Raw genomic sequence first — 72,089 nt, forward strand, 5'->3', positions numbered from 1 at the left:
CCAAATTAACCTTGAATTTTGTTTTCCAGTTGGTATTTCAACTCACCAGGTCTTTCTGACTGTTCAAATACACACAACAATGAGATCACTTTACTTAGATTGAGACGTTAATACCCATTGTCAATCATAGCAAAAGAATAACTTTCTTGGCACTACTGAAAACTGTTCTAGCCTTTAAAGGAAGTAATCTGGCAATACCTGTTACGTTGAAATTCCAGTTCATCCTAGCAATTCTCCTCCTGGGAATTCTTCGAATACTTGTGGATTGTTCACAAGTGGCAAAAGTTGGAAACAAAGCAAGTTTCATTAGAATAATAATGAATTTTAGGTAATTATTAAAAATGGCTTAGTGCTATTACTATAACCTGGAGGGATTGCTATGGCTTGTTGAATAAAGTAAGAAGCAGAAAAGAATGAACCATATTCTATTTAATAAAATGGTGAGTAATATCTCTGTATATGTATATTAATATATGGTTAAATGAGCATGGATAAAAGTACTGATGTACACACGGATTAGGGGGAATTCTTGCCTGGAAAATCCCATGGACGGAGGAGCCTGGTAGGCCGCAGTCCATGGGGTCGCGAAGAGTCGGAGACGACTGAGCAACTTCACTTTCACTTTTCACTTTTATGCATTGGAAAAGGAAATGGCAACCCACTCCAGTGTTTTTGCCTGGAGAATCCCAGGGACGGGGGAGCCTGGTGGGCTGCCGTCTATGGGGTTGCACAGAGTCGGACACGACTGAAATGACTTAGCAGCAGCAGTGGTTAATATTAGTGGTTTATACTTATACCAATACCACAGTTCTTGGTTATTATATAGCATGTCTTTAAATCAGGTTGTGAAAGTCCTTTTTAACTGTTCTTCAGGACTGTTTTCATTGTTCTTGGTCCTTTGCATTTCCAGGCTTAGGTCTCCAATTATTCCCCTTCTTGTCAAATCCAAAGAATATTTTCCAGTTTATTCTTACTTGATCTTTAAGAGGACTGAAAGTTTGGTTTTTTTTTTTTTTTTTTTACTTACGTGAACTGCTCTCTTTCTCTGCCTCTGTGAGTATTCTTCTAGTTTTCCTTCTGTTTTTCTGGCTGTTCCCATTTCTCTTTAAGGTGTATCTTCCTCCTTTTCTATTAAACATTAGAATTTTTCAAGACTTGGTCTGGACACTTTCCTCATTACACACTTCACATAAACTAATACTGTTTCATAACCAGAACTTTAATCAACTTATAAATGAGAGAAATTTATCTTTTTCTCTGTAATAGTCCTTTCCTGGTGGCTGGCTTAGTGATAAAGAATCCACCTGTCAATGCAGGAGATGCCAGTTTGTTCCTGGAAATGGACATGGCAACCCATTCCAGTATTCTTGCTTGGAAAATCCCATGGACAGAGGAGCCTGGTGGGTTACAGTCCATGGAGTTGCAAAGGAGTTGGATACAACTGAGCAACTAAACAATAGTAATTTCCCCAGCTGGTGGAAAACTCTTCTTTACAGAACTTTCAGTACCTAGTTTACTTCTATTTTGTCCCTTAAACATTCCCTTGGGCAGAGGTTATATAACATGGAGTTCATTATATTGATTTTTCTGTTGCTGACACAACAAATCACCACAAACTGAGCTGCTTGAATAACACCTACTTATTATCTCTCACAGTTTCATTTCCAAGCTTATTCAGGTTGTTGGCATAATTTATTTCCTTCTCATGCTTTGCACATGGCCCCTCCAATTTTAGGCCAGCAACAGTTGAGCCCTCCTCATGCTTTCATTCTCACATACTCCCTGTGATGGAGAAGGAAATGGCAACACACTCCAGCATTCTTGCCTGGAGAATCCCACAGACAGAGGAGCCTGGCAGACTACAGTCCATGGTGTCGCAAGAGTCGGACATGACTTAGTGACTAAACCACCGACGACCACAACCTGTGCCACCTCTCTCTGGCTTCCTCTCCTATCCTCATTGTTTGGGTTTTAACGTTCAAATGATTATGCTGGCTGCCTCACCTAGATCCAGATAAATCAAGCTAATCTGCCTATTTGAAGGTGTATGGTTTTTCCTGTGGTCGTGTATGGATGTGAGAGTTGGACTGTGAAGAAGGCTGAGTGCCGAAGAATTGATGCTTTTGTGCTGTGGTGTTGGAGAAGACTCTTGAGAGTCCATTGGACTGCAAAGAGATCCAACCAGTCCATTCTAAAGGAGATCAGCCCTGGGATTTCTTTGGAAGGAATGATGCTAAAGCTGAAACTCCAGTACTTTGGCCACCTCATGTGAAGAGTTGACTCATTGGAAAAGACTCTGATGCTGGGAGGGATTGGGGGCAGGTGGAGAAGGGGACGACAGAGGATGAGATGGCTGGATGGCATCACTGACTCCATGGATGTGAGTCTCAGTGAACTCCGGGAGTTGGTGATGGACAGGGAGGCCTGGCGTGCTGCGATTCATGGGGTCGCAAAGAGTCGGACAAGACTCAGCAACTGAACTGAACTGAACTAAAGGTCAGCCGATTAGTGATTTTAGTTATATCTGCAAAGTCCCTTTTGTATGAAAGCAATAATAACCGGGACTTAAACTGAAGTAAGTAAGGAAAACCACTAGACCATTCAGTTCAGTTCAGTTCAGTCGCTCAGTCGTGTCTGACTCATTGCGAACCCATGAACCACAGCACACCAGGCCTCCCTGTCCATCACCAACTCCTGGAGTACACCCAAACTCATGTTAATTGAGTCAGTGATGCCATCCAACCATCTCATCCTCTGTCATCCCTTTCTCCTCCTGCCCTCAATCTTTCCCAGCATCAGGGTCTTTTCCAGTGAGTAAGCTCTTCGCATCAGGTGGCCAAAGTATTGGTGTTTCAGCTTCAACAACAGTCCTTCCAATGACCAACCAGGACTGATCTCCTTAAGGATGGACTGGTTAGATGTCCCTGCAGGCTAAGGGATTCTCAAGAGTCTTTTCCAACACCACAGTTAAAAAGCATCAATTCTTCTGCGCTCAGCTTTCTTTATAGTCCAACTCTCACATTCATACATGACTACTGGAAAAGCCATAGCCTTGACTACAGACCTTTGTAAATGAAGTAAAGTCTCTGCTTTTTAATAAGCTGTCTAGGGTGGTCATAACTTTCCTTCGAAGGAGTAAGCATCTTTTAATTTCATGGCTGTAATCACCATCTTCAGTGATTTTGGAGTCCCCAAAAATAAAGTCAGCCACTGTTTCCCCATCTATTTCCCATGAAGTGATGGGGCCGGATACCATGATCTTAGTTTTCTGATGTTGAGCTTTAAGCCTACTTTTTCACTCTCCTTTCACTTTTATCAAGAGGCTCTTTAGTTCTTCTTCACTTTCTGCCAGAAGGGTGGTGCCATCTGCATATCTGAGGTTATTGATATTTCTCCCGGCAATCTTGATTACAGCTTGTGCTTCTTCCAGCCCAGCATGTCTCATGATGTACTCTGCATGTAAGTTAAATAAGCAGGGTGACAATATACAGCCTTGATGTACTCCTTTTCCTATTTGGAACCAGACTGTTGTTCCATGTCCAGTTCTAACTGTTGCTTCCTGACCTGCATACAGATTGCTCAAGAGGCAGGTCAGGTGGTCTAGTATTCCCATCTCTTTCAGAATTTTCCACAGTTAATTGTGATGCACATAGTCAAAGGCTTTGGCATAGTCAATAAAGCAGAAATAGATGTTTTTCTAGAATGCTGTTGATTTTTCAATGATCCAGTGGATGTTGGCAATTTGATCTCTGGTTCCTCTGCCTTTTCTAAAACCAGCTTGAACATCTGGAAGTTCACGGTTCACGTATTGCTGAAGCCTGGCTTGGAGAATTTTGAGCAACACTTTTCTAGCGTGTGAGATGACTAAAACTGTACAGTAATTTGAGCATTCTTTGGCATTGCCTTTCTTTGGGATTGGAATGAAAACTGACCTTTTCCAGTCCTGTGGCCACTGCTGAGTTTTCCAAACTTGCTGACATATTGAGTGCAGCACGTTCACAGCATCATCTTTTAGGATTTGAAATAGCTCAACTGGAATTCTATCCCCTCCACTAGCTTTGTTCGTAGTGATGCTTCCTAAGGCCCACTTGACTTCACCTTCCAGGTTGTGGTGAGTGATTAGACCATTGTGATTATCTGGGTCATGATGATCTTTTTTGTACAGTTTTTCTGTGTATTCTTGCCACCTCTTCTTAATATCTTCTGCTTCTGTTACGTCCATACGATTTCTGTGCTTTACTGTCCATCTTTGTATGAAATGTTCCCTTGGTATCTCTAATTTTCTTGAAAAGATCTCTAGTCTTTCCCATTCTCTTGTTTTCCTCTATTTCTTTACATTGGTCGCTGAGGAAGGTTTTCTTATCTCTCCTTGCTATTCTTTGGAACTCTGCATTCAAATGGGTGTATTGTTTCTTTTCTCCTTTGCTTTTTGCTTCTTTTCATTTCACAGCTATTTGCAAGGCCTCCTCAGACAGTCATTTTGCTTTTTTGCACTTCTTTTTCTTGGGGATGGTCTTGATCCCTGTCTCCTGTACAATGTCACGAACCTCCATCCATAGTTCATCAGGCAATCTATCAGATCTAGTCCCGTAAATCTATTTCTCATTTCCACTGTATAATCATAAGGGATTTGATTTAGGTCATACCTGAATGGTCTAGTGGGTTTCCCCACTTTCTTCAATATAAGTCTGAATTGGAAATAAGGAGTTCATGATCTGAGCCACAGTCAGCTCCTGGTCTTGTTTTTGCTGACTGTATACAGCTTCTCCATCTTTGGCCACAAAGAATATAATCAATCTGATTGCAGTGTTGACCATCTGGTGATGTCCATGTGTAGAGTTTTCTCTTGTGTTGTTGGAAGAGGGTGTTTGCTATGACTAGTGTGTTCTCTTGGCAAAACTCTATCAGTCTTTGCCCTGCTTCATTCTGTACTCCAAGGCCAAATTTGCCTGTTACTCCAGGTGTTTCTTGACTTCCTACTTTTGCATTCCAGTCCTCTATATAATGAAGGGACATCTTTTTTGGGGGATAGTTCTAAAAGGTCTTGTAGGTCTTGATAGCACTGTTCAACATCAGCTTCTTCAGCATTACTGGTCGGGACATAGACTTGGATTCCTGTGATATTGAATGGTTTGCCTTGGAAACGAACAGAGTTCATTCTCTCATTTTTGAAATTGCATCCAAGTAGTGCATTTCAGACTCTTTTGTTGACTATGATGGCTACTCCATTTCTTCTAAGGGATTGTTGCCCACAGTAGTATATATAATGGACATCTGAGTTAAATTCCCCTTTCCAGTCCATCTTAGTTTGCTGATTCCTAGAATGTCGATGTTCACTCTTGCCATATCCTGTTTGACCTCTTCCAATTTGCCTTGATTCATGGACCTGACATTCCAGGTTCCTATGCAATATTGCTCTTTACAGCATTGAACCTTGCTTCTATCACCAGTCACATCCACAACTGGGTGTTGTTTTTGCTTTGACTCCGTCCCTTCATTCTTTCTCGAGTTATTTCTCCACTGATCTCCAGCAGCATATTGGGCACCTACCGACCTGGCTGCATGGTGCAGGAGCAGTGGTTGTGACGTGCAGGAGTGGATAAGAGGAGATATCCCACGTCCAATGTCAGGAGTGGCGGCCATAAGGAGCTCCCCCCCAAATCCAAGTTAAGGAGCAGTGGCTGTGCTTTGCTGGAGCAGCCATGAAGAGATACCCCACGTCCAAGATAAGAGAAACCAAAGTAAGATGATAGGCGCTGAAAGAGGTCATCAAAGGGCAGACAGACTGAAACCACAATCACAGACAACTAGCCAATCTGATCGCATGGACCACAGCCTTGTCTAACTCAATGAAACTAAGCCAAGCCATGTGGAGCCACCCAAGATGGATGGACGGGTCATGGTGGAGAGGTCTGACAGATTGTGGTCCACTGGAGAAGGGAATGGCAAACGACTTTAGTATTCTTGCCTTGACAGCCCCATGAACAGTATGAAAAGACCATTCAGGTATAACCTAAATCAAATCCTGTATGATTATACAGTGGAAGTAATGAATAGATTTAAGGGATTAGAGCTCTTAGACAGAGTGCCTGAAGAACTATGGAAACAGGTTCATGATATGTACAGGAGACAGGGATCATGATATTGTACATCCCCAAGGAAAAGAAATGCAAAAAGGCAAAACAGTTGTCTGAGGAGGCCTTACAAATAGCTGTTAATAGAAGAGAAGCAAAAGGCAAAGGATAAAAGGAAAGATATACCCATTTGAATGCAGAGTTCCAAAGAATAGCAAGGAGAGATAATAAAGCCTTCCTCAGTGATCAATGCAAAAAAGAAATAGAGGAAAACAACAGAATGGGAAAGACTAGAGATCTCTTCAAGAAAATTAGAGATACCAAGGGAACATTTCATGCAAAGATGGGCTCAATAAAGGACAGAAATGGTATGGACGTCACAGAAGCTGAAGATATTAAGAAGAGGTGGCAAGAATACACAGAAGAACTGTACAAAAAAGATCATCATGACCCAGATAATCACAATGGTGTGATCAATCATCTAGAACCAGACATCTTGGAATGCGAAGTCAAGTGGGCCTTAGAAAGTATCACTATGAACAAAGCTAGTGGAGGTGATGGAATTCCAGTTGAGCTATTTCAAATCGTTAAAGATGATGCTGTGAAAGTGCTGCACTCAATATGCCAGCAAATTTGGAAAACTCAGCAGTGGCCACAGGGCTGGAAAAGTTCAGTTTTCATTCCAATCTCTAAGAAAGGCAGTGCCAAAGAATGTTCAAACTACCGCACAATTGCATTTATCTCACACGCTAGTAACATAATGCTCAAAATTCTCCAAGCCAGGCTTCAACAATATGAGAACAGTGAACTTCCAGATGTTCATGCTGGTTTTAGAGAAGGCTGAGAAACCAGAGATCAAATTGCCAACATCCGCTGGATCGTGGAAAAAGCAAGAGAGTTCCAGAAAAACATCTATTTCTTCTTTATTGTCTATGCAAATCCTTGGACTGTATGGACCACACCAAGCTATGGAAAATTCTTAAAAACATAGGAATTCCTGACCACCTGACCTGCCTTCTGAGAAACCTGTATGCAGGTCAGGAAGCAATAGTTAGAACTGGACATGGAACAACAGACTGGTTCCAAATTGGGAAAGGAATATGTCAAGGCTGTATAATGTCACCCTGCATATTTAACTTATATGCAGAGTACATCATGAGAAATGTTGGGCTGTATGAAGCACAAGCTGGAATCAAGATTGCCAGGAGAAATATCAATAACCTCAGATATGCAGATGACACCACCCTTATGGCAGAAAGTGAAGAAGAACTAAAGAGCCTCTTGATGAAAGTGAAAGAGGAGAGTGAAAAAGTTGGCTTTAAAGTCAACATTAAGAAAACTAAGATCATGGCATCTGGTTTTATCACTTCATGGCAAATAGATGGGAAAACAGTGGAAACAGTGTCAGGCTTTATTATTTGGGGCTTCAAAATCACTGCAGATGGTGACTGCAGTCATGAAATTAAAAGATGCTTGCTCCTTCAAGGAAAAGTTATGGCTAACCTAGACAGCATGTTAAAAAGCAGAGACATTACTTTGCCAACAAAGGTCCATCTAGTCAAAGCTCTGGTTTTTCCAGTAGTCATGCATGGATTTGAGAGTTGGACTACAAAGAAAGCTGAGTGCCAAAGAACTGATGCTTTTGAACTGTGGTACTCAAGACTCTTGAGAGTTCCTTGGAGTGCAAGGAGATTCAACCAGTCCATCCTAAAGGAAATCAGGCCTGAACATTCATTGGAAGGACTGATGCTGAAGTGCCAATACTTTGGCCACCTGATGAGAAGAACTGACTTATTGGAAAAGACCCTGATGCTGGGAAAGATTGAGGGCAGGAGGAGAAAGGGATGACAGAGGATGAGATGGTTGGATGGCATCACTGACTCAATGGATGTGAGTCTCAGTGAACTCCGGGAGTTGGTGATGGACAGGGAGGCCTGGTGTGCTGCAGTATATGGGATTGCAAAGAGTCGGACACAACTGAGTGACTGAACTGAGCTAAATAATAACTATGGAGTAATACCAGGAGGTGAAAGTCATATGGTCCAAACTTATGCCTACCACATCCATGGATAGAATTCAGGAATACCATGAATTTGAATGGCAAACAATTTATTTTCACTAAACATTTTATCGAAGGATACCATTTCCTTCAAATGTAAATGTTGGCAACAAAGCCACAGAAATATAGCACTATTAATGTTTTTTCACCATAAAAATCACAGGTATTCTTATGTTATTAGAGTTAATGCAGATAATCTTGAAATGGCATTTATGTATCACTTTTAAAATCACAGTTGCTATTAGATCTGCTACTAGATCTTATTTGTTTTGTTAATACAGAAACATTGTCATATCACACATTTGTTTTTTAAAATATTTTGTTAAGTTTTTATACTCAATTTCTTTTGTAATCATATATATTTTATTTTAAGCATTCCAAAACATTATTTTATGAAGGGGTCTATAAGCTCCACCAAACTGCCAGAGAAATTCATGGCACAAGAAAGGAAAAGAATTTTTGCCTTCAGGAACAGTTTTCCTTTCTGAGGTTGAAATTAGGTTACTGCCATTTCTACATTCCAGTATAAACAAATTAGAGAGAGGAATTTCAGGGTAAGACATTCCTTCACACAGAAGTTGCATACAACATTTTTTGCTCTTATGTCATTGTGAGATCTGAAATGTGGCAATATTTAGCTGCAAGGGAGGCTTGGGGAATGTATTCTCCAGGAAAGTGACCTTGTACCTAAATACTACTAACAAGGAGAAACAGAATATTGGGGACAACCAGGGCTTCCCTGGTGGCAGTAAAGAATCTGCCTGCAATGTAGGAGATATGGGTTTGATCCCTGGGTGGGAAGATCCCTTGGAGGAGGGAATGGCAACCCACTCCAGTATTCTTGCCTGGAGAATCCCCATGGACAGAGGAGCCTGGTGGGCTACAGTCTGTTTTGTCGCAAAGAGTCAGACACAACTCAGCGACTAAGCACAAGAAAAGAAAATCAATGACCTCATTTATCTCTTAAATGAATAATAGGCATCTTTATTTATTTTTTACAAATTTCTTACTATGGACTTGCTAATGATGTCATGCATTTTTCCAAAACATGTTTTTTAAGTTAAGGCATTAACAAGCCTGGAGTCTAAGTATTATGCCTTTGAAAGACTGAGATAACATCTATAGCCAAAGTAATTTGACTTGAGAGACTTTTCTTTTGAATACTGTAAAACACAGGGAGAGGATCTGTAATCTATGATAGGGGACACAGCATAGAACAATCTGATCTTTTGAGGGCTCTTTCCCCAGCCTGACCAGTCAGATAACAAAGTTATTCATTTGGCATACTGAGTTATAAATGTCTTAAAGAGAAGGCAACTTATAGTCCAGCCCCTGATTAAACAACTTTCAGGTCTTGGAGATTGTGTCCTCCCCATGCAAGTCTCCTTGCTGGTGACCCTTCAGGGCTGCTGTATTAACAAACGTCAGTTGTACTTTAAGAGTGGTGGAAAGACTACACTTTGGAAAATCAGACAGGCTTTCATTGTCTAAAGCAGACAGGAGAAAGTCAGCACAAACACAGGCAAGGATATACAGCACGGAGATCAGCAACTCCATCTCAAATAGAGTTGTAGCTTCCTGGGCACTACATCTTGCTGGAATAATATCTTCCTTAGGCTTCCTTCCTTAGGCACTATAGGGGGCTTCCCTTGTAGCTCAGTTGGTAGAGAATCTCCCTGCAATGCAGGAGACATGGGTTCAATTCCTGGTCAGGAAGATCCCCTGGAGAAGAAAATGGCAACACACTCCAGTTTTCTTGCTTGGAGAATCCCATGGACAGAGGAGGCCGGCAGGCTACAGTCTATGGGGTTGCAAGAGTTGGACACAACTCAGCGATAACAGGGAGACAGGCTCTATAGGAGTGGGATCTGTGTCAGACTTTCCTGCAACAAAACGCCTTGTTTCTTGGGTACATTTCTGTTTGCTGACTTGTGTGGCTTAGGTTCTAGAAAACCCCTTATGTGACCCAAGTATACCACCCCAGATTCCCAGAAACTGCTTTTAGCCATGTGTTAGTTGATGTAAGTATCCCAACAATCCTGAGGTAAATATTAATGTTATTCTCAATTTACAGATGAGAAAACTGAGCAGAGACAGGTTAAGTAATTTCCCCAAAGCTGTATGTCTAGTGAATGGCAGGGTCATGAGGGCAAAGGAATACCCTTTCCTGTATATTGCAAGAACTAAGCACCTCTGCCCTTTCTCATTCTTATTCACTCAGATTGGATTACTTGTTTACTTTGTTGACTTTAAAAATGAAAGTTATTTTCCCAGCTAGAAATGGGTTTATTCTAGAATAGCAGGGGACTTGTAACACAGAAGAACAAACCTGACTCCATATTGGATCTGTTCCTTTAGCTCTAACCTTTTGCTGGTGCTCAGTCATGCTGGTTCTGCAGTTTTGTACAAAAGAATGTTGCCTGTAGCCTGAAAGGTACATGATAGTCCATTCTCAAGGCTCTGCTTCCCAGGCTTGACCTTTAAATGTGTAACAGTTTTCGTTTGTTGTTGTTTTGTTACTAACTGTTACCCTTTTATGACTCCATAGACCATAGCCCACCAGGCTCCGTGTCCATGGGATTTCCCAGGCAAAAAATATTGGAGTGGGTTACCATTTCCTTCTCCGGTGGATCTTCCTGACCCAGGGATCAAATCTGGTTCTCCTGCATTGGCAGGCAGAGTCTTTACCACTAAGCCACCAGGGAAGCCCAATTTTCTTTTATGCAGAGATAAAAAATTGCAGAACAGAGAATAACAATTGTCTTGTTTTATGTTTACAGGACCATCCTAACCAGACCTATGTGGATGGCTGCAGGAGCAGAGGGTTATCATATCATCCTGGGGGCATGACCTGCACCAAGAAGGTCACACCTTCATACCTGCAACACCCAACCACACTCCCTCCCCCTTTAGTATAAAAGAAGCCTGAATTCTAATTCAGGTTTAAGATGTTTCTTTGGGACACTGCTCTGCCATCTCTTCTGTCTGTTGGTTTTCTGAATAAAGTCGCTATTCTTTGTTCCAACAACTGGCCCCTCGATTTATTGGCCAGTCACGCAGCAGGCAGTGTCAGTTTGCATTTGGTAACTAAATACAATTTGGGTCAAGCAAACTGTAGCAAAAGCCAGAGTCCAACAAACAAAGCAAAGTTACTTTATGGAGAAAAAGGAGTTTGGGGGCAGTTCTTTTGAAGGAAGTTTCATTGGGGAAAAGTGAGGGTGACAGTTTCTCATTGGCTGAGTTGTGGGGTAGTCTATTTCTTTTAGCAGCCGCAATGTATGGGTTGGTCAAAAAGTTTGTTGGACAGCTTACATCTTTTCCTGTTGGGCCCTGTAATTGACAATTCTTTCTGTAATTTACTGAGAGTGGTACCGTACTGTATGACAGCTCCCTCTTCTGGCCTCTCAACTCTATTTTGGTGAGATTTCCCTTTACTGTATTAATTTTCACAACTTTGATCTATAGAAATCCTCAGGCAAAAAGAGTCTATTTGCTTTGAGAAAGTTTTTCTGTGTTAAAGGATGTTCCCCTTTGTTAGAAATATACATTTTCAGCCCGGAGTTAGACTTACTGAATGGGTAATTTTGTAGGTGGTGCTTTTCAGTCCCTTTTTAACCTTCAAAAGATTCTGATGCAAGTTAAAGACAAAGAGCCACTGTTGGAGAAGTTTCCTTCTTCAGATACATGAGCTAGCTGTGCAAGCTTGGGAGATAACCGAAGGGCCAGGCTCCCCGGACTCTACTTTATCCGAGCGGCACTAGGACCCCGGTACCGGATACCGGGTCTCGCTACAGCCGTTGCGCCGGGGCGGGGTTGGCTTTCCGGGAGTGGGCCTCCCCCTCGACCCGCCCCTGGAGGCGGACCCGAGTTGACTTAAACTCCGGGGCCGAGAGGAGCTGCGTTTTCCCGGCTCGCCCCGGTTGGGTTCAGCTCCGGTAGGTAAGTAGGGACCTGGTTCCCGCCGGCACTCGCACGTTTCCTCGAGTTCTCGGCGGGGCGGGGGGGCACCGGCAGCCCAGGTGCCCGCAGGCGGGGACTGGGTGTGCGCGGCGAGTGCTTTTGTTCTGTGGTGGGGACTGAGCGGCGGCTACGGGCTCTCCGGGGGCTCGAGTCTCTGGCCAGCGGTGAAGGCTGGCCCGCCGGGCTCGGCTCGGTGCCCGCCCACCGCGCGGGGTGGGCCGGGAACCGGGGCGGACGTCGACCCCGAATCAGAGGGCGGCGCCTCGCCGGGTGTTTCTGTAGAACGCCTTTCCTCACCACAGAGGTCGCGGGTGGCGACTGCGAGGACGCATTTTGTTAAACTGCAAGGCGATTGGTTAGACTGATGGATGTGAGAGTGGCTTATGTTTTTAATGATTTCCTGTCGCTGGCTTGAAAAAAAAAAATCTTTGTTTTGAATTTATTTTTCCAGTGTTCCCTTCTTCCCCACCCCCATTAGGCCGAACCTCCCAAAACAAAATTGCTCAGCTTGGGTCTCCAAGTGGCCCGCAAACACGTTGGTGCCGGAGTCGCTTTCCGTTCCTCAGCAGTAGTTAGTCCCTCGAGGCATTTTTAAATGCACAAATGCGTACCGATTTTAGATGTTCTCGAGGGATACGAATTTCCTAAGCAGATGTCCTTTGGGAACAGCAAGTTTTCAGAGAATGGTTTCAGTGAAAACAATTTATTTGTAATATTTTAGTGTCTGCCTTCAAAATAAAAAGAAGAGTAGGTGAAGGGGATGAGCTGGGGTGTATTTAAATAAACGCGTCGCAGAGCTTGTTTGGGGATTTTTCTGATTAATGTGTTAACTCTAAATCAAACGAGTTCTATTAGGTGTTAACATGAAAGAGTTATGGTTTTATTTTTTTCTGTGCAGTTGGATTCTCATTTTCTAATTCGATAAAGAATTGTTAAGTTGAAAGTGTTTAGAGTGATAGAAGGAGTGGGTCAGGAGGCGTGCACTTGAATTATCACTTAAAAAGTAAATGGTAATTTACGGTAGACCCAGTTTCTATTTGTTACTTTGCCTTCTTAAGAATTCAGTAAGCTTAGTTTGCTTTTGATCCAGCCTTAACACGGTTTGAGCAGCAATGTCATAATCAAGTAAGCAAATGAGTATGTATCTTTATTATAAGTTTAATGTGAATTTTATATAAATAACATAAAATTACAAATTTTATATTGAATTTATTATCAATTATAAAATGTTTATTGCTGTCCCTAGGACCAAAGAAGTAAACACTGTGGAGTGGTACTGACAAGTTTGGAGGGAAATGGTAGCATATACAGTAATAAAGGAGTAATGATTTAAAGGTAAGTGTGTTAGCTTTAAGTAGTCTACTCTAATTTATCTGTTGTGGAACAGAATGATTAAGCTGAACTAGTATTGGTTCAGTATTAAACTACAATGGCTCAGTAAAGAATCCACTTGGAATGCAGGAGGCCTGGGTTTGATCCCTGGCTTGGAAAGATCCCCTGGAGAAGGGAATGGTTACCCACTCCAGTATTCTTGCCTGGAGAATTCTGTGGACAGAAGAGCCTGGTGGGCTACGGTACCTGAGGTCACAAATAGTTGGACAGCACTGAGTAGCTAACGCCACCACCAGCTTACAATGGATTTGATGACAAAGTTTGAGGAGAAGTAATAACAGTTGACACAACAAGGAATTTTAAATTACTAAGGAAGAGGTCTACTTAACATTATTCTCTACATGGTCTCTTTCTTGTTTTATTTTTCAAATTCATTACTTGTGGCACATGGGATAAGGCAGCACAGAGCAGAACTCTGAGAGAACTGATCCCTAAAATAGGGACCTGTACAGCCAAAGTGGTCATTTCTGGGGCGTCCATTCTGTAAACTCCAAGTAGTATTAGGAAACTTTCTGTACTGATTTGAGACCATGGTCCCTGCAGTCACACTGCTGAGCATCAGATCTTGGCTCTTCCACTTACCATCTATGCAGCCTTGGGAGAATTATTAAACTTCTCTATCAATTTCCTCATCTTTTGTAAAATAGGGATAACAATAGTATCGACCTCATGGGATCGTTACAATAAGTTAATGAGTTTTGTAGATATAACACACTTGGAAGAGCTCCTGGTAAATGTAAGTGCTTAATAAATTTTAGCTGTTGTCATGTTAGAGAAAATATATTTTATGGCCTGTCTTATAGGAGATGTTTCACTCATTTAAACTCTAAGTCAAGTTATCAGCTTTGTGTTGATTAAACCCTTCCCTGTAGATCCTGTAAGTTCTGTTTTTGTAAGGAAGTACCAGATGCAACTCTAGTTTTTACCTGCAGGAATGTTTGAAGTCAGCAATGCTTCTACAAAATTTTCCAGCCAGGGCAGATTTGTCCAAAAGCCTTATATTCCCTGTTCTGGATATACAGGACTCTTCTTCCCCGATAGCTCAGTTGGTAAAGAATCCATTTGCAATGCAGGAGATCCTGGTTCAATTCCTGGGTTGGGAAGATCTGCTGGAGAAGGGATAGGCCACCTACTCCAGTGTCCTTGGGCTTCCCATGTGGCTCAGCTGGTGAAGAATCCGCCTGCAGTGTTGGAGACCTGGGTTTGATCCCTGGGTTGGGAAGATCCTCTGGAGAAGGGAAAGGCTACCCACTCCAGTATTCTGGCCTGGAGAATTCCATGGATTGTATAATCCATGGGGTCGCAAAGAGTTGGACAGGACTGAACGACTTTCGCTTTCATTTTTGGAGAAGGAAATGGCAACCCACTCGAGTATTCTTGCCTGGAGAATTCCATGGTCAGAGGAGCCCAGCAGGCTACAGTCCATGGACTTGCAAGAGTTGGACACGACTTAGCGACCAAACCACCACCACTTCCCATTTAGATTAACAATGTTTTAGATGTGATAAAGTGCAAATGTTCAGTGCAAGTGATCCTACCTAATGTTTAAAAAGGATTTAGAAAGGTGAATTTCAGGAATTGCTTTTCATTTTAAATCAGTCATCTCTGCACTGCCACCCCTAGCCCCACAAAGGCATATTCTGTGTGAAACAGGCTCAGAAAACATTCAATTTGAGACTTTATGACTCTGTGACCCATGCTCTGCAGCATGCTAGACTTCCTTTTCATTCACTATCTCCTGGAGTTTGCCCCAATTCATGTCCACTGATTCCAGTGATGTCATCCCAACCATTTCATCCTTTCTCGCCCCCTTAACCAGACAGTTTACCAACCCAATCTATTGAAATGTGAATTAAAATGTACTTTGTAATAAACCTTGTAAAGAAGTATCTTACGGACCTTTGAAGAATTCTGACAGCTCTGTGGTATATCCATCCTTGATATCATAAGAGTGCTTATAAACTGAAGGGCAATGTTAGAGGCTAGCCTATTGTAAAAGTCTCAAGTGAAGCATATAGTTCCATGTAATGGTTGCAGAGAATGTCTCAAGTGAAACATATAGTTATATGTAATGGTTGCAGAGATTTTGTGACAATCACCAAGATTCTCTTGATATGTATTAAATTGCAAGGCTTCACTTGTAAATGAAAACTGTGTCCAGTACTTTGTCCACCTGATGTGAAGAACTGACTCATTGGAAAAGACGCTGATGCTGGGAAAGATTGAAGGCAGGAGATGGTTGGATGGCCTCACCAACTTGATGGACATGAGTTTGAGCAAGCTCTGGGAGTTGGTGATGGACAGGGAAGCCTGGTGTGCTGCATTCCATGGGGTCTCAAAGAGTCAGACACAACTGAGCAACTGAACTGAAATCACTTGTAAATAAAATCTTGTGGTTAAAATTGCAGAGTGTTACAAGAAATTATGTTGTCCAGTTAGGTTTTAAGAAACAAAAAGTCATAAGCAAGTTTTTAGTTTTTAAGCTCCCAAAGAGAATTTATTGGATCATATAAATTAAAGGGTTCCATGTGGCTTGACTTTCAGGTTTGACTGGATCCAACATTTGAATCTGAAAGTTGTAAAGACTTGAAACACTGTCTTTGAGCTCTGCTGTCTGCTTTGGCATTGACTTCATTCTCAGGCACACATGCCTTCATTGGATAGCCCTAATATCTCCAGGTATATGATCAGTCAGCTTCAACTTGCACAGAACATGCCTTTTGTCTGTGCTCTGCCAAAAGCCTGTAGTTCATTGTGTCACGTGCCCATGTCTGTGCTAATAACTGGGGAAAAAAAATTTAAGCTACAGTTTAGAGATATAATTCATATGTTATATTCATACAATTATTTATCTATTTACCATGTACAGTGGTTTTGCATATACTCAGTACTATGTAACCAATACCATCGTCACTTTTGGAACATTTTCTTGACCCCGGAAAGAATCTCTGTACTCATTAACGGACACTCTCCATTCTACCCATCTGCAGGCAACCATTTAATCTAGTTTGTCTCTATAGATTTGTGTATTCTGAACATGTGGTCTCTTACGACCCTGAACACCTTGCATGATGTTTTCAAGATGCATTCATATTAAAGCATATAAAAGCATATTAAAGCATGTCTTTCATTCATTTCTATTGCAAAGTAGTAATTCCATTGTATAAATATACCACATTTTGTTTTCCTTTCATCAGTTCACACACATTTGGATCATTTATGCTTTTTGGATTCTCTGAATGATGTTGCTGTGAGCATTCATGTACAAGTGTTTGTATGGACATATATTTTCAGTTCTCTTAGGTATATACCTGGGAGTGGAACTGATCTGTTTTATCATTTGGTAACTATATTTGGCCTTTTGAGAAATTGCCAGATTTTTTTGGCCACACCTTGTGGCATGCAGGATCGGGGATCAAACCTGTGCCCCCTGCAGTAGAAACACAAAATCTTAATCACTGGACTGCCAGGGAAGTCCCTGTCAGACTATTTTTGATGAACCCTGTACATTCTCAATAGCAACATATAGGAATTTTAGTTTGTCCACATCCTTACCACACTTGTCTTTTTGGTTACAACTACTGTAGTGAGTATTAAGTGGTATCCTGTGATTTTATTGCTTTCCCATGGTAGTTGGCAACCCACGCCAGTATTCTTGCCTGGAGAATCCTGTGGATGGAGGAGCTTGATAGGTTGCTATCCATTGGGTCACACAGAGTCGGACACGGCTAAAGCAACTTAGCATGCATTGGAGAAGGAAATGGCAACCCACTCCAGTATTCTTGCTTGGGAGTTCCATGGACAGAGGAGCTACAGTCCATAGACTGCAGTCCATGAGGGTTGCAAAGAGTTGGACACAACTGAGTAACTAACACTTTCCCTAGTTCTTTGTATATTCTGGATTCTAGTTTCTTGCTAGTGATCATGTATGTGAGGACTTGTTTTTGGTTTCTGTTCCATTGATTAGTGTCTATCCTAATTTAGTCCCACGTGGCTTTGTTTACTGTAGTTTTGTAGTTTAAGTTTTAAAATTGGGAGGTGTGAGTCCTTCAACATTATACTCTTTCAAAATGAATTTTAGGATCGGGTTCTCAATTTCTGCAAAGAAGACATCTGGAACTTCGGTAAGGGTTGTCCTGAATCAGATCAATTTGAGAAGTATTGCCTGCCACCTTGAGAGTGTCTGAATGTGGCATACTTTTCCACTTGTTCATTTAGGTCTTTAGTTTCTTTTGAAATTATATAATTTCTGTATAATAATTTCTGTAAATTTTCCACATTTGTTAAATTTATTCCAAAGTGTTTCATTCTTTTGCTGTTAACTGTAAATACATTTGATTTTTGTATATTGAGCTTGTACTAGGCAACCTAGTCAAAGTAGTTCTATTAGTTTTTTTAGTGGATTCCTTATAATTTTCAATATATGAGATGCCATATGCAAGTAAAGGTAGTTTACTAGGTAGAGGGAAAACATTCAGGCTTTAAAGCTGTGGCTTTTTTTTAGATGTCTTACTAAATTGAGGAAGTTCCCTTCTGTTCTAGTTGTAGTGTTTTTATCTGAAAGGACATTAGATTTTAGGATGAATTTAATTTCAGTCATGTTAGATGCTTTTTATACCTCCATTTCAGATGGTCATGTGGTTTGTGTCCTTTATTGTATTGGTGTGTTACAGGATATTGGTTCTACATTAAAAAAAAGAAAAGTCAATCTTGTATTTCTGGGATAAGTCCCACTTCATTATAGCATATAATTATTTTTATATGCTGTTATCTTTGTTTTGCTAGCATTTTGTTGGTTTTTCCATCTATATTCATAATAAATTGGTCTGTAGTTTTACTGTTTGTTTTTTCCCCTTTTTCTGCTTTTGGTATCCTTAGTTTTCTTAGACATTAAGTCGCCATCCCTTGACCTTTTCTCATGACCCCCCACCATTTTACAGTGGACCAGATGAAGGGGCTAAAGATTAATGATCACCAGTTGTTTATCCCTCAGGCATATGGAACAGAAGTTAATTACTACCCTTTCCTGGATCCGAGAGCTGATAATTTATCAGACCAAGGACACATTCCTCTGAGAGCCAGGAATTCGAGACAAAGGATATAGTTTTAGGTTAATGGAGTGGGATGTTTGTTGCAACAGGCTGAGGTCTCAGAGTTCCTATACTAACTCCCTAATGATTTCTACCTCAGTATTTTATAGGATGATGGAAATTGATCTCCAGTGGGTCACTGCTTCATTAGGTCCCTAAAGAGTCACTGCCACAAACTCTATGAGATTTTACTTTTTCCTTCTATACAGTCGTGTTATTTGAAAAAGTGTTGTGGCTCAGGTGCATGGGATTGCTCACTTTATACTTTCACATTATTTCTCATCCAGCAGAATTTGAGTGGCTCCCTTGTGCTTGCTGGGGAAGGAAGACAGTACTGATCAGGGGGTTGAGGGTACATAGAAGTCATTAATTTACCCTAGATTGTCACCACTATCTTCAACATAGTTGCAGGCCAAATGAAAATCTTAATTATAAGGACACTTGGAAACTCAGCAGCTGCTGATTTGGGGAGTGGACGTCCTTGGAGCTGTGTCCTTGGGCAAAGGCCTGAAAACCTCATCCTATTAGTCATGATTTCTCACGGTTTTCTGATTAAGGGGAAGCAGAACTCTCTTGTATACATTTTCTAGAATGTAGTTATGGCTCTGAATTTAACTGTTTGCTGGATCTGTCATCCTTTACTTGACCCTGCTGAAGATAAGGTAGATTATGTCCTATATGTCTCTTCTGGTACTTGGGGGTCTCTTTGCGTCATTAACGTCAGCCTCTGGTTTTATAAAATCTGGATCTTAACCCCATGACAACAAAATGTCTCCATTGCAGTTCTTAGAATCCTGTCAACAACCTGGGACTACCAAAGCAATCACTATAATGTGCCTGTAATGACAGGAATAACTAACAGAGTAAAAGATTATATCAGTTGTCCCTTTAGAGGCATTTCATCCTAACTTTATGGGAGCTGAATGGTGAACCTTAGTGGCCTCTGGAACATATTGGGAGCCTGGTTATAGCGTGATCATCATCTTGCTGGGACTTCCTGTCTAGTCACCCTTACCCAGTGTTAACTAAGTAGAAATATACTTAAATAGGAGGTTGAGTGCCAAAGAATTGATGCTTTTGAACTGTGGTGTTGGAGAATATTCTTGAGAGTCCTTTGGACTGTAAGGAGATCAAACCTAAAGGAAATCCTAAAGGAAATAATCCTGAATATTCATTGGAAGGACTGATGCCAAAGCTGAAGTTCCAATACTTTGGCCAACTGATATGAAGAGCCGACTCATTAGGAGAGACCCTGATGCTGGGAAAGATTGAAAGCAAGAGGACAAGGGGACTACAGAGGATGAGATGGTTGGAGGGTGTCACCGACTCAGTGGACATGAGTTTGAACAAACTCTAGGAGATGGTGAAGGACAGTGAAGCCTGGCGTGCTGCAGTCCATGGGGTCGCAAAGAGTCAGACACCACTGAGTGACTGAAGAGGGTATCTGATTGAGTTGACCTGTGCTTCTGAATCATGTTTGGAGCTGGATACCTGAAAGACTGGAGAGCAGAGATGGAGGTGAACAGCTTCACCACGGTGCTCTGGTGACCTTTTGTAGGGCCTCACAGGAAAGCTTTGATTGATCTCAGGTGACTGATACTTTGACAGGACACCCCACAGGTCTTTCTGGTACAAACGTTGATAAGCAGCTTCCTGAAAAATGGTACAAGGTGATTCTCTCTGCCTCCCTTGTTTCAGTTGCACCAAAGACTTGACTGTCTCCTTCCTTTGGGGGTGTAGTGGTAGGCTATGAAATGACTGCAGTTTAGAATTCTCAGTAGTCTGTTTTCTCATCCACCTCTGTATTGCCTTATGGGACTAAGGACACTGATGTTGGTTTTGCTATTTGTGTTAGAAAAAAAACTTCATGAGAACCCATTCAGTCTTAATCTGCTTTTTTTCTGCAGCAGTGTAGAAAGCCAGCCTAAAAGCCGGGACAGTGGGACTTCAGCCCTGCCAGCCCTGGTCCTTCTGCTTAGGACTGCTTGGCTTCATGCATTTGTTGTAACCATTAAATGTGACAGTGCACTCAAAGCATTCAGTACAGTTCTTGACATAAGTTTTCAAAGGTTAGCTCTTACTACTTATGGAGTTGTATTATAAATGTAAAATTTAGGATAGTCTATTCTTGAAAGCCTAATTCAAGGGAAGGGACACAAAAGCCAGACCTGAAATAGCTTGAGTAAATCTTGATGCTTTGGAATTCTTCAGAAGTGGGTTTTATATTTGCTGGTATTTGTGGTTTAATTGAGTTTTTTAAAAGTATCTGTACCTTTTTCCATTGCAGATCAGTTTTTAAATGAAAAACTCTAGTTTTCCTCAATTTAACCACATCAGGGGACTCTGCAAAGAAACAGAAGCAGAATGAAAGCCATAAGGAAAAGGTCCAATTTAAAATACCAGAACAGATACAAGTGTTTTTGAGGTATGAGAAGAGTATCATATTTTTTTAAGAAATCCTATATTTTTGAGGTACTGGAATGCTGACAGATGAAATCATGCGATGTTTATGGTTGACACAGATGTGAAGGGAGGGGTGGAGACTTTCCCATCTACAACTTTAAATAGGGACTTCTCTAACTTGGTCTTCAGCAATTATAGGTAATGTTTATTCATTTGACAAACATTTATCAAAGCTTTCTAGACAACTACTATAGATATACATCCTTTTAAAAAAATTTCTTGGCCACAGAGCACTGCATGTGGGATCCTAGTTCCCTGACCAAAGATCCAACCTGTGACCTCTGCCATGGAAGCATGGAGTCTTAACAAGTGAACACCTGGGAAGTCCTTATATATGCATCTTTTAGGTTACCCTGAAACAGCCTTTATTTTAAAAACCCGTCTCTCTTGATTTTAATAGCTTTATCTTTCACTATGATAATGTTCCAGTTTCTTTGATAAATTAATGGTTACCCTTGCATATAAGATAATCATGTGGCCTAATTTGTCCTCTCATGTTGTTTCTTACTATTTTGTCTAACCTAAAGTAGGCCTAGCCATGGGAAACCATGAGAGGTCCATTTCAGTAGAGTTCTTTCTGTTGGCGGTTGTATGTGCTTGTGCACATGTGCTTAAGATAGGTATTAATATGATTATTCTTTAAAGGTATGATTTTTAGGTTATTTTTTGGTTTGTAATTTTCTGTGATAAGGCTGATTTTAAAATAAAGGAGGCTTTCCAGTTAAACCATATGTGCATTGTATGGATATAGAATATTTTTTAAAAACTCACAAGTCTTAATGTTAGTGAGGTCTTCATGAAAATTTTATGTGAAAATCCACAGGCATTGTTACATTTAGTCTACTGTAGCCGTTGACTTCCCTTTTTTTTCCTGCTTCACAAATTGGTCTTAATTTTGCAGTTTACAGCTTGCTGTTCACTGCTTACTCAGCCATGGATTTTAGTGACTTGCTTTGTTAATTTTTCTCACCAAGTAATATTAATAATATGTAAGATTTAAATGTAGGGATCGTCAAAGCTAAATTTTTGTCTATTTTCAGGATTTAAGTTTTTTTTTAATTAGGAAATTTGAAAGATTGTTTTTGTGATGACACAGAACGTTTCCATGGATTCTCTTTGAAATAGGAGTATATGAATTATGACTGTGAACCACCCCCGCCCAGTGTAGACACTAGCACTTTATCAATATCAACACACCCGGACTGCTTGCCTCCCCTCCTGGTGAGGGCCACCTCACCTTATCAGCATCAGCAGATTAATATTGCTTGTTCTCCAAACTGTAAAACCGACATTCAGATGGATGGGTTAGTAGAGCCAAACTTTGTGCCAGCTATATCAAGGATCATTATTTAGGGCTTGCTAATTTACCTGTAGCTGTTCATAGCTAGGAGCATTCCCTGCAGCAGAATATAAAAATCTAGAGCTAGGTGGCTTGCTGGCATGTGCACCCGTCACTAGACTGCTTGCTGACCCTTTTACCACTTGACAAAAGTACATGAACTGTTGGATCCAACCTGTAGTAACTGCCAGAGAGCAGACAACCTTAAAACTACAAGCATCCAATGGACAGCTGTGTACTAACCTACAACCTAAAGGTACTGTAGTTTTTTAATTTTTTTAAAATCTCCAGTATAGAAAGGTGGGTGTGTATAGTATGTTCAAAACTCCTATTTCCTTGTGTGATTTTTTCCCCCTGCCAATTCTGTTCATTACCAAAAGTGGGGAATTGAAGTCTTTGACTTTTGGTGAATTGCCTGTTTTTGACTTGTCTATGTTTTACTTATGTTTTAATGCTCTCTAAAGTGCACATATATAGTTGTTATGTATTGGTGGATTGACCCTTTTATGGTTATAAAATGTCTCTCTTTATGTAGAGAAAAATTTTTTGTTTTAGTCTTACTTTTTTCTGATAATGTATATAGTTATTCTGCCTTTCTTGTGGCTGTTGGCATATCTTTTTTTATCCTTTTGTTTTCAGTCATTTTTATCTTTGAATCGAAGGTATACCTATTCAAATATATAGTTGGCTAGCCCTTTTAAAAAAGTAATCTGACATTCTGTCATTTGAATTGTTTAATCTACTCACTTTTAGTGCAAATTGTTAATGTGGTTGGATTTATATCTGCTGTTTATACTTTTTATTTTCTGTCTCATGTGTTTTTGTTTCTCACTATTTTCTTTTCCATTAAGTGAATATTTTCTAATGTATCATTTTAGCTGCTTTAATAATTTTTTCAATGTATATTTTAAAAGTTATTTTATAAAAGCACAAATTACTTTTGAAAGTCATTTTGGGGGCTTCCCTGGTGACTCAGTGATAAAGAATCCACCTGCCAGTGCAGGAGATGTGGATTCAGTCCCTGGTCTGGGAAGAACCCACATGCTGCAGAGCAACACTTGAAGAAGTTTCCATACAGGCCATGGAAAACATTTTTCACAAATTCTAGAAGTCCTGTGACTAGCCTATGTGCATCACAGCTTTTGAGCCTGTGTTTTGAAGCCCAGGAGCAGCAACTGCTTAGCCCATGTGCTGCAGCTACTGAAGCTTGCATGTCCTGGAGCCCATGCTGCACAAGAGAAGCCCCCACAATGAGAAACCCAAGCACTACAACTAGAGAGCAGCCCCCTCTCACCACAAATAGAGAAAAGCCCTTGCAGCAACAAAGACGTAGCATAGCCAAAAACAATCAATAAAATCATCTTTAAAAATCATTTTTGTTTCTGTCTTTAAGGGTGTTAAGTAAGCATCCTAAAATCTGATTTGTTGTATTTGTGATTTTATATTATTTTAATGCCATAGCTCAAGGTAGGCATGTGGAATCTTAGTTCCCTGACCAGGTATCAAACTCAGGCCCAAAACAGTGAAAGTGCTGTCCTAACATCTGGACCACAGGGAATTCCCAGAGGTAGGATTTTAAATACAGAGATTTGATACTGTAAATACAGATTACATTTACGAGGCTGTGATTTATAGATTTGGTGATAGTAGGGTGGCAGATAGTGCTATTTTTTTTCCCTCTGAAATATAAGCCCCTGAGTAGGGGGAGCATGTTTATGGGTTGGTGTCTCTGGGGACCAGGGAGGAGAGAAGAGTGGGAAAAATAAAACTACTTTAAAGTTACAGCAGAATAAAGTAGAATTGTTGTACACCTATTGATGTTTATATAAACTCAGTCCATTGGCTTGTGTGATTTTTTTTTTTTTCCCCCCCAGATAACTTTGGCTACTCCTGTGCAGAGAGGTTCTTAAAGTTCAGCCTTCGTTGGAATTTGTTAGGTAAGTGCCATGGCTGTCAGAAGTTGGGAGTGATCAGAGGGTATGGAGATTTGGGGGCAAAAGTTTTTTTCCAAGAAAAAGTTAAATGATACACCATTGAAATCCTGACTCTGGTAATCTCCATTAAAATATATTTTTGAAATATCTAAGAATATATTGTATCCAGAAGTAGAAACTGTAGTCAGGAAAAAGATCAGAAAACTTTTAACTCCCCCTTTTTGTGGGGGGTGGGTGGCACACTAAGCAGCATGTGGGATCTTGGTTCCCAGATGAGGGATGGAGCTTGCACCCCTGCAGTGGAAGTGCAGAGTCTTAACCTTTGGACCCCCAGGAAATTCCCTTAACTCCTTCTAATTTAGTTAGTTCAATGTTGAGTTTTTCTGTGCCAGCGTGAGAGGTCGGGGGGGGGCGGAATCCGACACCCCCAAATTGCTCCTAAAGAGCATCCAAATTACTCCTAAAGAGCATTTTTCTTCCTACCCGTAGGCTCTTTTGGAGAAGGGAATGGCAATGCACTCCAGTATTCTTGCTTGGAGAATCCCATTGACAGAGGAGCCTAGTGAGCCACAGTCCATGGGGTTGCAAAGAGTCAGACACAACTGAGTGACAAACGGTACACTACTATAGGCTCTTTTATTAGTCTGCCGGGACTGCTCTGACAAAATGACCAAAGTTTGGTCTTTTTTTTTTTAACCAGCTGAGCTTAAACAATAAATTTCTTACAGTTCTAGAGTCTGGAAGTCTAAGATAAAAGTTTCTGGTTTCTTCTGAGGTCTCTCTTCTTGGCTTGCAGACAGCTATCTGTTTATGTCTCCTTACATGGTCTGTGTGTGCATGTACCTGGTGTCTTTCTTGTAAGGTCACTAATCCTGTTGGATTAAGGTCCTAACCCTTTTGACCTCATTTAACCGTAATTGCCTTCCTGAAAGCTGTATCTCCAAATTCAATCACACTGGAGGATAAGACTTCAATATATGAATTTAGGGGGGACAGAATTCAGTCTGTAACAGTGTCCCACCCCCCCAAGCTCACATAAGAAATAGGGAATTATTGGGAATTCACCATCAATATTTTCAGTACTACTGTTTATGGCTGCACTGGGTCTTCTAGCTGTGAATGGGATTTCTCTAGTTATAGTGTGCGGCCTTCTCATCACCGTGGACTCTGGGTATGCACGGGCTCAGAAGTTGCAGTGCAGGGGCTTCGTTCCCCTGCAGCATGTGGAATTTTCCTACACCAGGGATCAAACTCCTTTCCCTGCATTGGCAAGTGGATTTTTAACCACTGGACCACCAGGGAAGTCTTATAGTTAAAGCTTTTTACTTTGTATTATACTTCTCCCTGGTCACTTGTCTTATTCAAGGAGCTTTGCTGGGAGAAGGCCTGTGAGGAAAATATAGCTCTTTCTTCTTAGCACCTGTTTTTAAACCAAAATATATGCTGTCATGATGGATACGGATGATCTGGTTCCCTGACAAAGTAAAATCTCAAAGAGAGGAGGTTTCTTTAGTACCTTGATCAAATGACAGGTCAGGACAAACAGATTTCACAAGGCCTTGAAAGGCTCCCTCCTATTACATTGTGTGTGTGAGTGAGTCAGTCATGTCTGACTCTTGATGATCCCATGAACTGTAGCCCACCAGTCTCCTCTGTCCATGGAGTTCTCCAGGCAAGAATACTGAAATGGGTTGCCATTCCCTTCTCCAGGGGATCTTCCCAACCCAGGGATTGAACCTGGGTCTCCTGCATTTCATGCAGATTCTTTACCCTCTGAACCATCAGGAAAGACTATTAAGTTAGTTATGAGCAAATACAAAAGTAAACATAAATATTCCCAAGAATAATACACATAAAACCAAAACTTGTGCCTTCTTCAATCTAGTGTGAGTGCACTATGATCCATAATGTAATAGATCTAAAAGATCTACAGATTATTTTGGATATTCTACACAACTGATACAAATAGTTTGTTGTATATTTTCCTTCTCAATTCTTAACACTTTTTACCATCTTCAGTGCAACAATGAACAGAAGTGGGTGATAGTGGTGCCTTTATTTAAATTGTTTTATTACTAATAATTTTACTGTTTGCTAAATTTTTTTAAAGTTACCATTTATCAAAATTAAGGAAACTTCTGTTCTTTGTTTCATACAATTGTCCTTTTAATGAATTTTATCACCTGTTCTTAGTCAGTTCAGTTGCCTGGTTGTTTCCGACTGTTTGAGACCCAATGGACCATTGCACGCTAGGCTTCCCTGTCCATCACCAACTTCCAAAGGTTGCTCAAACTCATGTCCGTCAAGTTGGTGATGCCATCCAACCATCTTATCCTCTGTCACCCCCTACTCCTTCTGCCTTTGATCTTTCCCAGCATGAGGGTCTCTTTCAGTGAATCAGTTCTTCGTATCAGGTGTCTAGGTTGGTCATAGCTTTTTTTCCAAGGAGCATGTGTCTTTTTGTTTTGTGGCCACAGTCACTGTCTGCTGTGATTTCGGAGCCCAAGAAAATACAGTCTGTCACTGTGTGATATTTTGCTCACATTTTGCTTAGGACTGTTGTGTTTGTTTCTGAGAGATTGACATCTTAATTGTCTTTCTTTTCAGCCTTGGTATCAGAGGCTCAGTAAATAAGTTATGAAGTGTCCCCTCTTTTAAAGAGAGAGTATTTTTATTATGTCAACTCTGGGTAGGGTATGTTTTTTTCAAGGAATTTCTCTATTCCACGTAAATTTTAAATGTTTTGAAAATATTTAATAAATACACTATCATTTTAATGTCTATAGGGTCTAGTGATACTCTCATTTCCCAATATAGGGTTTTTTTTTAAATGACCAGTGTTGACAGAGGCTTATTAGTTTTTATTCTTAACCAACTTGTGACTTGTTTAATCTCTGTTTTCATTATTTATTTCACTCTGTCTTTTCCTTGGATTAATTTGTCATTCTTAAATTTATATGATAAATACAGAGATTATCTCCCAGTCTTTTTTTTTTAAACATACATCAACCCATTTTATTTCTCCTTTATTGACTTCTCTGTTTCACATGTCCTAGTGGATCTGTCAGCAAATTTTGTGGTTTCCTCCTTCACAACATACACAGATTCTAATCATTCCTCACCACCTCCTCCAGTCTCCCAGTCTTCTATTAAATAAGTCAAGTCTTATGTTAATATGAGGATGGGACCTGTTATGAACTGAACTGTCTTGTCCAGTCTTATGTCTTGTCCTCTATTCTACCCTCCCACCAAATGTATATATTGAAGCTCTAACCTCAGTGAGACTATTTAGAGATGGGGCCTTTAAGGGAGATAATTAAGGTTAATGAGGTCATAAAGTGTTGTGGTCTTTTACAGACTGGGACCTGGGGACTGGAGTAAACGAAAAGAGAGAAAGAGCAATATCCCTTGGGTTACGGGGAAAACCAGTAAAGCCCATACATAGGACTTGAACTGCTCACGAAGGCCGACTGCATCCTCTCAAGGAGGTCTTGAAAGCCTGGGTGAGAAAGTGAGCTTGGTAGGCTTCCACGCTCCGAAGAACTATCCAGAGACAGAAAGAAGGACGTGGGGGACCCAAGTCTCTAGTGGAACAAGGGTATTTTATTAGCAGAAATGCATGCTTATATATCTTCAGTAAAATGATTACTCAGCCGTTAAAAAGAATGAAATTCCACCAGTTGCAACAAAATGGATAGTCTGTTAAGTACAAGGTTACTGAAGGGAGTCACTGAAGGGAATCCAAGCAGGTGCTCTTTCCTGTGATCTCAGTCATGAGAACTGTGTGCAGCTCTACTTGTTCCTGTATTCCAGGAACTGATAAGGAACAGAGAATCCTTGAGAAATGACACACAAAGAAAGAAAATGCAACATATTGGATCCGTTAAAGTTAAACGTCCCTGACAATAAGGGTGGAATCTTATTCAGTAGGACTGATATCCTATTGGATATTTAGAGGAAGAGACACCAGAGCCCACTGCATTCTTTGTTTCTGAATTATTGGCAATTTCCTAGTTCCTTCTATAATTTCTAGATTAATTCCACTGTGAATTAATCTGAAATATTTATCCTTCAAAAATGAGATCTGTTTATGGCCTAGCAATATGGTCAATACTGGTAAAAATTCCCTGTGCTCTTAGAAAGAATGTGTATTCTGTAGTTGTTTGGCATATTATTAATATGTTTGAGTCAAATTTGTTTACCCTGTCATTTAATATGGTTGTGTGTGTGTGTGTGCACACATGCACACACATGCACTCATTCACGTCTGACTTTGTGACCTCATGGACTGCAGCTCACCAGGCTCCTCTATTGATGGAATTTTCCAAGCAAGAACACTGGAGCAGGTTGCCATTTCCTTCTCCATGGGATCTTCCCGACCTAAGAATTGAATTCATGTTGCTCGCGTCTCCTATATTGGCAGGCGGGTGTGTTTTTTACCAGCTGAGCCATCAGGGAAGCCCATTATGGTTACACATTTGTCCATTTTTTAGATATGTCCATGTAAGTGTTCTGGAGAAGGAAATGGCAACCCCACTCCAGTATTCTTGCCTGGAAAATCCCATGGATCCTGGTGGGCTACAGTCCCATGGGGTCGCAGAGTCAGACACGACTGAGTGATTTCACTTTATGTAAGTGTTGGTGAGAGTATAATTTATTTCAATCTGTTTGAAAGGCAATTTGTCACTGACTATGAAAACAATTTTAATGTCTTTTGAATTTCACTTGTAGAAATTTCCAGGAACATATAGCACAAATATAAAAGCATAAATACATGCTTTAGTGTAGGATAGTTTACAAGTGCAAAAACCTAAGAAAACCAAGTATTCATCAATAGAGAAATGGTTAAATATTGATATACTCATAAAGTGGAATGTTTATGCAGACAGTGAGATAGGTATATGTGTAATGGAATGATAAGATGTCCTAGTTATAGGGATGAAAATCAGGCAAACTGCAGGCAGCATGTTTGGTAGGATTCTGATTTAAAAGAATGAGATTTTATGTGTTGGTGATTTTTATGTATAGAAATTGTCTGAAAGAAAAGTTCACAGTAGTAGATAGCCCTCGGGAGTTAGACACTGGAGATGAACAGTAGTAGTAAAGACTTCATAGTATATGCTTGATTATTTTTTAAGTTTTTTTACAGTGAGTATCGGTATCTTAGAATAAAGAGCTGGTTAAAATAAATAAATACAGAAAGTACTTGTCTCTTAAGTGTAGCAAAAAAAATTGCTAATTATATTGAGTAGAATGAGTTTCTGTTAAACACCACTGAAAATTTTATTGAGATTTTCCATATTTATTGTTGCATCTTCCTTTGCTGTTTCTCTTACCTGAATTGAAGATGAGGCTTTGTCTAGTGTGAGGTTTCAGGAATTTTGATTGACATGGTCAGCATTAGTAATAAAGGTAAGCTGAGAAAATTATCTTAAAAATTCTGACCAGGCCAAACAGCTTTTTAATAAAAGATGTTTATTTCCTACAGATTCCTGGCATTCAAAACAGTTGGCTTTCAACACACTGATACTGCATCAACTTGACAATGAATTGGAATGCAAAACCAGAGAGTGTCACCTTACCACCACAGTATCCTAAAAAACAAGCATCTTTTTTGGAGCAAGGTTTAGTAAATACACTTAGCACAACATCTCAAAGTTCTTTCCATACTGGAAGTAACCAAGAACCATGCCTGTTTCTCAGTAATTCACATCCAGTTTCACAGCCGCTACTCAACATCAGGAATCATAAGACTCCTCCACAAATCCCTATTTCTGATTTGCATAGTGGGACCATTGTGACCTCACAAACTTCAGTAGAAAGAATAACATATGCAAATGTTAAAGGACCCAAACAACTAAGTCATGATTTGCAGATTTCTTCAGGAGTTACACCAGATGTATGGTTGAACTCACCAATGGGGAGTTCTACGCTTTCTCATACAGGGGCAACTGTATCTCATCAAACTGGTTTTGGAACGAATGTACCCAATGTGCATGCACTACAGAATCAGTTTCTAACATCAGATACCTATTCTATGCAACTGCATATGATCCCTTCTAATTCTGGAAGAGTTCCTATAACTTACCAAGGAAACACAAGACTAAACCTACCTTTGTCGGAGCAACAGGTTGATTGGGCACCTCAGCGAGCATCCAGTGGACTGACTTATCAAGATTACAGACCACTTCCAAAGCAATACAATTATTCACCACGAAGCTTTTTGCAGGAGCCTGCTCTTCAGAAACAAAACCCTATGTCATCTGTATCATTCCAAGTTAAAAATAATCAATCTCCAAATCCTGCACTGACATTTAAGTCAAAGCAGATTGCAGCTGTACCATCATATCAATATGCAGTTACTCAAACTGACAAAAGACCTCCTCCTCCTTATGACTGTAGATATGCAAGCCAGTCTTTGCAAAGTACTCCACGTGTTGTTAAACAATCCTCTATGGAAGTTCCTCAGAGTCAAGAAATGCACTTACCTGAAATGAGGAAAGACTTTTGTAGAGACTTTCAACAGCAGTGGCAAAACCTGAATGAAAATTTCAGTATGATGGGAGGTTCCTGTAACTTGAAAGTAAATACCAGTGTCAATCATCCTTTTAATGAACCTGTTAGATCATCTGTGACTGGTGCTCAGGCTCTTGCTCAAAATAATCAGGAGAGAACAGTGGATTCTCAAAATCTAACTTCAAATCAAGCACTAGACACAAGTGCCACAAAAGAAAAGTTAGTGAGGGATATTAAAACATTAGTAGAGATAAAAAAGAAGTTTTCAGACCTTGCAAGGAAAATTAAAATTAATAAAAGTCTCTTGATGGCAGCAGGTTGTATTAAAACACCTAATACCTCTTACAGTGAATCAGCTCAAAATTCTGGATTGTCTCTGAAACAAACTGCCAAAATCCAGTCTGAACCACAGCTAACTCTAGTCACTCCAGAGATTGTGGAGGATAAACCACCAACAGTAATGGAATCTGCAGAAGAAACTAATAGACCACAGAGGGTGTTGAGTTCCAACCTTCAGGACAGAAATTTTAACCAAGTCAGTTCTGTTTCACTAAATTCTGCCTGTTCAGAAAAGTTGCCAATACCAGAACAAGTCCATGATTTGGAAGTTGTAAATTCTTTAAAGACATCAACTGTTGAGGTAACTCAGGCACCATTAAATAACACCCAGCTTTCATCAGGAAATTGTGTCAGCATTGCACAAAATGTGCCAACAAATTCTGAAATAACTTTTCTTCCTCATTCTACATCATCTGAGGAATATATTTCAAAATATCCAAATAAAAATAGGCTAATTCTCAGTTTACTTACTTCTGGAAGTAAAACTCAGAAGAAATTATTAAAAGACACTGGTGAATGTATTCATGATTCTAAACTGCATAATTTTGAAATGAATGCAAATACCGAAAACACTGGTAACCAACTGAAAACCACGGAAACTGTAAATCTTCCAAGGACTTGTAATAGAAATGCCAAAATTGCAGACACTTCTTGCTCGGAGTGTAAATCATTTAATGGGGTGTCTTCTAACAGTGGCTCTCGCTTTTCCATGGAATTGCTAGCAACATGTCTGTCTTTGTGGAAAAAGCAACCTTCAGAACCTACCAAAGAAAAACAGGATAATGAGTCAAAAACAAACATAACAGCCATTGCAGTTTCAAAGCCTGCGCCCATCTGTGAGAGTAGTCCATTTTCACCTGTGGCAAATTCTCAGAATAAGATAGTAAACAGCTCACTAGAAACTATTTCATCAGTGGTAGCACAAAATTATGAGTCTTCAGGAACAACTACTACAAAAGGAATTGCTGTAGTATCACCCTTAATTCTTTCAGATGTCAATACATTGTCTGTCAAAGATACAACATCTGAAGCTTTACCTGAAATGGTGTATCCAGTTATTAAAGAAGGCAGTGTTTGTAGCTTACAAAATAAATTGACGGAAAATACTGCTGCTTTGAAGATTAATGTTAATGAACCAGTAACAAGTACTACAGGCATTATGATTTTCCCACTAATTGAGGACAAGCAAAGTGAGTCAACTAATACTAATTCAGAAGGCATACCTAATACCAATCAAGGAAAGCACAATGAATCAGAACCAGATATCCAGTGTCCTGTGAGTGATCAGCAAACGTCGTATATATCAAAGGACAGTAGTAGTGTGGGCAGTGATGTATTACAGATTGGCAGTATTTGTTCTCTTGTGGAAGGTGATACCTCTTATGATTCCCAAATAGCAGAGATATTCAACTTGCTCCCTTTGCAAAAAGTTGAGCCACAGAAACCTCTACCCAATCACCAAATGATGAGTAGTAGACAACAAAATGAACGTTTAGAAAACATCACTGAAAGTAAAGACTTTGACTTTAAAAAAGATGAATTTGTGCAGTGCACAGATGTTTCAAATAAAATAACAGATCAGTCAGAATCACTGCAACTTCCAGCACTGTCACCTTTGAAATGTGTTGAAGCAAAGAGTGGAATTCTAGAGGATGGCAGTTTGGAGCATATCACTGAAAATGAAAGCATGGCAAATGATACATGTTCATCAGCTGCTACTCAGCAGGACAGTTACCCTCAGGAAGCTGATATGTCCTGCAGTTATACTGAACAGGATCCTACTACAGATGAAAGTCTCCATGATAAGACATCTATCTTATACCTACATGATCAGCTGTCAGAACTTTTAAAAGAGTTTCCCTATGGTATCGAACCTGTGAACATGCATGAAAGTTCTGTGGTACAGCAGATGGCAAACCAAATTTCAGAAGCTCAAACTTGTGGTAAAACTGACTGTGACTCCAAAGGTTCAACAGACCAGATACAAATTACAATATTAAACACAGATCAGATGAAAGAATTGTTTCCTGAACAGGACGATCAACCCAGCGAGGTGGACAAATTGACAGAACCTCAGAAAGAAAAGCCTGTAACAAAGGAAGAGAAGCAGTGTGACCCACAGGCATGCAGAGTTGAAGAACGCTGTGCTTCTGTACCATTGGATTCGGAAAAAGATGATATCCGCTGCTGTGCTTTGGGGTGGCTCTCTATGGTTTATGAAGGAGTACCTCAATGCCAGTGTAATTCCATCAAGAAGTCAGATTCAAAAGAAAAAAAACAGATAAATCCTTGTTCTCCTTCAGAGGCCAAGAGTTATAAACAAGGAGAGAGAACCTCTGACAGAGATGTTCTTGTTGCATTAAACAGTCCTCCAAATAATCCTCCAAAGAGTCCTCTGACTTCTTCAGTTGAGAAAAAACATTTTCCTGAAACAAAGCAAAGCAGCAATATAAAAGACAAATCCAAAACAGAACGTAACAGTTCACTAAGGACAGAGCAAGAATTATCTGGTCAACTTTTATCTAAAGGTGATAAAAAACTGGATTCTTTGCAGAGTCACAAAAGAAAGAGAAATCTGCAATTTCATGAGGTAAATTTTAATTCTGCTAATAAAATTACAAAATTTTCTCAGGAGAGCCTGCAGAGGAAGTTCATGGCACAAAACTTAGGGCCACTAAAACCAAAGATGAGTTTTTTGACAAGCAAAACTAAAGATTTGAATATGAAGAATGGTTCTTTGGTACAGTCAGTATCACCAGAAAAGAGAAAATTGAAATCAGATGGCTCTAAACAAAAATCTTTGGAAGAAAGGAAATTAGATGAAGGGATCACACTTGATTCAGATATAAAGAGGAAGAAACATGATAAACAAGAGCAGAATAAAAATGTGGGAGGTGGTGCATTTAAATTCTGTAATTTTTCAACGCCAAATGAAAGAGCTTGGATTAAAGAAAAGACAGTATCAAATGTTAAATCCTCGGGCTCTAAGGATAGCTCATCTAAAATGAATAGAGTTCTATCACCAAAGGAGTATTTATCAAGGCAGAAGCATAAGGAAGCATTAAAGAAAAACTATCTGAAAAATAGTGATTCTCAGTATATGAGGCCCAGTAAACTTTCTGTGCAAGTGGAAAGTTCTGGGAAATCAAATGAGAGACCCAATGGCAGTGTACAGACCTGTAAGGAATCATTAAATATTGGTACAGGCCATGGTAAAAGCATCAAAACCCATCATTCCAAAGAGTCTAAAACATATATTTCAAGGAATATTAAAGGAACAGTTGGTGGAAAGCAGTCTGATAAAATGTGGATTGATAGAACCAAGCTAGACAAAAATTTAAATAATATAAATAATGAAGGTGAATTAAGCCAAATGTCTTCCCAAACAAAGGATCAAAGGAAGCTGTATCTGAACAGAGTTGCATTTAAATGCACTGAACGTGAGCGCATTTGTCTCACAAAATTAGACAATTCACCCAGGAAGCTTAAAGAAAAGAGACCGGAAAGTAAATCTAAGAACCCATTACCTGTGAAAGATACCACGGAAAAACTAAGCATGCTGGAGTTTAAATTATGTCCAGATGGAGTGTTTAAAAATACAAACACTGTTGAAGACCAGAAGGATCTGCAGCACACACCTAGGAAGGAGCAAGCCCCTGTGCAAGGTCCAGTATGATTTTTTTTTGCTGGTGTCTGCAAAAGTGTAATGCATTGTAGGTCAGCAAGTGGCAGAGCACCTCTCTCAATGTCTGGGTAGCTCGGGAACACTTAAAACTTATTTTGCGTTTACTGAGGTTTTATCAGTATGTTGATAGTTCATTGGTCAATATTTGTTTTAAAAGTTTTTGCCCCACTTGTTGTAAATTATATTACATGCACATTAATGACAAGGTTTATAAAATTTGCAAGGTTTTCCAAATACAAAAGATCTCCCTTTTCACTAAGTAGTGAAGAACATTCTTTGAGCAGTTATAAAAGTATCAGGTAAACATTATTTTAAGTCTTGCTTTTTGTTCAGTTCTTTGGGCTTACAATTTCAGACCCCCAGTGATTTTGAAGTTTTGGTCTAAATACTAATAGCTGTAATTGTTAATGAAATCTTTTTGTTTGTACAGAAGTAGTTCAACTTCTTGCCATCTTTAAGTCAGTTGGTGACTATTTTATCACTAAGGTTAAAGTGGTACCTTCTCATATACCCCATAATGGCAATCATGACTTTTCACTAGCTGAAGGATAGAATTCTCAACACAGTGCAAGATGGAATGAGAAAATAGGGGACTCAGTATTTGTGGTAGTAAGGAAATATTTAAAGGTGGTGGTTAGTAAATGTAAAACATTGTGTTGCAGAAACCCAGATTGGAAAACTAAAGGACTTGAATGGAAATCTTAGTTTCTCTTGCACTGTTCAGACAGTGTCTGTTGGGGTGTATAAAATTACAATGAATAAGTTACTTTTTCTTGGAAGGTGTATGGATATGTGAGTATATAGAGTATAAATTTGTATTGATTACACTTCGTTCTTAAAACTAGATTATTAGAATCTGAGGACCTGATAGTAACAGAAATGTTGGGTGTAGATGCAGCAGTGTGAGGTATGTTCTGTGTCATGCCTTTAAGTCATTGACATGTGTTGGTGTTCAGTCCAGGTGAGAGAAGCATAGTTACATTATGAAGATAAACTTTTTAATTGTGAGATTCAGTCACCTCATATGGAGAAAGCATTTTTCCAGGCCCTTTTTAGAGTTAATGTGTGAGTATACCTAATGCCTTCTAAAATCTGTTTTAGGCTTACGTGGTTTTCCTTCATTATAGTACTAGAAGAGATGAGTAGCAAAGTCTAGAGATCTGAAAATGAATATTTAAATAGTTTCAGGAATAAAAAGTACAAAAGAAGACTGGTTAAAATGTGTGACTGAGGAGAAAAGGATGCCGGAAGCCAACCAAGAAATAGGTAAAACTTATCTATTTGAAGTTTTTATTTTACTTACCTGACACTCATATCTAAGCTGGATTAGTTCTGAAACTATTGTGAAGCTTGGTTTTTATCCATATTTCTTTTAAAAAATGATTCAATGTTTGAGTAGTGGGAAGACATTCTCCTATGTTTTCTGTCATGCTTTGGACAGAAAAGTAGTGATCTGTTTCCTTTTAAGAAGAAAATTCTCCCCTTGACTTAGGCAAGGGGTTGGCATACTTTTCCTGTGTAGACCATGTCCAATAAATATTAGGTTTTGCAAATCATGTTCCCTAAATACTAGACTCTAATGTTACGATAACATGAAAAAATGGCTGTAAAATAACAAATGAATATGGGCTATGTTCCAATTAAAGTTTACTAAAACTTGTAGAGGCTGGGCTTGGCCCACAGGCCTGTTAGCTTACCCTCAGGCTAGATTATTTGCAAGTTAATTTAATTTTCCAAACCAAGTAGACAAAGATATTCACATTTATCAGTGAAAGGTTAGATCATTTGATTAAAGTTACATAGCAGCAATAAAGAGAAGCAAAAGAGGAAGTGTGACAAAGGTTTATTATTGTTGTTTAGTTGCTAAGGTGTGTCTAACTCTTCTGCAACCTCATGGATGATAGCCTACGAGGCTCCTCTGTCCATGGGGTTTCCCAGGCAAGGATACTCGAGTGGGTTGCCATTTCCTTCTCCAGGGGATCTTCCAGACCCAGGGATCGACCTCATGTCTCCTGCATTGGCGGGTGGATTCTTTACTGTCGACCCATCAGGGAAGCCCACAGAAGAGTTAAAAAACAAATATATATAAACAGGCATGTATAATTTGAGTCTTCTACATTGAAGATGTATATGGGAAAAAAATTCAGCTGAATCAAATCGAAAGAAAAAGGAATGAAATCTTAATTAGAATAGGAAGACAATGGAAAGTGCAAAAAATGAATTAGTGAGAAAGTAGAAAACACACTCCTAAAGTTGAGAAAGATGTAAATGGGTGTGGTGATTGGGGCAAAAAAGGTCTTTGGAAGTGGGAGGGGACATAACTTGCCTCATTGCCTCAGAGATGGCATGACCTGAGTCCGAAAATACTCAGAAGACAGACACATTCGCAGTGACCAGAGAGGCTCAGGAAACGTCATGAGCTAAACAACAGACAAGAAGATAACTGCAGACAGGGTGAGCAATAAACAGTGAAGGTGGGACATAGTACTCAGGTTCATGATGAAAAAAACACAAACCGGGGCCCAGAGCAGAGCTGCACGCAACGGGGTGAGGGGAAAGCTAAGAAACAAGTTTGGAGCTCTGTCAAAAGTCTAATGAGACGCAAGGAAATCATGAAAAAGCATACCAAGATGAAGAGGCTAAAGAATTAGAACAAGCTTAAAGCAAAGGTCATCAATTCTTAGATGGCTATAAAAAATACATTTTAGATAAGTGACAGTAAATTTGGTGGCAAAAGTTGGAATGTAAATGGAGTAAGTGGTGAAACTGTCAGGCTGAGGTAGAAGAGGAGGTGACAGAATCCAGTGGAAAACCACTTAGAGCCCACCTCAGTGATCAGCATTGAGGACAGAACACTAATGTGGTCAGAGAAGAACTTGAAACATTAAGAATTTAACAGTAACCATACTCTGTTACCAAAAAATGAAGAATAATAATTAAGAGGACAGAGTACTTGACCCATCTGGCTGGAAGAAGTAAAATAAGACTTTTAATCCAGAAAGGAATGGCTAGAGCAGGAAGGCAAAGTATAGGAACTCAGAATTGGAATAGCTTCTCAGATAAAGAGGTACGTTTTAAAATGCACAGAAAGAGGAATAGCTGGCTGGGCCCATCAAAGGGTAGTGAGACTAATGATAGCACTATAGTTGAAAGAAACAGATACAGATATTTCTTAGAATACCTCATGCATAGTAAGGCCAGAATATGCAAACTGTACTTCCATGTGCTCTTTGGAACTGGCTTGCCCTGATGCATTTTATATTGCTAGTTTAAATGGCTCTTAGGAGAGTCACATTCTTAAAAGTATGCAAGTGATAAGACATTTTCCTTGGTAGGGGTATAGATAAAGGAGAATAGCCCTGGTCAGTGAAGATGGGAATGGGGTAGTAAAGGGGAGGCAAGATGTCCTGTTTATATACATTATAATTCTGTAGGTAAAGAGCCATTGTTTGTTATACTTTACTCTTTATTGCAGATAAGAATGCATGTTTTCCCTCTCAATTTATATTGATTGTACTGGTCACTAACATTAAGAGTAACAAAGTAAAATTTTTGTTTCCTTAGATGATAATGTTTTGGCTAATTCAAGGCTCTCCAAGAGAAACTGCAGTGCAGATGGATTTGAGATACTACAAAACCCAGTAAAAGATTCAAAAGCAATGTTTCAAACCTACAAAAAGCTGTACATGGAGAAGAGAAGCAGGAGTCTTGGTAGCAGTCCTTTAGAATAATTTTGAGACTTTAATTCTTCTTACCACCAGAAAATTTCTGTTAAATATTTTTCTGGAAATACTCAAGATTGCCATGATAAAATTTCTGAGTCTGGTTACCCCTTAGGTTATACATATCATTGAAATTAATTAAATTGGCTTGAGAACCTTATTTTGTGGGTAGCAGACATAAGAAATAGGTGGTATTTGTCAAGGAAACCATAAGCTATTGAATTCTGACATTACTGAACCAAATGTACCATTATCTTAAATTTTTATACAAATCTTGTTTTGAAATGCGAACTATCCATCCTAAGGGAGATTTGTTCCTTATTTAAGGACTAGTTTATTTCCTCTGGGACTGTATTTTTGTTTTGAAAACTTTTTAGCAAAACTTATTTTTTCAGAAATGCTCACTGTGAATGTCGAAGTATATTCTTTAGTATTTTATACTGAATTGTTAACTTTTTGTTGGAAGTCTCGTTTTATACTTATTAAACTGAATACAGTTTTTGGAATAATGTTTAAACATTACTTTTCATACTTGAAATAAACATTTATTTTTTAAAAACTAGGTTGGAAATGGTTTTAATTTTGTTGCCTATCCTCACAGCAGCACTTTTTAGAAAGGTGTTTTTAAAAGAAATGTTAAATATTTTCAGGTTTATTCAGAAGAGGAGCAAAAATTTTTCTAGGTTTAGGAAATTTCAAGGAATGCAAAATAAAATTGTTCATATGTTTCTGGGCTTTACTCTATATGACAACTAGAAGTACGGATTTGTTGTTTTCATAAAACCTTAATGTTACAAGGTTTTAAAAATACATTTTAAAATTTTTTCTGGGAGTAGGGAGAAATGGAATATTCATTGAAAGTACTGATGCTGAAGCTGAAGCTCTAATACTTTGGCCACCTGATGCCAAGACCTGACTCATTAGAAAAGACCCTGATGCTGGGAAGGAGTGAGGAGAGGAGGGAAAGGGGATGACAGAGGACCAGATGGTTTGATGGTATCACTGATTCAGTAGACATGAGTTTGAGCAAGCTCCAGGAGATGGTGAAGGACAGGGAAGCCTGGTGTGCTGCAGTCCATGGGGCTGCAGAGTCAGAAAGGACTAAGCAACTGAAAAACAAGGGAGAAATGGGGAGTTACTTAATGGATGTATAGTTTCTGTTTTGCTAGTGTCAGTATTCTTAGCACTGCAGAAATATGCACTTTAATAAACATCTCTGAGGTGGTAACTCATTCTTCACAGGTTTTAAAATTATTTTCTGAAGAGTTCAGAAGATGGGGCATATCAATATATTAAGCAGCATGCTTCCATAGGAAAAGTCACTGTGCTCATCCTGAGTATTCGATGGTTTAAATGTCAATAGAAGGTTCAGTTAGAAAAGCAAAATTGTAAAATGCCATCAGTTGAGGCAATGCAATAGTTGGAGACTAATAATGGTCATCAGGTTGGTCGTTGTGTTCTTTACCGCTGGGATCTCTCAAAAAAAGTCTCCCTTAAGAATGTCTTTGATAAAGTAGTGCAAGTTGTTAAGTCTTAGCCCCTGAATATACATCTTTTAAATGTCCTAGGTGATGAAATAGCAAGCACATATAAACTATATGCATTCCAGAATGATGTAAAGCAAGAGATACAAAAGCAATGGTGATGTTATGGTCATTGAGTAGTCCCATGGAACATCATTTTTACTTGAAGTCATCTGACATGTTTGTCTCAAACTACATCATCCTGATAATTCAAGGTGAATAAAAGTATTTGTTGCCAGTGATAAAATTTAAGCTTTCAAAGAAAAATTGGGATTTGGGGAATTTTTTATCTAAGACCATGCATTTGATAGTATCCCACTACCTGGACCCATACTCAACTCAATGAGAATATTAATGAACATAATTATTTTTGATATTATACACCAAAATGCCAGTATTTGGAACATCTATATAGCTTAATGGACCAATATTTCTGATGACCAATGCAAAGAGATAAGAGATCCATTCAAAATGCCAGGTAGACCAATGGATTTTAATAAAACAATGTGAAAATTTCTTTGTGGTATCAGCTTCTTACCAGCTGAGAAGTAAAGCTAAATTCATTGCCACTAAGTCTTTATGGAACAGTTGCTTGTCAACTTTTGATGCAGTATCAAGAATGATGCATGATTATCTGAAAAGGCTGTGAACACTATAAAAAAACAGATTGGATTTTGTTGATGTCAAGACTGTATCAGCAACAGAAGGCGCAAATAATTAGGGAATTCAGTTGTATGCTATAAAGTTAGATTTGCAAAAAATGTAAAACAATGATGCTTTTCTCAAATTTGTTTTTAGATAATTATTTTTTGTAACTTTCTTTTCTTTTGGCTGTACCACTCAGCATACAGATCTTAGTTCCCCACCTGAGGGAGTATGGAGTCCTAATCTCTGGACTTCCACGGAAGTTCCAAAATGTTATCATGTAATGGGGTTACTTTAAAATGAAAAGTGCTTTTAAAAATGTGTTTAATCTCTATGAGAGATTAAATTTTGAAAAACATCTATTGAGTTTCCTCAGTTTTTTAAGATTGTAAAAAAAAAAAAATCTCAGTGGTTAAAGTGGTGATTCTGGAACAAGCACAATTAGATGGATAAGTTTGGTCTCACCTCTATCAAATAACTTGCAAATATTTTTCTCAAATCAGGTAAGATATTTAGGGTTGCACATGTTTACTTAACAGTGTTGAGGGACTTCCCTGGTGGTTCAGTGGCTAAGGCTCCTTGCTCCCAAAATAGGGGTTCTGGGTTCAGTCTCTGGCCAGTGAACTAGATCCCACACACTGCAACTAAGTTCACATGCCTCAGCTAAAAGTCCTGCATGCCGCAATTAAGGCCTGGTATAACCAAACAAGTAAAGAAATATATATTTTTTAAATGTTCAATTGGCTGCTGTCACTATTTTTTGTTTAGAATTGACTGGGTTGATCTTGCTTTCCAAGGGACTCTCAGGAGTTTTCTCCAGTACCACACTTACAAGTAGCAATGAATAATTAATGACATTGAATTTCAGCAGAGAATGAAAGAAGACTGCACTGATTTAATAAAAAGAAATTAAATCTTTTAAGTGATGTGAGGTTCAGGGGAATTGTGTGTAAAATATTACTTTATGCATAATACAAAGAAAAACCCCCGGGGAAAGAAAGGATGAAGAGGTCCTTCAGGAAGAAGGGAATTTAAAAAATAGTAGAAAGTAGGATGCAAGAGTGAAAGATAAATCAATAAATACCCACCTAAAGAATTGACTGTAGAAAGTAAACTGTAATTAATAACTAATTTTAGAGGAAAAATACAGAGTAAAAATATTCATCTGAATGGTGACATTCTGGAGGAGACCCAATAGGACTTAATAGTAGGTAGACAGGGTAAGGGAGAAAAGGGAAGAATCTTGTTTCTGGATTGTGCCACTGAGTGGGTGGTGAGGTCTCCCTTGCCTGTGTGGGACCAGATATCTTGGGACTGGGGATTGATTGTCTTCAGCGAGTGGCCAGCTTTAATGGAGGTTTTGCAGTGACCAACTCCTTTTCTTGGAGGACAGGCTGTAAGGCCACAGTCTTAAACAAGTTAACCCGCACTTCTTAGTGGTTGAGTCAGGGATTGACTGTCTTAAGCAAGTGGCCAGCTTTAATGGAGGTTTTGCAGTTGAGCTATTTTAAATCCTAAAAGATGATGCTGTGAAAGTGCTGCACTCGATATGCCAGCAAATTTGGGAAACTCAGCAGTGGCTACAGGCCTGGAAAAAATGAGTTTTCATTCCAATCCCAAAGAAAGGCAATGCCAAACAATGCTCAAACTACTGCAGAATTCACTCATCTCACATACTAGGAAAGTAATGCTCAAAATTCTCCAAGCCAGGCTTCAACAGTACATGAACTGTAAACTTCTGGATGTTAAGGCTGTATTTAGAAAAGGCAGAGGAACCAGAGATCAAATTGCCAACATCTGTTAGATCATCGAAAAAGCAAGAGAGTGCCAGAAAAACATCTGCTTTATTGACTATGCCAAAATCTTTGTGTGGATCACAACAAACTGAAAAATTCTTAAACAGGTTGGAATACCAGACCACCTTACCTGCCTCTTGAGATATCTATGCAGGTCAGGAAACAACTGTTAGAACTAGACATGGAACAACAAACTGGTTCCAAATTGAGAAAGGAGTATACCAAGGCTGTATATTGCCACCCTGCTTATTTAACTTATATGCAGAGTACATCACGAGAAACTCTGGGCTGGAGGAAGCACAAACAAATCAAGATTGCTGGGAAAAATATCAATAACCTCAGATATGCAGATGACACCACCCTTATGGCAGAAAGTGAAGAACTAAAGAGTCTCCTCATAAAAGTGAACTAGGATAAGCTGTGGTACATATACACAATGGAGTATTACTCAGCCATTAAAAAGAATACATTTGAATCAGTTCTAATGAGGTGGATGAAACTGGAGCCTATTATACAGAGTGAAGTAAGCCAGAAGGAAAAACATAAATACAGTATACTAACGCATATATATGGAATTTAGAAAGATGGTAACAATAACCTGGTGTACGAGACAGCAAAAGAGACACTGATGTATAGAACAGTCTTATGGACTCTGTGGGAGAGGGAGAGGGTGGGAAGATTTGGGAGAATGGCAATGAAACATGTAAAATATCATGTAGGAAACGAGTTGCCAGTCCAGGTTCGATGCACGATGCTGGATGCTTGGGGCTGGTGCACTGGGACGGCCCAGAGGGATGGTATGGGGAGGGAGGAGGGAGGAGGGTTCGGGATGGGGAACACATGTATACCTGTGGCGGATTCATTTTGATATTTGGCAAAACTAATACAATTATGTAAAGTTTAAAAATAAAATTAGAAAAAAAAACAAAACTCAACATTCAGTAAACTAAGATCATGGCATCCGGTCCCATCACTTCATGGCAAATAGATGGGGAAACAGTGGAAACAGTGTCAGACTTTATTTTTCTGGGTTCCAAAATCACTGCAGATGGTGACTGCAGCCATGAAATTAAAAGACGTTTATTCCTTGGAAGGAAAGTTATGACCAACCTAGATAGCATATTGAAAAGCAGAGACATTACTTTGTCAATAAATGTCTGTCTAGTCAAAGCTATGGTTTTTCCAGTATTCGTGTATGGATGTGAGAGTTGGACTATAAAGAAAGCTGAGCGCCAAAGAATTGATGCTTTTGAACTGTGGTGTTGGAGAAGACTCTTTAGAGTCCCTTGCACTGGGGAGAAGATCAAACCAGTCCATCCCAAAGGAAACCAGACTTGAATATTCATTGGAAGGACTGATGCTGAAGCTGAAACTCCAATACTTTGGCCACCTCATGCAAAGAACTGACTCATTCGAAAAGACCCTGATGCTGGGAAAGATTGAAGGCCGGCGGAGAAGGGGATGACAGAGGATGACATGGTTGGATCACATCACCAACACAATGGACATGAATGAGTTTGAGAACTCCAGGAGTTGGTGATGGACCAGGAGGCCTGGCGTGCTACATTCCATGGGGTCGCAAAGAGTTGGACACAACTGAGCGACTGAACTGAACTTGCAGTAGCCAACTCCTTTTCCTGGAGGACAGGCTGTAAGGCAACAGTCTTAAACAAGTTAACCCACACTTCTTAGTGTTGAGTCAACCCGGTATAGATTTTACAGAGGAATGGAGCTATGAACTTGGACCCAGGGCACCATCTTCCCAGACAGCATTCTTTTCTTGGATGGTATTTTAGGATAAATTTTAATAGAATGTCTGAGGTTTAATATGGAACCTTTATAATTTATCCTACCATTTGCTTTGTCTAATTAGGATAGATTTATCTGTGAGATAAACGGATTTTTTTTTTTTAAGATAGCCAGAAACCTACACTCTTAACCTGAATTGAAAGAGAAGGGCACGAAAGAAAATTTAGCCTTTCCTGTTTTAAGTCCTTTAGTTGCTTCCTTCCTGTCTTTTATTCTCTTCTCTCTCTCCGTAACTCCAAGTTGGTGATTTGCTTGAGATTCCAGGCAATTGTGGAGATCCAGTAATCTGGGAACTGCTGTATTTTAGGTATGTTACATTCCATTGGTCACTGGTATGGCATGCTCTGATTGCTATGATTATACAGTGGAAGTGATAAATAGATTTAAGGGACTAGATCTGATAGAGTGCCTGATGAACTAAGGACGAAGGTTTGTGACATTGTACAGGAGACAGGGATCAAGACCATCCCCAAGAAACAGAAATGGAAAAAAGCAAAATGGTTATCTAAGGAGGCCTTACAAATAGCTGTGAGAAGAGAAGAGAAAAGCAAAGGAGAAAAGGAAAGATATACCCATTTGAATGCAGAGTTCCAAAGAATAACAAGAAGAGATAAGAAAGCCTTCCTCAGTAATCAATGCAAAGAAATAGAGGAAAACAACAGAATGGGAAAGACTAGAGATCTCTTCAAGAAAATTAGAGATACCAAGGGAACATTTCATGCAAAGATGGGCTCGATAAAGGACAAAATGGTATGGACCTAACAGAAGCAGAAGATATTAGGAAGAGGTGGCAAGAATACACAGAAGAACAGTACGAAAAAGATCTTCACGACCCAGATAATCATGATGGTGTGATCACTCACCTAGAGCCAGACATCCTGGAATGTGAAGTCAAGTGGGCCTTAGGAAGTATCACTATGAACAAAGCTAGTGGAGGTGATGGAATTCTGTTGAAGTATTTCAAATCCTAAAAGATGATGCTGTGAAAGCGCTGCACTCAGTATGTCAACAAATTTGAAAACTCAGCAGTGGCTACAGGCCTGGAAAAGATCAGTTTTCATTCCAATCCCAAAGAAAGGCAATGCAAACAATGCTCAAACTACCGCACAATTGCACTCATCTCACATGCTAGTAAAGTAATGCTCAAAATTCTCCAAGCCAGACTTCCAACAGTACGTGAACCATGAACTTCCAGATGTTCAAGCTGGTTTTAGAAAAGGCAGAGGAACCAGAGATCAAGTTGCCAACATCGGCTGGATTATCGAAAAAGCAAGAGTTCCAGAAAAACATCTGCTTTATTGACTATGCTAAAACCTTTGACTGTGTGGATTGCAATAAACTGTGGAACATTCTGAAAGAAATGGAAATACCAGACCACCTGACCTGCCTCTTGAGAAACCTGTATGCAGGTCAGGAAGCAACAGTTAGAACTGGACATGGAACAACAGGTTGGTTCCAAATTGGGAAAGGAGTATGTTCAAGGCTGTTTATTGTCACCCTGCTTATTTAACTTATATGCACAGTACATCATGAGAAACTCTGGGCTGGAGGAAGCACAAGCTGGAATCAAAGATTGCCAGGAGAAATATCAATAACCTCAGATATGCAGATGACATCACCCTTATGGCAGAAAGTGAAGAACTAAAGAGCCTCTTGATGAAAGTGAAAGTGGAGAGTGAAAAAGTTGGCTTAAACTCAACATTCAGAAAACTAAGGTCATGGCATCCGGTCCCTTCACTTCATGACAAATAGATGGGGAAACAGTGGAAACAGTGGCTGACTTTATTATTTTGGGCTCCAAAATCACTGCAGATGGTGATTGCAGCCATAAAATTAAAAGATGTTTCCTCCTTGAAAGGAAAGTTATGACCAACCTAGACAGCATATTAAAAAGCAGAGACATTACTTTGTCTACAAAGGTCTGTCTAGTCAAGGCTATGGTTTTTCCAGTAGTCATGTATGGATGTGAGAGTTGGACTATAAAGAAAGCTGAGCACTGAAGAATTGATGCTTTTGAACTGTGGTGTTGGAGAAGACTCTTTAGAGTCCCTTGGACTGCGAGGAGATCAAACCAGTCAATCCTAAAGGAAATCAGGGCTGAATATTCATTGGAAGGAGTGATGTTGAAGCTGAAACTCCAATACATTGGCCACCTGATTCGAGGAGCTGACTCACTGGAAAGTTGAGTTGGGATGTTGGGAAAGATTGAGGACAGGAGGAGAAGGGGATGACAGAGGATGAGAAGGTTGGATGGCATCACCGACTCAATGGACAGGCGTTTTGGTAGACTCCTGGAGTTGGTGATAGACAGGGAGGCCTGGCGTGCTGCAGTTCATGGGGTCGGAAATAGTCGTTCACCACTGAGTGACTGAACTGAACATATCCAAAATGTGGCTCCTACCTTGTAATACTGTTGGGTTACTGAAAACATAATTCCAATTTTGGACTTTGAATTTTAAATAATTATAACTAGGCTCAAGCTCTTCTTTATTAATCAAAATAGAAACTATTCATTACATTCAACACATTTTTGACAATGAGAATTAACTTTATTTATTCCTGTAGTGTAAAAATCTGTGCTTGGGATTGAACAAACTCTTGGAAAGCATCCTGCTGGTTGTGGAAGTGTTTTCCCTACAAAAAGTTGTCAAGATGCTTGAAGAAGCGGTAGTTGTGAGAGGTCAGGTGAATATGGCAGATGAAGCAAAACTTTGTAGCCCAGTTCATTCAACTTTTGAAGCGTTGGTTGTGTGACATGTGGTTGGGCTTTGTCATGTATAACAACTGGGCCCTTTTTGTTGTCCAAAGCTGGCTGCAGGCATTGCAGTTTCCAGTGCTTCTCATCAATTTGCTGGGCATAATTCTCAAATGTAATGGTTTCACTGGAATTCAGAAAGCTGTAATGGATCAGATGGGCAGCAGACCACCAAACAGTGACCATTGCCTTTTTTTAGTATAAATTTGACTTTGGGAAGTGCTTTGGAGCTGCTTCGGAGAAGGCAATGGCGTCCCACTCCAGTACTCTTGTCTGGAGAGTCCCACGGATGGAGGAGCCTGGTAGGCTGCAGTCCATGGGGTCTCTGAGAGTTGGACACGACTGAGCCACTTCCCTTTCACTTTTCACTTTCATGCATTAGAGAAGGAAATGGCAACCCACTCCAGTGTTCTTGCCTGGAGAGTCCCAGAGACGGGGGAGCCTGGTGGGCAGCCATCTCTGGGGTCGCACAGAGTCGGACACAACTGAAGTGACTTAGAAGTAGCAGTTGGAGCTGCTTCTCTGTCCAATCATTGAGCTGGTCATCACTGGTTCATATACAAAGTCCACTTTTCATCACACATCACAGTCTGAAATCATTTGTTATTGTTGCATAGAATAAGACAAGATGATACTTCAGAACAACAATATTTTGGGTTTCTGGTCAACTTATAAGGCACCAACGTATTGAGCTTTTTCACCTTTCCAATTTACTTCAAATTGTTGACTGTAGAATAGTCAACATTCAGTTCTTAGGCAACTTTTCATGTAGTTGTAAGAGAATCAGCTTTGATGATTGTTCTCAATTGGTTGTTGTCAACTTCTGATGGCCAGCCACTACCCTGCTCATCCTCAAGGCTCTCGTCTCTGCAAAACTTCTAGAACCACCACTGGACTGTATGTTCGTTAGCAGTTTCTGGGCCAGTTGTGTTGATGCTGCCAGTTGTCTCTGATGCTTTACAATCCATTTTGAACTCGAATAAAAAAAAATTGCTCAAATTTGTTTTTTGTTGAACATCATCTCCATAGTCTAAAATAAATATAAAATAAGCAGCAAGTAATAAGTCATTAATAACTATAAAGCAGGAAATGCATATTAAAGTGATATACAACATAACCACATTATTAAAGTGTATTCCAATATCAAATGGCAAATTTTAACAATGCAAAACCACAGTTACTGTACCAACCTAATATATTTTCCAAAGTCTATTTTTAAGATATCAAATTATCAAGTGTAAATCATTTATTTACTCATGACTGTATGGCCTGAGTTAAATATCAAGTTGTTTGGCTTGGGGAGAATTACCTCAACTCAGTTCTTTTTATTTTTTGTTTTTTAAAATTGATCTATAAATTCAAAGTGCTCCCAATCTTAATCAAAACAAGTTATTTGTGAATTTCAACAAACTAATTCTAAAAAATTTATGGACAGGCAAAAGACCCAGAATACTCAATGCAATACTGAAGGAGAATAGAGTTGAAAGACTGACATTCCCTGACTTGAAGACTTACTATAAAGTAACAATAATCAAAATAGTGTGATATTAAATAATAAATAGTAGATCAGTGAAGCAGAGTAGAGAGACCAGAAGTTGTTGCTCAGTCGCTCAGTTGTGTCCAAATCTTCATGACCCCATGGACTGAAATACCAGGCTTCCCTGTCCTACACTGTCTCCCAGAGTTTGCACACTCATGTCCATTGAGTTATGCCATTCAATGTGTTCATACTCCTCCTGCCCTCAATCTTTCCCAGCATCAGGGTCTTTCCCAATGAGTCAGCTCTTCACATGAGGTGGCCAGAATATTGGAGCTTCAGCTTCAGCATCAGTCCTTCCAATGAATATTCAGCATTGATTTCCTTTAAGATCGACTGGTTTGATCTCCTTGCAGTCCAAGGGACTCTCAAGAGTCTGCTCCAACACCACAGTTCGAAAACATCAATTCTTCAGCATCAGCGTTCTTTATGGTCCATCTTTCACATCCACGCATGACTACTGGGAAAACCATAGGTTTGATTATATGTACCTTTGTTGGCAAAGTGATGTCTCTGCTTTTTAATATGCTGTCTAGATTTGTCATAGCTTTCCTTCAAAGAGCAACCGTCTTTTAATATCATGGCTGTAGTCATCATCAACAGTGATTTTGGAGCTCAAGAAAATAAAATCTGTCAACTGACAGAGGATGAGATGGTTGGATGGCATCACCAATTCAATGGACATGAGTGAGCAAACTCCAGGAGATAATGAAGAACAGGGAAGCCTAGAATGCTGCTGTCCATGGGGGTCACAAGAGTCTGACATGACAGAGCAACTGAACAACAGCAATACATCTATTAAAGGAGACAAAATTCAAAATACAAAACCAAATGCTAGAGAGCCTTTGGAGCAATAGGAAGTCTCATATATTGCTGGTCAGAATGCAATGCATTTCACCCACTTTGGAAGAGAGTTTGTGGTTTCTTACAGAAATAAACTCTTTTACCATATAATCCAGCGATCATGTTCCTTGGTATTTAGCCAAAGGAGTTGAAAACTTGCACACAGATGTTTATAACAGACTCTTTGCAACTCCATGGACTGTATCCTGCCAGGTTCCTCTGTCCATGGAATTCTCCAGGCAAGAACACTGATGTGGGTTGCCTTTCCTTTCTCCAGGGGATCTTCCCAACCCAGGTACTGAACCTAGGTCTCCTGCATTGTAGGCAGATTCTTTACCATCTGAGCCACCAGGGAAGCCTTATAACAGTTTTATTCATATGAAAACTTACAAGCAAAAACATTGTCTTAAGTAAGTGAATAAATAATGGTACATCTAGACAACAGGATATTATTCAATGCAAAAAAAAAAAAAAACCAATGAGCTACCAAGCCATGAAAAGACATGGGGGAATCTTAAAAGCATATTACTTAGTGAATAAGAAGCCAATCTGAAAAACCTACCTCCATACTATACAATTCCAACTAAGATATTCTGGAAAAGGCAATGAAAATTCTATATATGATACTATAATAATAGGTACATGTCATTATTTGTCCAAATCCATAGAATATACAACACTAAGAGTGAACTCTAAGGTAAAATGTGGATTTTGGATCACTACAGATTCATCAGTTGTAACAAATGTACCACTCTGGTGGGGATATCAGTAATGGGAGAACCTATGCATGTTTGGGGCAGGAGGTACTTGGGGTTCCTTCCTCAATTTTGTTGTGATCTTAAATCTACTAAAAAATAAAGTCTTGGAGTGACATCAGCATTATAGGGGCATGATACCCTCCTTTGTCTCTCATCTTCAATTTACAATCAGTAAAACATCCATGACTCAACCAAGGTTCCTCTGACCAACACACCAAGACACCAGAGTTCTACACATCAATACCTCAAAAGGGTGTGCACTGGAACACATAGTGGAGGCAGAACTAGGGGAAAAGTGGAGGCCGCGCTTTCAATCCTAGCCATCAACCACCTGAAAGCAAAAGTATACAAACCCTTGAATAAGGTGATTATTTCAGAATCAGAAAATTACAACTCTATATCAGTATAGGTTGTTAAACAATTACAACATAAAGGTTAAAGGTGGGGGAGGAGCAGTAAAAATAACTATTTTGCTGTTGTTTGGTCACTAAGTCACATCTGACTCTTTTCCGACCCCATGGACTGTAGCCCAACCTGCTCCTCTGTCCATGGAATTCTCCAGGTAAGAGTACTGGAGTGGGTAGCCATTTCCTTCTCCCAGGGATCTTCCTGACCCAGGACTATAGGTACTTCAATACCTTACTTCAATACCAAACTTACAACATAAAATGAGACAATTTGCGACAACAAAAACATAAAAAGGTAAGAGGAAAAGGACAGAACTCACATAGGCAAGTGAAGATAACATGTTATTGACAGAAAAAGGACTATTTGAGACATTTTATAGAAACCTCATGTTGATCTTTTTGAACTGTGGTGTTGGAGAAGACTCTTGGGGAGATCCAACCAGTCCATTCTAAAGGAGATCAGTCCTGGGTGTTCTCTGGAAGGAATGATGCTAAAGCTGAAACTTCAGTACTTTGGCCACTTCATGCAAAGTGTTGACTCATTGGAAAAGACTCTGATGCTGGGAGGGATTGGGGGCAAGAGGAAAAGGGGACGACAGAGGATGAGATGGCTGGATGGCATCACCAACTTGATGGACGTGAGTTTGAGTGAACTCCAGGAGTTGGTGATGGACAGGGAGGCCTGGCACGCTGCAGTTCATGAGGTCGCAAAGAGTCGGACACGACTGAGCGACTGAACTAAACTGAACTGAACATGTTAACTACAAGGCTAGAGCAGAGACACAAAGCCTATTAAAAGAGGAAACTGAGTAGAACAGGAGTTGCAACAGCAGCTCAGGCTGCGCAGGCAGTGAGTCTGTGACCCTGAGTGCAGACAGTAAGGTACCTTGTTTTTCTGATGAGTAATGACCGTGTTGGAATGAAAGGAAGCTATCTGTGCAGACCACTGTCTGTGAAATCTTTGAAGGTGATAAAGTAGTGTTGGATTCTGCAGTGAGAGCCTCTGGGTCAGCTATGTAGTAAGATGTTTCAGAAAGATAAGAAGCAATACAATAGTAGCAATTCCCAGAGCAGAGAAATCAGTAGTAAGGGCAAGTCTGTAGATTCCAGCCTTGGGAGGCTTTCACAGTCCAGCAAGGTGGCAAACCTTGACACCAATTCCACCAAGACCTCAGGACAAAGCAATAATAATTCAGATACCTGTGCAGGATTTATATAAAAAAAAATACATTGATGCAATTGAGAAACTGAAACTCTCTGAAGGGTAAAGTCTTGAGGGGCTACTAGAACTGATAAATTATAAAGAAGTCACTCAGGAAGATAAAAAATTGCCTTTCGTCCCTTTGGAGGAAGAATTTACTATGCAGGTTACCAAGTTTGGTATAGAAGTATCCACATCAGATCAGTATGATGTTTTACATGGGTATGCTCTGTATTTAATCATCCAAAAGGTATGTTATGATGATGATCTGGGTGCAGGAAAAAGCTTATTGGCTTTGAAGACTACAGATGTGAACAATGAAGAATACAGCCTGTGGGTTTACTAGTACAATAGCCTCGAACAAGCACAAGCAATCTGTAAAGTTTTATCCACTGCTTTCAACACTGTACTGACATCTGAGAAACCTTGAATTTTGCAGTCAAGGGGAAGTTGACTTCAAGTGCAAGTTCAGCTGTTTTCTCAGTAGTTCTGTTTTCAATCTGTGGTGTTGAACTATTATGGACATATAAACGATCCTTTGCTCTAGATTTTCTGAAGAAAATGCAATGTACAAAATATCAACCATCTGTTTTTCTATTGTGTCTTATTTGCTGCTAAGTTGTTTCAGTCGTGTCCGACTCTGTGCGACCCCATAGACCGCAGCCCACCAGGCTCCCCCGTCCCTGGGATTCTCCAGGCAAGAACACTGGAGTGGGGTGCCATTGTCTTCTCCAATGCAGGAAAGTGAAAAGTGAAAGTGAAGTTGCTCAGTCGTGTCTGACTCTTAGTGACCCCATGGACTGCAGCCTACCAGGCTCCTCCACCCATGGGATTTTCCAGGCAAGAATACTGGAGTGGGGTGCCATTGCCTTCTCCGATGTCTTATTTAACAGTGAAAAAGAGGAAACTGAGAAAAACAAAATAGAAAACCATGAAACTAAAATGGCAAACAAAAATTCAAACAAAAAAAGAAACAATGGAGATATAGAGCAACTAGAAAATAAAAGGTAAAATGGCAGTACTAAGTCCTCATTTATCAATAATCATCCTGGAAATTGAATCCATGAATTAAAAGACAGAAAGTAGCTGATAAGTTTGAAAACAAGACCCAACTAAATGCAGCCTCCAGAACACTTAGTTCTAAAGACAAATGTAAGCTCAAAAGAGAAGGGATGAAAGATGATACTCCAAGTAAATGAGAGCCCAATAAAGCAAATGTAGCCATACTTATATCCAACAAAAATAAACTTCAAGCCAAAAAACATTACAAGAGACAAAGATGGACATTATATAATGATAAAGGGGACAACTCAAGAAGAAGATATAATGATTATTCATATATATGCACCTAACATAGGAGCACCCAAATATATAAGCTAATTATTAACAGATTTAAAAGAGAAACTGACAGCAACACAATATAGTGGACTATTTTAGCACCCTACTTATATCAATGGATAGATCATTCAGGCAGAAAGTCAACAAGGAAACAGTGGCTTTAAAATAAAAATTTATATCAGATAGGCTTAATAGAATCACAGAGAACATTCCAACCAAATGCAGCAGAATACACATTCTTCTCAAGTGCATATGGAAAATTCTCCAGGATAGACCATAATTTGGAAAACAAAACTAGTCTCAATACATTTAAGAAAATCAAAACCATATCAGGCATTTTTTTTTTGCCACAATAATTATAATCTAGAAGAAAGCTAGAAAAATCACAAATATGTGGAAACTAAACAGCATGTTATTTAACAGCTATTGGATTTAACATAGAACTCAAAAGAGAAATAAAAACATATCTGAGGACAAACTAAAATGAAAACATGATATATCAAAATCTAAGGAATGCAGCAGAAGTGGTACTAAAAGGGGAGTTTATAGCAATGCAGGCCTATCTCAAGAAACAAGTAATAATTCAAATAAGCACTCTACCCTTACACCTACTGGAACTAGATAATGAAAAGCAAACAAGACCCAAAGTCAATAGAGAGAAGGAAATAATGAAGATATGAACAGAAGTAAATAAAATAGAGACTAAAAAAAACAACAAAAAAGACCAATGAAACTAAGAGCTGGTTCTCTGAAAAGAGAAATAAAATGAACAAAGTTTTCCCTAGACTCACTAAGAAAACAAAGAATAAAGTCAGGAAAAAAGCGGGGAAATTACAATTGAAACCACAGAAAGGAAAAGAAGTAGAATACCATGAACACCTATATGACAACAAATTAACAACCTAGAAAAATGGACAAATTCTTAGAAGCACACAATCTTCCAAGTCTGAATCACGAAGAAATAGAAAATCTGAACAAACCAATCACTAGCAAAGAGATTGAAACAGCAATCAAAAACTTTCCAAAAAACAAAGTCCAGGACCAGACAGCTTCACTGGTGAGTTATCTCCCCAATTCAGAAAAGATATAAGACATATATTCTTCTTAAACTTTTCCAAAAATTGAAGAGGAGGGAACAATTCCAAAATTTTACAAGACCAACATTACCAAAAGTTAAGTGAGGACAATAAGAAAAGAAATTTACAGGTCAATATCCCTGATGTACATAGATGCAAAAATCCTGAACAAATTATTAGAAAACTGAGTATTAAAAATACATCAGAAGGATTATATACTATGATTAAGTGGTATTTATTCCAGTGGTGCAAGAATTGGTTCAATAGTCACAAATCAACCAATGTAATACACCACATTAACAAACTGAAGTATAAAAATTATGTTATTTTATCAATAGATGCAGAAAAGGGCATTTGACAAGTTAAACCTGTTTTTCAAAGATTTCAATCTCATTCATGCACAATAAAGCTACTAGCCCTTGCAATGGCCTGTGAGCCCAACTTCAGCAGGAGCTAAAGTATCTAGGACTTAGAGTCAGAGAGTAGTGATTTCATCCTGACTTTCCAATGAGCTGATAGGCTGTGACTGCTAAGCACTGAGATACAGAATTCAAAGATGTAGTATCTGCCTTTGTTCCTGGCAGAAAAAGAATTTAATGTTTTTGCCTTGTTGTGAAAGAATTCAGAGATGAAGCAGGGAGGTTAAAGAGTAAAGTGAATTTATTTAATCAAGAATACTCAGAGGGAGAGCAGGTAGACAGGTGAGGAGCTGCTGTCCTGTTTCTCTTTGGCCATCTGGTTATGAGGGCCATACAAATGAAGGGGCAAAATATTCACTGGGGAAGGAGGAATTTGGGGGTCATATTCCTGATTTTCCTCCCCACTCTATCTTCCTGAGGGCAGGAGGGATTTTTTTCTTACTTAGCTTAGATAGGAAGTGTCACAGCATAGGTGCATGACGGGTACTTCTTATCTCCAAGGCTAGTTTTATTGCAATGAGTGCATATTAAATAAGTTACATTCACATGCAGGAGATTCCTGCCTTTATCTTTCTTTATCTGCTTCCAGGACACTTATTGCCCAAAAGGTGTGGTTTCCTGTCAGTCCGCATGTTCCTGATTTCCTCTGTCTGCCCATGAACCCCCGCTGTTTACAAGATGCATGATTTCCTGCCACCTGGCCCCTGCCCCCATTTCTCTGCTCTTATCTAACTACCTACCTGCTGTAACACCTTAAAATTAAACACTAGCTGGCAACCCAGGCAAAGAAAGATTACAGAAAAACATTTTTTATCTCACTAGCATTCACTGAGCACCTACCATGCACCAGATACTATTCTTCACAGCATGGAATCATGGTCAAAAGTACAGACTCTGGAATCAGCCTCCCGGAGTTCAAATCCTAGCTCTGCCATTTACTAATTGTGCTACCTTGGACAATGTATTCAATACTTTACCTCTCTTTGCTTTACTTTCCTCATCTATAAAAGGGCACTAATAGGAATTCCCTGTCAGTCCAGTGGTGAGGACTCTGTGCTTTCACTGCCAAGGGCAGAGCTTCCGTCCCTGGGTCAGAGAACTAAGATCCTCCATGCTGGGTGGAGGATTTATTTTAAAATTTTAAAGGGGAAAATAATAACAATACATACCTCAGAGCACTATAATAAAATGAGTTCCTAACTGTAAATGACTTAAAGACAATGCCTGGTCTTCCCTGGTGCTTCAGATGGTAAAGAATCTACCTGCAATGCAAGAGACCTGGGTTTGATCCCTGTACTGGGGAGATCCCCTGGAGAAGGGAATAGCTACCCACTCCAGTATTCTGGCCTGGAGTATTCCATGGACAGTATGGTCTATGGGGTTGCAAAGACTCAGATATGACTGTGACTTTCACTTTCACTAAGACAATGCCTAGCACATCGGAAATTATATTTGTTTTGTTAAAAATTAGTCTTAAAATCTGTCTATCAGGACCTTGGTGTCATGGTCCAGGAGTGGGTTGGAAAAGAATTTCCAGATATGAGACAGAATGAGAGGTAAATAAAGTTTATTAGAGTGGGAGATGCTTTTAGAACAGTGGGCCAGCTCAAAGGAGAACCGACTTTGAACAGGGGTCCTTAGTCCGCTTTTATACCCAGAGTACAAGGAGTGGGATAGGGGTCTTGCAGGTCATTTACTGATTGAATGAGGCACATGTACTGGGTGGGGGAAGAGTAAGGCAAATACCTTTTCCCTGTGTAGGGTAGGAAGGGAGACAGGTTATATTGCTCAGGAAGACCTGAAATCCATTAATAGTTAACAGCATGGGGGAAGGAAGGACAATAAGGGTCTGATTTTTCTGTTCCTGAATTCCAAGACCCTCCTTCGTTTTATCTGCTCATTAGTCTTTGGGTCACCACACTTGGCATGGAAAAGGAACAATTTATTTTATTTAACACACTTTTCCCATTTTGAGAGGAAGATTATGAAATAAAGCACTAATTTAAATGTCAGTTTTAGAAATTCTTTCATCTGCTCCACAAATATCTATAGAGTCCTCCTCCGAGACAGGCACTGTCCTGTCCAGTAAACAAAGTGTCAAAGAATTTAGAGCCCAGTGGGAAAGACAGCATGGAATAAGCGTGCAAATAAACATAAACTTAACAACTGAGGTTTGTGCCAGGAGGGAAAAGGCAGAGTGCAAAGAAAACTATAGAAGGAAGACAACCTAAACTGGGAAGCCTGGGGAAAAGTCCTAGGAAGTGATATTTAAGGTGAAATCTAAAGGATAAGGCTTAGAGGAGCAAAAGGAATGTAGAAGGGAAGTGGGGAAACATTCCAGGAAAGGGCACTGCAAAAGTGAAGGCCTTGAATGTCAGAGGAATTTGGGGGTCCTTGAAGAAATGCCACAGGAATCTGGGGCCTTGGGAAACAGTGAGAGAAGAGCAAACTGAGACATGAAAACTGACACTTAGGCAGGAGTCACAGAATGCAGTGCCTTTTGCCCATACTAAGGATGATGACAAATTACCTTTGGAGCAATAGAAAGGCATTAGAAACCATGCACAAAAGTGCTGACAAGATCGTATTCATACTCTAAAACATCCCTCTGAATAATGAAGAATCAAAGTGTAGCAGACCTACCATATTCTATTTTCTATAAATTCTCGCATTAAGTTAAAGTAACTAGGGATGTTTTAGATGTAAAACAGGTAAAATTAATTGTTCAGCTTCTCCCTTCAAAGATGCAAGTCCTAATCTTGACTAAATATGTTTACTTGTTATATTGAGAAAGTGAAAGCGAAAGTCGCCCAGTCGTGTCTGACTCTGCGACCCCATAAGACTGTATAGTCCATGGAATTCTCCAGGCCAGAATACTGGAATGGGTAGCCTTTCCCTTCTCCAGGGGATCTTCCCAACCCAGGGATCAAACCCAGGTCTCCCACACTGCAGGTGAATTCTTTACCAGCTGAGAGCATACTAGTAATTATATGGCAAAAAAAAAAAAAAAAAAAACAAACCCTGACCGTGAGAATGTTAACAAATTTGTACTATTTGGCCTCAAATGGCCAAGTGTTGTCATTTTATTTATCTTTGAAATTTTTCCCTGGCTGAACATCTTGTGGAATCTTAGTTCCCCAACCAAAGAATGAACCCTGACCCTTAGCAGTGAAAGTGTGGAATTCTAACCACTGGACCACCAGGGAATTTCCAAAGTATCGTTATTTTAATTTGATTTTGATAAGTGATAGGAAAAAATGAGAGTAGGATATAAAAGAATAGACTGTACAAAACTACAATGAGTTATCATTTTATACTGGTCAGAATGGCCATCATCAGAAAATCCACAACCAATAAATGCTGGAGAGGGTGTGGAAAAAAGGGAACCCTTCAATACTGTTGTGGGGAATGTAAATTGATACAGCCACTATTATGCAGGTTCCTTATAAAAATAGATATACTATATGACCGAGCAATTCCACTCCTGGGCATATACTCAGAGAAAAGCATAATTCAAAAAGATACATGCAGCCCAATGTTCATTGCAGCCCTGTTTACAATATCCAGAACGTGGAAGCAACCTAAATGTTCATCAATGGAAGAATGGATGAAGAAGATGTGGTACATGTATACAGCGGAATACTACCCAGCCATAAAAAAGAATAAAACGATGCCATTTGCAGCAACATGGATGGACTGAAAGACTGTCACATTAAGTGAAGTAAGTCAGACACAGAAAGACAAATATCATATGATATCACCTATATGTGGAATCTTAGAAAAAGGGTACAAATGAACCTATTCACAAAACAGAAGTAGAGTCACAGATACAGGGGAAATAACTTATGATTACCAGGGGATAAGAGGGAGGAGGGATAAATAGGGAGATTGGGATTGACATACACACACTATAATAAGAACCTGCTGTATAGCACAGAAAACATGGCTCAATATTCTTTAATGGCTTATATGGAAAAGAATTTTAAAAAATGGGTGACTCTATGTATATGTATAACTGATTCACTTTGCTGTACACCTGAAGCTAACATAATATTATAAATCATGTACTCCAATAAAATTTTTGGAAAAAAAAAGATTATATTATTGTTATTCTCTATTTGACAGAGAATTTTATTTACCTAAAAATTGTGAAAAAAATACCCATTTTATTGTCAAAATTTTCTCAGCTTCCCATAAGACCACCAAAGAAATCTACTCAATCAAGCTGAGTTCACTGATGTTACTGCAGCACAGAAGAGACCACCTTGATTCAACTGTGACCTGGGAGCGAGGCTGCTGATTAGGGTAGGGCTGAAGATTAAGAGTTTGAAGGCCTACACTCATGGTTTAAAGATGGTTCTTCAAGGCAGGGACTTGTTTGGAGCTAGGCAAAGTTTATGACTGCTAAGTGAAGATTTTAAAATAATTTTTGATAAGCAAACTGGTGTCAAAGAAGCAAGCTCTTTGTCCAAGTTACCAAGCTGTTATTTTAATAGGAGAGCTATTCCTGTGGATGATCTGCCCAGACACACTGCTTGGCAGACATATCCTGAGGTAAGCAGTGAAGTTATTCATTCCTCTTAGTCCTATCTCCCTGGGTAAAAATTTCCTGGAACAAGAATTAAGGCATGTAAGTCTCTATTTTCCAGAGAAGGCAATGGCACCCCATTTCAGTAGTCTTGCCTGGAAAATCCCATGGATGGAGGGGCCTGGTGGGCTGCAGTCCCTGGGGTCGCTAGGAGTCTGACACGACTGAGCGACTTTACTTTCACTTTTCACTTTCGTGCATTGGAGAAGGAAATGGCAACCCACTCCAGTGTTCTTGTCTGGAGAATCTCAGGGACGGTGGAGCCTGGTGGGCTGCCGTGTATGGATTCGCACAGAGTCGGACACGACTGAAGCGACTTAGCAGCAGCAGCAGCAGCAGCAGTCTCTATTTTCACTTTCCCTTCAAAAATTCTCCTTTCAAAATCCACTAATAGGAACTTCCCTGGCAATCCAGTGTTAAGATGCCGTGCTTCCAATGAACAAGGGCACGGGTTCAATCACTGGTAGGGGAACTAAGATCCCACATGCTATGTGCTGTGGCCAAAAATTAAATAAATAAAATCCACTAATACAAGAAATTGATGGGATGTAGTTCAGGAACGTAGTTGGACTACAAGTATAGTAAAGGATTAATATCTTAATGTATAAAAATGATATTAATATTAAATATATATACATTGCTATATATTGTTCATATAAGCTTTAAATATGAAGACTCAAATAGGTTAAAATTAAAAGCACGAAAAAAGTTACACCATGCAAACTCTAGTCTTAAGAAAACTGGAGTGGCTGTGTGTGTCAGACAGGCGGACTTCAGGACAAGGAATGTTAGTAGAGATAGAGATATATTTCATGGTGATAAAAGGATCAATCATCAAGACAACATAACAGTGCAAAATATGCAAAATATATATGCACTTAATAACAGAGTTTCAAAACAGACTGTTATGTAGGAATGAAAGTGACAAAACTGAGAATTTGACTTTCTCAGTTATTATTAGCAATGGTTTTCAATTATTTTTTCACCCCTCTCCCAATAATTAATAGAAAAATAGAAAGCAAAAAAAAAAAAAACAGAAAAAGATAAAGAAAAATTAAAGAAAGAATGACAAAGTCAAGAGTCCTTCCTTGTCCTCAATCTGTATGCCTCATCAGTCACAAAGTCTTGGAAATATAGTTTCCTCTACATTTCTTAAATCTGTTCTGTCATCCCCATTTCCATGAATTGCAGACATGAACTGATCTCCTTCCCTCATTAGCTAGCAGCAATCTGATTTTCCCGTGGTAATCAGGATAAAAAGCAGAGACATTACTTTGCCAACAAAGGTCCATCTAGTCAAAGCTGTGGTTTTTCCAGTAATCATGTATGGATGTGAGAGTTGGACCATAAAGAAGGCTGAGCGCTGAAGAACTGATGCTTTTGCACTGTGGTGTTAGAGAAGACTCTTGAGAGTCCCTTGGACTACAAGGAGATCAAACCAGTTAATTCTAAAAGAAATCAGTCCTGAATATTCATTGGAGGGACTGATGCTGAAGCTGAAGCACCAATACTTTGGCCACCTGATGTGAAGAACTGACTCATTGGAAAAGACCCTGATGCTGGGAAAGATTGAACGCAGGAGGAGAAGGGGATGACAGAGGATGAGGTAATTGGATGGCATCAGCGGATGGCATCATGGCTCAAACTCATGCTGGACATGAGTTTGAGCAAGCTTTGGGAGTGGTGATGGACAGGAAAGCCTGGTGTGCTGCAGTCCATGGGGTCACAAAGAGTTGGAAATAACTGAGCAACTGAACTGAAATGAAAGGAACCAGATGCAAAAGGCCACCTATTACATGATTTCATTCATATGAAATATCCATAATAGGCAAATAAATCCACAGAGAGTAGATTAGTGGTTACCTAGGATTGGGGGAGGAGGAATGGAGGTGACTGCTGAGGGTACAGGATTTATTTTGGAGATGATGACAGTATTCTGGAATTAGTGGTTATGGTCGCAAACTTAATGAAAATACTGAATCACTGAATTGTACACTTTATATGTATTGTGAATTATGTCTCAATTTTTAAAAAGCGAGAGGAAAAATCACTTCATGGCAAATAGATGTGGAAACAGTGTCAGACTTTATTTTTCTGGGCTCCAAAATCACTGCAGATGGTGATTGCAGCCATGAAATTAAAAGACACTTACTCCTTGGAAGGAAAGTTATGACCAACCTAGACAGCATATTGAAAAGCAGAGACATTACTTTCTCAGCAAAGGTCTATTTAGTCAAAGCTATAGTTTTTCCAGTAGTCATGTATGGATGCGAGAGTTGGACTGTGAAGAACGTTGAGCGCCGAAGAATTGATGCTTTTGAACTGTGGTGTTGGGGAAGACTCTTGAGACTCCCTTGGACTGCAAGGAGATCCAACCAGTCAAGCCTAAAGGAAATCAGGCCTGAATATTCATTGGAAGGACTGATGTTGAAGCTGAAACTCCAATACGTTGGCCTCCTGATGCGAAGAGCTGACTCATTTGAAAAGACCCTGATGCTGGGAAAGATTGAGGGCAGGAGAAGAAGAGGATGACAGAGGATGAGGTGGTTGGATGGCATCACTGACTCAATAGACATGGGTTTGGGTGAACTCCAGCAGTTGGTGATGGACAGGGAGGCCTGACGTGCTGTGGTTCATGGGGTCGCAAAGACTCAGACACAACTGAGTGACTGAACTGATCTGAAGGGGAGAAATGAATAGAACCTTTGTGAACCTCCATTCCTTGGCTCCTCGGCTCATGTATTTAGCTATGAGGGAGAGGTTGCGATGTATTTCCACTGATTTAAGTCACACATTAACCTTGTATAACAATCCTGTTAGGTAATTTTCTTTTAGCTGATGTGGTCACTGAGCCATTCTACCACATTGTCAAGCCAGATGCTTCTGGGTTGCTGGGGCTTGTGATAATGCTAATGAATTCTGTAAGTATAATTTCAATCTATTATGTCCTTCTCTGCAGTCTCCTTGGTCTGAAGTGGTTTGAATGGAATATGAATGGCAATGAATGAGGCCTTCTGTTTAGTGCCAGTAGAAGCATTTTACACAGGAAAGGCAAATTCGTATCTGGAAAATGTTTCTATTCCCAAGAGGACAATATCTGCTCCTTGTATGATGGAAAGTGTCCAATGCATCAGTTTGCCTCCAACCGGCTCACTGGTTCCTGGGAGAATGGTGTGTTCAATAAGGGGCTCAGCATGGCCTTGGCTTTTATCACATGGAAACTCAGAATAGGCAGAAGCCAGATCAACCTCAGTGAAGAAAAGCTCAATCACAGCCTCCTTTCCTGTTGTCATATCACTTCATAAATGGGCCTGTTAAGTAAGTACTAGGCAGCTGGAGAAAGAGATTGATTGACATCCATAGGATAGAATGTAGTGTCTGTCTGATTATTGAGAGCTTTTCTGCCATAGATGTCCTCTGATGAGCATTGATATAGGTCATGGATTTGTCATACATGCCCATTCTGTGAAGTCCTCCACATAACTTTTCCCCTAGACTTCACCAATCTTCCAATTTTGTTCTTCCTAAGCTTTCATGCAATAGGTCAACCCATTAGTCACTGTACATGAATTAACATTTTCAAAATAGGATACATAGCCATCTATTTCCAAAGTTAATAACCAAATACACTGGCTCTTCAGGCACTCTGGTACTTGTTTAATAGGTTTATCAAATGATATACTCTGGCATTTTGTACAGATTTCTGGTAGTTATTGTTAGTTTTGATCTGTCTGGACTAGTTTGTAGATGCTACACAGGTAAATGAAGCAGTACTTTCTGTTTCTGCTCCACATTTAATCCCAACCAAGAATTTGCTCTTGTAGAGGCTGTGGGGTATTGGAGTATATGTAACTAGAAATGATTTAGAGTATTGATTCTTCTCTGTTCCTGGTGGCAGGCTATAATGACTTTGGCTTCATTACTGTCTTTTAGTATCATCTCTGAGATAAGCTATAAAATACTTCTCTTGAAGTCAGCATACTGTACAAACCATATTTGGGTATACTCAAATACTGTAGGGTACACCAGGACCCTACTTTCTTTCCTCACTCCTCATAAGGCCGTACATGTGGTCTGAGGGAAAGCTAGTACAGAAGGAGCGGTTATGACAGAATGCTGGGCTTCATGTTTATGTTTTAATTATGCCTTCAAGATCTGTATGAGCTGGTAATGTACATACTATTTTCACTTAACAGTGAAATGCTGCTGCACTGGTTCAATTATAGAGCTTTGTGAATCAGATAACACTGCATTCCTGGGCAGTTGAGTCTGCATAGTCAATTTGTGTCCTAAGAACAGGGCACAGTAGCAACCTAGGAGCTTTTCTCAAATGGAGAAAACATGTTAACAAAAGAGGACATGGTGCTAAGGAATTTGCTAGGATTCTCCTAAAAGATGCTTGTGGGAGGTTTCAGACAGCACTGAAACTCCTTGTACCAGTGGGCTTGTGGGGCCACTAGACCTGAGGAGTAGGGCAGGTTGCACCACCCCCTGGGCCTGCTGGGGAACTTTCTCTTATCTGAGGCCCCGCAGAGATCTGGAGTCCTGCGAGTTACTTGATAAATTGCTTAGGGCAACACATCCAGAGGCCCATCAAATACCATGCCTCTTTGTGGTAGTGTTACTGAGTCCAAGCTCAAATTGAGAGACAAGCTATTGGGGCAAGGAATAGCAATGGAAAAGATAGCAGGCTAGTATCCCTACCATCTTACATGAGTTAGAATTCAGGCTTCTTTTATATTAATAAGGGAGGTTAGTTGTTGCAGACTTCTTGGTGTAGGTTATACCCCAGAGAAGATGTGATAATCCTTTATTCTTGCAGCTATCCACATAGGTCTTGTATAATGTTCCTGTAAGCCTCCAACAAGACAACTGTTATTCTGTTCTGCAACAGTTTATCTCTATTTGAATGGAAAATGTTGTACCTTTAAAGGTCAAGCCTGGGAGGCAGAGTCTTGAGAATGGGCTATCATGCACGTTTCACTCTGTAGGCAACATTCTTTTAGACCAAGGCCCAGAGCCAGCATGACCAAGCACCAGCAACAGAACACAAAGGTTACAGCTAAAGGAACAGATCCAATATGGAGTCAGCTGTGTTTTTCTCTGGAAGTGGTACAATTTGCACCAGACTACTTCTAGACACCCAAAACATAATTAATGTACCCAGCCCTTGAATTTTTTACAAGGTTTATTTCATATCCTCTGGCATACGTGTGCTTTATTAAGTCTTTGGACTAGGTAGCCATTCCCTTCTCCAGTGGATCTTCCCAACCCAGAGGCTGAAACTGGGTCTCCTACATTGCAGGCAGATTCTTTACCATCTGAGCTACCAGAGAAACCCTTATTAAGTCTTATAGAATGGTCATTAGTTTCTGCTTGTCAGGTCCAATTAGCATATCATCAAAGAAATGGACCAATGTTCTGTAGGATGTCAATATGACAAATTTCACTCTATAACAGAAAGCAAAGTGCTTGAAGGCAGATGAGTAAGTTACAACCAGGTACATGTGCTGTTGTGGGCCCACATCCTAGTGCTGCTGAAGCCGGTCCGTTGAGAAACCAAGTACTGCTCTTAGAGGGTTGGAGAACTCAGGTTTATTATACCAGCAGGCCCTGAGGAGCTAACACTTTCAGCTCTGTGCCCTGAATAAGGAGTTACAGAGTTTTTAAAGACAGTGCATAACACCAGACTTTAGTGGGCAGTGCTGACTGTTAATAGACCAGTTCAAACTAGGAGTTCCACTCAGGAGTGAACAGCAGTTAGGACACAGCAGAGGGGATGCCTGATCTTTACAGAAACAAACATGGCTAAGCAGGATTACAGGGGCTGGGTAATTGACAAGGGTGAGTGAGGTAAGTTTCTGTTCCTAGCACTGTTGCAAGTTTCTGTCTTCCCAAAACTATGTAACCTACATGACTTTGAAAGGAGCTAGCTGAGTTGCAGAAGCAGAATATGAGATTATTTCTAGCTGGGTGCAAGTTTTTAAATCTTCCTCTTCAATCTCCCCTCTTGATGCCTCTTAAAGCTTTATATATTATAAAAGGCATCAACCTCTTGAGCTTCTTGGCTCAAGGGCTGATAACTTTTCAGTGCTAGGAAGAGTGTGGTGGCCTTCCTGTTTGCAACGGCCTCAGCTAGGCTGGAAATTGTCCTCACAAATAATGGCAAGAGACGAGGAAAGAGGAGAAGGTTTGTTTTGAATCCTAGAGTTTTGAATCCTCCTAGATAAGAAAACCATCCCCCCAGATAACTCTCCAGATTACATCCCTTCCAGTCTGGACTGGAACATGAGCTATGTTAGTCATCTTTCTTGTTATTTCTTCTATAATCTTGCCCTTATCATCTATTTGTAGGCAACAGTTACTAAGATTGAACTTTCCACACATGCCCCCTTCTGCAGTCAGTAAGTAATCTAGGGCCAGGCAATTTTGATAAATAACATCCTGGTTTGTTGTTCTGCCAGTAAATTATGAGCCTTGGACATTTCATTAGTAATAATTTCAATCACCTCCTGGAGCCAGATAATTCTGTTAAGCATGTAAATTGGGGTTTGGTAGTCCCAGAACCCATCTTCTGCCTGTGTGGCTGGCCTATAGGATTGGATTATGCATTCAGGAGGATACTCGTCATCTTTCCAGTCTCCAATCTGTAGAGACCTGCACTTTTTGGTGGGGCCTCTCTCTTTATAAACTGGGACTCCCAGTGATTCATCTTGGGCTAGGGGGAATAGGAAAAAGGAGAGATGGATAGTCCCCAGTACACATGCCCCTGACCAGTTGGCTGGCAAAACTGAATATGCGTTAGTTCCACAAATCCAGTATAATCTTTCTGGAGCAGGTCAATGGCCTTCAGTGGATAGGTCATCCCACTGGGTATTTAAATTGGGGAAGCTTGCTAGAGGTTGAGGATTAGGCTCTGTATAGTTGGGGCTTCCCCACCAACTAGAAGTATGAGTAGTTGTATTTGGCCAAGACAAGTGAGGTTTCCTACCAGATCATTTGGGCCCCACCGTGTCAGGCAGGTTTTTTTTTTTTTTTGTTTTTGCCAATTATGGAAGTCTTTAAATGCCAAATTCTGACCCTGGTCTTCTTGAATTTTTCTGAATTGTTGAAGGGTCTTTGTGGATCTAACTCTTTAGTTCCCAGGGCCATTGGTCTTCCATATTAGTTCCTCCACACATAACAAGAAGTAACCATCAAAGTCTGGGCTATGGTCTCTGCTAGGGCTAGAAACAGATTTTTAGTCTTGGCTGAAGTAGGAGGGTGGCCACTTTCCATCTCTTCATAAAAGAAATAGAAGAGCTTGTGTGTGGAAATCCGGAGTGGAGCAGAAACGCTCTGAATATCAATACAGTTCTTGAGTCACTACCTCTCTCATTAATACAGATTTGATTTGATGACCCTTTTTCCATTTTGGGTCTCTGAGGTTGAAAATAGTGAAATTGACTGGGTTACATGTCCCCACCTTACATTTGGGATCAACATTTCTCTTTTGGAGGAGTGCTACTTTATCCTTATTCTCCCAAGTTGCTTATGTATTTTCCAAGGTTGAGCAACTGACACAGGGGCCAGGTCCAGCAGCAATACCAGGTATCTTCATAACACCCAGTGTTATGGCATGCTGGGTTACATATATATTTGTCATTGAATGTATATTCTTGTTCCCATGATAAGCCCTTGCAATTTAGAATTAGGGTTTTTGTCAGCAGCAGGGCATACATCAAAATACACCAACACCAGGTGTTCTAAATTCGTAATTTGTGTTCAGTTAATCAGGAGTCTTCCTTCTAGGTGGCAAATTTCTAATGAATTTTCATTGAGGGGGAAACCGGGGGTCAAAACAAATATATTGGTCTTCTTGTTGACAAATAGAACAGGTTGTTTTGTTATATACATAAGTTTCCTTTACCTCTCCTTGGCAAGAGAAGTGAGTATGATAAAGCAAGGTCCAAGTGACCCCCTGACCTGATCTAGTCATGTGAATGCATGAAATACATGTGGGGTCTGTTTTACTCTCTAATACACTACAGCTCAAAGCTTGTGGCTCAGACGGTAAAGCGTCTGTCTACAATGCGGGAGACCCGGGTTCGATTCCTGGGTCGGGAAGATTACTGGAGAAGGAAATGGCAACCCACTCCAGTATCCTTGCCTGGAAAATCCCCTGGACGAAGGAGCCTGGCAGGCTACAGTCCATGGGGTCACAAAGAGTCGGACATGACTGAGGGACTTCACTTTCACTTTCAGCAGGATATAAACCGCTATTATACAAAACATTTGATTCCACTTAACAATCCTTTAGGTAGACTGTAGTCAAGGCAACCTTTTGTATCTGACTCACAGAAAGCATCAAAGCCAGTAGAATAACCAGCCCCATTCAGCAGAGTGTCATCATAACCCTGACTTTCTGATGTCCCTAGTCAAAGAAGGGAAGGCAAGGGGTGGGGTGGAGGGATGGGATATCTGACCGGGGAGTGATTACAACAGGCTCCTAATAGGGATGATACTCCCCACTACGATGAGATAGCAGACAGCTAACAGCAGCTTCTGACCCAAATTCCAGTCCTGGGGTGTGGCTGAAACTAGTTCTATAGCAAAGAGCACAACAGTAATGCCGATCGGGGAAGGGGCCAGGGTGACAATGGAAGCCCATTCATATCTTGATAACTGGATCCTCAAGCTTCCACCGTACATCAACCAGCCAGTTGACAGGATGTAACTGGAACAGGGCTGAAGAATCCTCAAGCTTCTGCCATGAGTTGACTAGTCCCAGAGTGACTAGAGCAGGACTGTTGATTTTGGGTCCAGACCTTGAGTGGGTTCTCGGAGTCTTGAACTCCTTTCCAGATGTCCTTATCATGGAGAGCTGCTGTCTTAACTCTGGTGTGGTGGATCCAAGGGGTGACATCTGTAACTTAAACAGCAGTAGGGGTTGCCAGGATGACCATATGGGGGCCTGTCCAAACTGGTTGAAGTGGTTTCTTTTTCCAGTCTTTAACCCATACCTCATCTCCTGGCTGATAGGGATGAACCCAATGGCAAAAAGGAATGGGAGTCCTTTCTAAGGTTTCTTGGGTGATATGACATAAGACTTCTCCCAGGGCCAGGAGGTGTCGGGACATCTCCAGGTCATCTAGTTGCTGGGGGTCTCTCTTGAGCTTTCCTATCACTGGGGGTGGTCTCCTGCCGGGGTCCGGCCCCGGTGGATCCAGGGAATTCGAAGCGGGGACGGCGTCGGCGAGGATCAGGAAACAACTGCTTAATTAAACGTTAATTAAGGATATAAAAAGTAATAGAATGAGGATAGCTCAGTGAGGAAATTCAGTGGAGAAAAGAGGCTGAAATAAGGATAGCTCAGTAGGAAAATTCAGTGAAGAAAAGAGGCTGAATAATTCAGCCAGAAGGTAAGAGAAAGAACGACATGGGGAGACCAAGTTTCGGTGAACAAGGCCCGCACTTTATTTTCCAAAGTAGTTTTTATACCTTAAGTTATGCATAGAGGATAATGGGGGAAGGGGTAGAGTCATGCAGCAAGCCAGGCTTTCTTCCTGCAAGCTTATCATATGCAAAAGCTTAGGTGATTTGCATTATCTTCTGGCCCGGAGGCCTGTTAACATTTTAAGACCCTTTCTTCAGAAAACTTATTTTTCTCTAAAGGTGATAAGTCAAGCGCCACCCTCCAAAAGCGTTAGATAAAGTTGCATTCCTACAGAGCAAAGGTGTGGTGGGCTATAACAAAAAAAAGAATTAACTCAAGGGTCCCAGGTTACAAACATTAAAGCTACTATTTACACCAATTATATTAATCAATACACTGCCAAGGACACAGCAGGTAAGGGATATGGAGACTTAGCAGCAAACATTGGCCCAACAAGTGAAAATCCCTTCACCAATACAATTTCTAATCAATCTTTTAACTGCTCAAAGGAATCTGTATTTAGACAGTTTAGAACATCTCATGCTTCTCACAGTTGGGAGGCTCTGAGCAATCACATGTGGCCGGAAAACCTATTCAGGCAGGCTAGAGGACTTCCAAAGGAGTTTGTAGGTTGAAACACTGTCACACCCAGGAATTATTAACTGGAGCTGTAAGCTAACTCTTGTTTCAGAGAGAGGTAGTGGGGGACAGCCCCCCGTAAAGTCTGAGGTGTAGGTGAAAGCACAAAGCAGAAAGTAGGCAGACTCTGGTTTTGGGGGTAGATGCTCTAGAATTTCCAGGGAGACTCCTGAGGCTTGATCCCGCCTTTCCGTATGCCAAGCCTCCTTCCTCATGACCTTTGCCATGGGCAGAGCTTGTTCCCCGCAGTCTCCCATATAAGATCTCAAAGGGAGAATAGCCTGAGGACCTCTGGGTGCATCAGGTTCAGAGTAAGGCTAGGGGTAGCATGTTGACCCAAGGTAACTGGATCTCCTAACAGAGCTTAGCTAACGTAGTCTTGAGGGTCCGATTCATTCGCTCAACTTGCCCAAAGCTTTGTGGCTTTTAAGCAGTATGGAGCTTCCATTTGACTCCTAGTATCTTGGACAAGGTCTGACTTATCTCAGACACAAAGGCTGGCCCGTTGTCAAACCCCATGAAGAGAGGTAGCCCATATCTCTGGATTATGTCTCTTAGTAGGGCCTTGGCCACCTGTCATGCCCATTCAGTGCACATGGGTTAGGCCTCAGCCTATCCCAAATAGGCACAGACTACCACAAATAAATACTTATAGCCCCTATAGGGCTTGACTTCAGTAAAGTCCACTTCTAAATCTTTAAAGGGCAGTGTCCCAACTATCTGTACCCCTGGGCTGGGTCTTGGTCTTTGACTGGCATTGTTTTGTGCACAAGTCACACATCTAGCACTGATCTGGGCACACAGGGTTGGGAACTTAGGAACTAAATAGTAATAACTCAGTAAACTTTCCAGCACAGTTTTCCCTAAGTGAGTTGTCTCATGGTGCTGTTTCACCAGCTGGACTGTATATTTCTGGGGACAAAGAGTCTTGGGTCTGGTAGCTTCTACCAGCCCTCTTTTCCTTTTGTTCCTCCCTCTCTAAAGCCTTTTGATCTTCTTCCTTGGTATATCTCAGGGACAGAGGCAATTCTGGTGCCAAGAGGACCTTAGAGAATGGTTTAGGACCCAATGTGGGACTCAGTTGGGTTGCCACCTCCTTGGTTGCCTGGTCGGCCAACTGATTCCCTTTGCTGACTAGATTGGTTCCTCTTTGATGGCCTTCGCAATGGATGACTACTCCTTGGGAAGGCTTCCAGGCTGCCTCTAACAGCTGAAGGATTTCTTCTTTGTTTTTGATCTCCTTTCCCCTCCTGTTAATAGTCCCCTTTCTTTATAAATGGCTCCATGAACATGTAACGAGCAAAGGTGTACCTTGAGACAGTGTAGATGTTAACTTGCTTTCCTTCAGTGTGCCTTAGTGACTGGTTGAGTGCCCACAGCTCAGCCCCCTGTGCCAACCATCCTTGTGGCAAGGCCTCAGTCTTTACTATCTCATCTGTTGTCATTATTCCATAGCCTGCCTTGCATTATCCATCCTGGACGAAACTGCTTCCGTCAGTAAATAGTTCCAGTGCCGAGTTCTGGAGGGGAGTGTCCATCAGGTTTGGCCTGCTCAAAAAAATTTCATCTATGACCTCCTTGCAGTTATGATCGAGGGTTCCCACCTCTGTAGGTAAGTAGGTAAGTAGGTGGTGGGATTCAGTGTCCGCACAGTCTCGAGGTGGACCTGTGGGTTTTCACAAAGCAGTCCCTGACAGTGAGTCATCCTGGTATTGGTCAGTTACTTGTGCCCTTGGCTGTTCATCAGCACAGTAACAGCATGGGGAACTTTTACATTTATATTTTGTCCCAGTATAAGCTTATCTGCTTCTCTGACCAGGACCACAGTGGCAGCCAATGCCCAGAGACATGGCAGCCATCCCGTGGCCACACAGTCCAGTTGTTTGGACAGGCATATGACCAGGCGCTGCTATGGTCCAACTGTTTGCATGAGGACCCCCAGTGCAGTGTGATTTTTCTCATGCACAAATAAGTTAAAGTCCCATGTCACATCTGGCAGCCCTAATGCTGGAGCGTTGGTCAAGAGTCTGTTTATCTCCCTGAAGGCTTTTTCTAGGGGGTCCTTACGAGATCCTGCTGTGCCTTGTACAATGCTTTAGCAATTTCAGGAAAGCCTAATATCTGATCTGGCAGAATCCAGCAGCCCTGAGGAACTGACAGACTTCTTTCTTGGTACTTGGCCTGGGTATTGAACAGATGGTTTGCTTCCTCTCATATCCCAGCACCCGATGCCCTTTCTCAATGACAAATCCAAGGTACTTGACCTCCTGTTTGCAGATCTGAGCCTTTTCCCATGACACCTTGTAACCCATGGTGGAGAGTAGAGCCAAAAAGGCATACAATCTAAAACCACTGGCTTAGAGGAACTTGCCCCCCACCCCCATCATGTTAACAAATATAATCTACCTTTCTGACCAGGAGGGAGAGGGGTGTGCATGGGAAGGGCCTTGTCTTACGGCCTTATATCCTAGATAGCACTGATGTCGCCACTCCTGGAAGGCCTAATATTCCCAGACAGCAAGATTACGTGCCTCCTTGAAGACAGCCTTGATTGCTAAATGCTTCAGGGGGTCAGAACTGAAAGGAGGTGATCCCTTGTAATGGGATTCATGGAGGAATAACTTCAGGCAGATCTTCGGAGAGGATCTGGGTTGATTGACCATCTCAAGGGCACTGAGCAGGTGGAGAGAGCAGTATATGTACTCCTTGCTTAGGTGAAGGGCCTAAAATCCTTGGGGAATTAGGGGATTATGAAGGAAAAGGTGAC

At 40.2% G+C, this 72,089-nt stretch overlaps 1 protein-coding gene and 1 pseudogene across 13 annotated transcripts; both read left to right on the plus strand.

The window, feature by feature from the left end:
* Window positions 1-12,005: 12,005 nt before the first annotated feature.
* Window positions 12,006-39,135, plus strand: RESF1 (retroelement silencing factor 1). 13 transcript variants are annotated; one of them, XM_070371322.1, is made up of 8 exons: window positions 12,011-12,072; window positions 13,340-13,428; window positions 20,863-21,000; window positions 24,252-24,314; window positions 29,800-34,831; window positions 35,953-36,117; window positions 36,828-36,944; window positions 38,416-38,552. In XM_070371322.1, the coding sequence occupies exons 5-6, from the start codon at window positions 29,857-29,859 to the stop codon at window positions 35,976-35,978; spliced, it is 5,001 nt and encodes a 1,666-aa protein (XP_070227423.1). In that variant the 5' UTR covers window positions 12,011-12,072; window positions 13,340-13,428; window positions 20,863-21,000; window positions 24,252-24,314; window positions 29,800-29,856; the 3' UTR covers window positions 35,979-36,117; window positions 36,828-36,944; window positions 38,416-38,552. The 13 variants fall into 13 exon arrangements, with proteins under 13 accessions (XP_070227418.1, XP_070227414.1, XP_070227423.1 ...); XM_070371320.1 differs by having other exon boundaries at window positions 35,979-36,117; XM_070371318.1 differs by having other exon boundaries at window positions 36,034-36,117.
* A 12,535-nt stretch (window positions 39,136-51,670) lies between these two features.
* On the plus strand, window positions 51,671-52,277 carry LOC102272189 (integrin beta-1-binding protein 1-like; annotated as a pseudogene).
* The last annotated feature ends 19,812 nt before the right edge of the window (window positions 52,278-72,089 follow it).

This window comes from Bos mutus, chromosome 5, assembly GCF_027580195.1.
Source record: "Bos mutus isolate GX-2022 chromosome 5, NWIPB_WYAK_1.1, whole genome shotgun sequence".
Classification (NCBI taxonomy): domain Eukaryota; kingdom Metazoa; phylum Chordata; class Mammalia; order Artiodactyla; family Bovidae; genus Bos; species Bos mutus.

Excerpts from the sequence above, each read along its gene's own strand:
- RESF1 (XM_070371317.1), top strand. The coding sequence starts at position 29,857 with ATGAATTGGAATGCAAAACCAGAGAGTGTCACCTTACCACCACAGTAT. Across the intron at positions 34,832-36,033 it reads GGAGCAAGCCCCTGTGCAAG|TTTCAGGAATAAAAAGTACA; the intron begins GTCCAGTATGAT and ends ATATTTAAATAG. Across the intron at positions 36,118-38,415 it reads GGAAGCCAACCAAGAAATAG|ATGATAATGTTTTGGCTAAT; the intron begins GTAAAACTTATC and ends TTGTTTCCTTAG.